Source organism: Gossypium hirsutum, chromosome A08 (genome assembly GCF_007990345.1).
Source record: "Gossypium hirsutum isolate 1008001.06 chromosome A08, Gossypium_hirsutum_v2.1, whole genome shotgun sequence".
Lineage (NCBI taxonomy): Eukaryota > Viridiplantae > Streptophyta > Magnoliopsida > Malvales > Malvaceae > Gossypium > Gossypium hirsutum.
The window spans coordinates 111,291,607-111,363,337 of record NC_053431.1 but is presented as its reverse complement, the minus strand read 5'-3'; the positions used below and the strand labels follow the sequence as shown (position 1 = coordinate 111,363,337).

Here is a 71,731-nt window from a genome sequence, read left to right as displayed (position 1 = left end):
TTTCCCCTAGCCTCTCCTGCAATTATCTAACTGATATTAGAAAGCAATTCTATGCAAATAGGCCTTTGGACAAGGCAGACTACAGTTCAAAATATAGAAACATACTAACAAGTTTTAATATTTTGCAAAACAAAGCAAGAGTAAATTATGACCTTGAGAGAGGCATTCTCAGCATGAAGCTGCTCATACTCGCTCTTGAGACGACTAACTTCTGATCTAAGGTTAGCATTTTCTTCCTTTAAGGCTTCAGCACGTTGAGCCAGCTCATCACATTCCGCCTGATTCAATAGTAAGCATTTAGAATCTTAGATAAACAACTCATTTGTGAGCCTCTAATGGAAGATAACCATAATAAAATCTGCAATTTCTGAAGGCTACTTCATTACCTGCTTACGCAACCTTGATCGCCGAGCAGACTCTCTGTTTGATTGCTTCCTTCTCTGTCTTTTAAGCTCTCTTTCATCCTAAATTCATAAAACCAGAAATAGTTCCAGTTACATACAACACCAAAAGAAAAAGCAATACAAAAACACATTCTTAGAATATCAGCAAGGAAAGTATGTAGCAGCTCCTTGGAGGAGAAAAACCTTAATTATAATCCAATATATTTAGTTTGAAATTTGACATTTCATGGAAAAAAGCATAGCACCACATCCAAAAGAAAATTAACTGACTCTTAAGGAGATCTTGAATTTCACTATATTGTTCAGAGAGAGAAAACCTGTAACCAAAGCTGAGACTGGACATTGTCCCGTGATCCAGGGGTTACAATTCCTCCTGCAACTGGGGTTGAAGGAACCTTCGCATGCATTGCAGGAACATTAGATGAAGCAGGTGTTCCCCAGTAGTCCATCCCAATATGTAAGTTAGTAGTTGGACCAGGAACAGCTGTGGCAGCCCCAGTAGTTGATATAGGTACAATGGCCAGTGCTGTATTTGCCACTGAATGGGCTGAATTAGGACCTCCATTCTGAGGACCATGAGCTGAGCGTCCGTTCTGAGATGCTTCACCTGTATAAGAACCATTGTAGACATTCCCTCAGAAGTCAGAACAAACACAAATGGCAACAATACAGTGCAAAAAGATGTCATGTCATGTCATGTCAATAACACTAACCTTCTCCAGAATCTTTTCCGTCTCCAGACTGCAATTGCGAATCCTAAAAAAGAAGAAAATAACATTTTATAGCATAATATTGACCTGAAAAAAGGAAATTAAAGGCAATATAGGTGAATGGCTGAATTTGAATAAAAATGAAACATTTAAAGTTTTCTCATCCTTGGAAGAGTTCCAAAAGAAGCTGCAGCACATGAGGAGTTGTAATTGAGATGATTATAGAATACAGCTTTAGCATTTCTTCAATAACCTTACTCCAAAATGTTTTTCTTAGGACATACAGAAGGCTCATTAAACTTTGTTTCCCATGTAACAGATAAAAGAAATTAATCTGATCAGCAGGCAGGTTAACTCCTAGTTGCTATGAACAGCATAATTGAGAAGCTACAAGAGTATTGTGACTTCCGGAGAGAGAAAGAAGGAACCCTGGATACAGTTCCATCCAAAACAACTTATGTTGAGGATTATTCCCTTTCCCAGGCGATCAACATTATTAAATCGGGTTATTTAATAGAAAAAGAGGGATTAAAGGCAAGGCTGATCAATTGAAACAACAATCTTCACATCCACTTCAAAACCTAGAGTATACATATCCAGACTGTAGGGTAAATTAATAGCTGAGTTGGGGCAGAAAGTCAAGAAATTGCAAACTCCTGTCCTGAAATCCTACCATTCTGGCAGGGTGTTCACAACCTCCAATATAGAAGAAATACATGAGCAAATCATGTTCAAAATAATAAACTAATAAAAGGAGAAGGTCAGTTCAAAACAATAAACTAATAAATGAGGTAAGAGGCCTTGCACTCACGTTCTGGGAGTTTGCATCACTGCCTTCGCTTGTACCTTCACTTCCACTGTCAGCACTACACATGCATAACATTTATTCCACTGTCAGCTAAATTAAGTAGGGCAATAATTTTGATAGCAAGCACAAGCAAATAGTGTATGCTCAGATGAATTGATGCATTTAAAAATCCGGATATGACCTCTGATACCAACTAAAAGGCTCAAAGCAAGAACAAATAACATCGGCCTACTCAATCATCTTAAAACATGAACCTTTCAAGCCACAAAACAAACAGAACAATACGTTGATTCATGCCTTGGATGATAACAATTACTTTTACAAACGCCTTTCTAAACTTTCTAACACTTCATACACCATAAATGAAGAGAGAAACATGGGAGATTTATTCAGGATGGAGCTAAAGGAGAGAGCTTCTTCAATAAAGGACTGTCTTGACTTCTCAATGAACCCAATTGCAATTGCTTTGTTTCATAGGCCCTTTTTTATATTACTCAGTTCTATTAAATTTCTCCATAAGACTATATGTGCAGGTCAAGAATAACCCCCTCCCCAAGCAATTGATGTGAGAAATAGTCCTTGTAACTAGCAATAGCACAAACTAACGACCAAAAACTATACAATAACTGCAAGACCGTTTCTTTGCTGCATACCTTTTAGAGTAACCTCCATTAGCAGAAGCTCCTGATGTTTTACCAAGATTATTGTTCTTTCCGGTAATCATGTTCAAACTGCCTAAACTCCCTTTTGATCTTTTAATTGGCAACTTTTCTTTCACTTCAGGAGGTTTGCCATCCATTTCCATGCTCCCGGGAGTATTTCCCTGCATAAAATCTCTAGAGTCAATCCTTTGGAAGCATGGACATAAAGGCAAACCTTTCCAGAAAACTAATCATAAGACAAAGTAAGATGAACTGCTTACAGAAGCCTCAGCAATGCCATTAGGAGAAGGCATAGCAAAAGGACTAAAAGGATAAGATCCCTGTCAAAGATTAGAACATGTCAAAAAGATGGCTCCAAGTCTGGAGATATTGTGACATTAGAAATAAAATCTAAGAACATTGGAAAAAAACATACTGGAGGAAGGGATGGATGAGCATATATTCCACCGTGAGGATACATTGCAACATAAGGATGTGGTGGGGTACCATATGGAGGCATAATATGCTGCAACAAAGAAAGAATTACATTAAAGCTTTACAAACCAGTACATTAAGTCATTAAATCTTAATAGAGCTAATCATGCCACCAGATCTTAAAGCTCTTAACAAATGAAAGAGAGAAAGTTTAACTATCACAACAATGAATCATTCTAAGAGAAATCATAAGTACCTGAACTCCCCACATATATGGGGGAGCTTGGGGACTTGACGCCAAGAACCCATGTGGAGGAATGGGAGAATATGCCTGTTAGGAAACAACAATCCACACGTAATTATTTGAATTACATGTGAAACTTAATAAAGCAATGAAACTAAAGATCTTATCTAACAAACCTGAAACCCAGACCAATCGGCATTTACTGAACCCGAGTTAGTGGTCGATGACGGCTCCTGAAAAACAAGAAAATCATTAAAAGGTACAGGGGAAAAAAACCAAAACTTTCAAACAACAATAAAATTATACCTGCGTGGTAATAGCAGGCGGCGTCTTTGGCTCCTTCTCTTTTGCAGCTTTATCCATCTCACTGCTGCCCATTCTCTATATCCAGCAACCAACTTCTAAAAGCCCCTCAAACCATCCTACAACTAAAATACATACTTCAATAACAATACGGCAGTATGCACCTTTTTCGTCACTATATAGTATATTCATTCAAAACAATGCAATTTATTTAACCCTAAACTAATTTTAGCAAAAAATTATAACGAATATTAACACTGAAGCTTTGCATTTAAAAAACCTATAAAATGCACATAGTGATTTCTTTAGCCCCAATCACAAATATTACGGTTTATACAGTAGCTTAGTCTGCTATGAAGCAGTTAGTTAGAGTTAGTTGGTGAGCTAAGTTGTTAGCTGGTAGGTTAGCTTAGCTGGAACTAATTTCTGCTTGTATATATGTTACAGTCTACTTCATTTTCATAACTTAATGAATATTACACAGAAATTCTCTCAAGTCATTTTCTCGGCAACCAAACAGCTCATTTTGTGGATTCTAGCTGATTCAGAAGTTCGCTCAAATCTCTCGATTGCAGCAAGAAATTTCCCCCATTCGCATTACAAACAATTAAATGGTTAAAAACAACTATGTTCAAATATCATCTCTTTTTTTCCTGTATTTTTTCAGTAAACAAGCAAATATCATTAAAGAGAAAGAGGTAACATGCATCCAGCAGAAAACAGAAACAAACATTTAAAAAATAAATAAATTTGCTGTTGACTAATTTACAAAATAATTAAACAAACAAAAAGGTAATAAATTTAAATTTTGAATTACCACTCGAAGAACAAACCAAATTGAAATGAAACCCAAGCCTGATCCACTGAATAGATGCAAAATTTCGGAAGCTAAGGAGGTTGAAATTGAATTAAGATGGGTGGGGGAGAAAGGCACAGATGTCAATTTGAGGGAAAATAATTAGGGCACGATTGGGAGACTAAAAGTCTAATTTGCCCGTGTTTCTTTCTTCTTTTATCCCGATGGGAAAATGTAAAGGTTGGGGTTTGATTTTAGGGATTGTTAAATTGTATTTTGGGGGTGGAAATGGAATCGAAAAGGGAGAAAGGTTCACGGAGTAATTCTGTAACTCGCCGTACTGTAGTCTATTTCTCCTCTCTATTTTTCCTGACCCAGCGAAATTTCTGTTTTGTCCTTCAAGCAGTTAATGTGGCGTTTTTCACTTGGATTTGTTTAACTGAAACGTGAAAACAGCTCTTGCAAAATTATTTTTGAAAAATATTTGGTTTTTTTTTATGTTGCTTTGATTCAATAAGATGTTTTGAAAGTTATTTTCAAGAAAAAATACAATAAAAATTAGATTTATTATTGGCAACGAAAATTTATATTATAATAGTACTTAATAACAACCAATGTTTAGTTAAAATTTAAAATTTACAAAACATAATCTTGTAAAACTGAAAAGAGTTGTAAACTTTTAACACTCTAACACTGAAAGTTATTTTTGAGGTCACGACTTTGCTCCTATTTTGACAATTTAACATTTTGGTATCTATTTATACACGCAAATGACTTCTTTCAACCTATTACAAATATTATGCTTTTCAACCATATCAAACAAACTCAATTCAAGCATATAATTACCTAAACCAACCACTCAACATTATAGAGTTCAACCTTTCAAACTTAAGGCATGATCAATTCCATATCAACTATACATATCTAAAGCAAACCATTTGCTCATTCAAACACTGTCATATTAGTACAATTTGAAAGTTCAGCACTTAAATGGTTACAACATGAAGCACACAAAACTTACATTCAATTACATCTCATACTTATCATTCAATTATATCATTTCTCAAGTCATTTAGCAACTTAGCCATTCCAACTATCATAATTGCAATCTTTAATATGTAAAACCATACAAATTAAGGTTATTACACCTTCTAGCATCACACAAGTCCAAGACATGCATCATTTAGACCACATATTAAAACTATTTCACTAGTTTAACCATTATCACATTAACACAAAGTCATTAACTCCAAATTGATCATTTGAACAACAAAGGTCATTATGTACATGTCACAATGTCTAGACTCAGAATGAATATATATCTACTGTATTTTGATAGTGTGTATTCCTCTGTTGATCTAGCTCAACAAGTTCCACAATATGTCAATCTATAAGGGAAGAAAAACAACTAGAGTAAGCATATCAATGCTTAATAAGTTCAAAATGGAATTATCATACTTACCTTGGTCAATAAAAGTATGATATCCACTAATCATTTTGACATTCAACTTGGGTATCCTTGGCACATATTAGCATAACTAGACACATATCAACATTACCAATCAAGTATGTTAGTCATCTTTATATATCATGAGTAATATTACTAACATTAAGGAAATCACATGTCATGTGTCAAGCTATGAGTATATATTATTTCATTTCCAATTCATTTTCAAGTTTTCTATTTCAATTTAATTGATTATCATCCTCTAGAACTATAGTAAAACTGACTTGGATACATAGGTAATTAGTTGCTCACACAAGTTGACTTATATTAGGTTACCCGTCCAAGATAAACCTAGATCACATATAACCTAAGAATCTATAAAAATGTTAGACCTCATTATAACCTAAAATATCCTCAATCAAGGGCGTGTATAATTCTATTAGAATGCCAAACGTATCATAACATTTTACTAAGTTCACACGAACATCATTTCCATATATACATCATTACCAATCTTTGTACCAGATCACATAATTTATTTGCATGTCCTGTAATTAATCAATTTTCATATTTGTACCTTGAACTATTGCATATTAACCAATATTCACATGTCATTTCAATTCAATCCATAATTAGTCATACATGCCAAATTCAATAGAATTCTAATTATATCTAACTATTTATTATGTGAAATCAAACACAAAATCACATACACCATAAAATAAACATTTTCACACTATACCATGATATGCATGATTTTATATAATTCTATTTTTTATTCCCCTCATATTTTATATTTTATTCAATTTAGTCTCTAAAATCGGAATAAGCATAACTTTCAGTTTCTAGCTTCAAATTAAAATATAATTTTATACATTCTCATTAGGAATCTTATATTTTCTATTTCTAAATAATTTCATGAGAAGTTTTACATTTATTCAATTTGGCCTCTAATGTTACAAAGTTACAATAAGCTAAATTAACTCTAAAATCTAATCTTTTTCATATTTTAAATTTAAAATCTATCAATTACAAGACTAATTTTTCAAGAAATCAACAATGAAAACTTTCTAAAACTTTAACGGTTTTTCAAATTAGTACATTGGTTAACTAAATCAAGCTCTCATGACCTTAAATCTATAAAAATTACAAGAAAATGACTTGAATTTACCACTTAATTGATAGTCGAATGTTTTCAAAACTTGAAAGGGTTTTATTCTTGCTTCAACTATGGTAGACGGTGAATGGAGAAGAAAATGTGCATTTTTTTTGCCACTAACTTTGGCTTTTATACCTGATTTAAAAGTTAATTACTCTAACTTAATTAATTAAATCTTATTTATTTTGCTTAATCATTCACTAATCAAACTTTAAGGAAACTTCCACTATCTTTCAATTAAAAATGGTTTAATTGTCATTTTGTATCTTTGACTAATTGCTATTTAAATCCTTAAGCCATTGGTTAATTAAGAACTTATACCAATTGATTTTTTACAATTTAATCTCTAAACCTTAATTAACTATTAATTCAAAAAAAAATACTAGACAAATCTTTAATATATTTTCATATTAACTCTGTAAATATTCTTATTTAATATTATGATTCATTTTACGAAAATGAGTTTCTGAAACTGTATTTTTCGTTACTATTGAAAATTGAGTTGTTACAAGACAAATACTTAGTTGATAACAAAATGATCCTTCTAAATACAAAATATGTGGAGAATTAAAAATTTGTGATATGAAAACAAGTTTAAAATTGCAAGCCTCTACCAAGTGAGCATTTATGTGTCTTGACAAACATTTTGAGAGGCTTCATACAAAACTAGATTATTATATAACATATATTTATAAAAAGAAAAATAAAAATAAAAATTGTTTTGATTAAAATAGTAAAATTAAGGTTATGATGTTCATGGTTTTTCATGTTCAAATATCATAATATGTAATTATTTTTTTAGATTTATTTAATACAAAAAAATAAAAATATCCTTACAATTATAATTAAGGATAATGGTAAAAAAAATCTCATATATTTTAATAAAATTTTCAATGTGGTACTTGTAGTTTTAATTCGTTCGATTTGATATATGTTTTTTGTTTCTTCTAACTTGTTGGTATTCTATTGTAACAATGTTAAATTATGACATAATAAGACACTTGGCTTACTAAAAGAGCGACACATGACACTGTAGGCCACACTAAAAAAGCAAAACGATAGGAAACAGACACTTGATAAAAGTTTTACCTTTTATTTTTAGTCAAAATTATTTAAAAACATAAATAAAAAAGAACCTCATTTCTACTATCATGCTCTCACGGTTCTTTTAAGGGTAAAGTACACTAACAGTCACTTAACTTTGATTTCAATAATAAAATAATCACTCAAATTTCAACTCAATCACCCAACTTTAGAAAAATAACAAATCAGTCATAGTAACCATTTTCCGTTATAGACATAATGGAGAGTTGACCTGTCATTTAACCACAACGTTGGAGTGCTTGTTGTCATTTAGACGACCCCAATTTAAGAATCCTAGCTGGGCAATAGAAATATAAGAAGAAGAAGAAGAAGAAAGAAGAGAAGAAATAGAGATGCCATCCAATCCCTCACTCTTAGAAACCAATTGTCGTCGTCCATGTTTTCTTGTCTTCTCCTTTCGCATCATCCAAAAATCTTTCCTTTATTAACTATAATCCAATCCCTCACTCTCTTTGAAATCTCCACCTTTTTCTTCTGAATATTTTTTTCTTCCTATGGCTTCCTCCACGGTTTCAGTCGATGTTGTTGTCTCTACCCCTTCTTTTCTTTCTGATCAGAGAACATGCGTTAGATTTTTAGAATTTCGTGGTCTCAAGATTAAAACTAGGTCGACGTCACTGACTCAATCATCTAGATCGGTAATTCAAGATCCATGTTGAGTTAGACTTGTTATTTGTGAGACTTAGAACACCACCATTGATGGTGAGTTTCATTTGTTTTCGGTATAAATTGATTTGTTTCTTCTGTTTTAATTATTTTTCTTATGATTTTCTTTTTTTAGTTTGATTAGTTTCTTGGAAAATGAAAGAAAATGGAAGGAAATAGAAATGATTATTGAGCATAAATGAAAAGGAAATTAGGTTGTTGGTTGCTTAGGGAAATGAAAATAATTATGAGAAGAGGAGGAAGAAGAATAAGAGAAAACAAAGGTGGCAGGTAGAGGCAATGGCAATAATGGGGGTCAGCGACCTTAAAAATGCCATAGGTTTTGTTTGGAAATTTTCTACTTTTTTATGGTTAGCTGAAGAATAAGAAGAGGAGAAAAAAAGAAGAAGACCCTTTTGCTCCTCATGTCCAACATGACAAGTTAATTAGCCACGTTAGCTACTTTACCGGCCATGTTACCTATTTCGTTAGGACTATAGTATAAAATGTTAGTGTGTGACTGATTTGTTATTTTTCTAAAGTTGAGTGACTAAGTTGAAAGTTGAGTGATTGTTTTGTTAGTGAAATCAAGGTTAAATGATTGTTGGTGTACTCTACCATTCTTTTAATTAATAGAAGAAATATTCTTAAACTAAAAATATCATTCATAGTGAAATAATCAAATCCAAAAATAAAATTATTAATTAAAAATCCAAAGTCAACTAAGTTTTATAGAATAAGTACAGAATCGAAGCAAAGCAAACAAATCCAAAACTAGAATTAATTTGTAAAATATTTGTACTAATTTAATACCTTCTTCAAACTTGAATCCAAATTTTGAAATATACATTATTTAAAATAAGGAATTTCAAACCCTAAATTCTAATTTTGAACTTTAATATTTAGAAACCCTTTCCCCTTTTGAACTTAACTTTTTTTTTAAATATTTTAAAATCAACTTTGAACCATACCTAAAAAACCATCATCATTGATGGAAACCACTATCTTCTTAGTGTCCTAATTGTGGATTTGAAGTTAGATTTCCTAGACTGAGTCAAAACCATAAAAAAAGTAGAAAAACCACAGAAGGAAGAAACCATCACCTTCCATTTACGGGTTCTTTACGTTTTGACCCTTAGATCCATGATCCCAACGGTGTTAAGTCAACCTATGGTGAGACGAAAAACATGCCTCAAACTCACGACCATCCAATGCCGGAGCTACGAGATCAGTGAAGAGGGAGTCAAGGCATTGGTTCAAGTTTTGGGAATTTTAAAAGGTGATTTAAAAAATCTTAACCATAAAAGTTGAAGAGGAGAAAGTAGGTTATTGTTTGTTGTTGTCATTGGTCTAAGAAATGTAAAAGTATAGTGGAGTGACAACATTAGCTTATGAAAACTTTTTAACCTGTTTCTCCAAATTTGTAAAAGAAAAGGTATAAAAAGGAAAAAAAATGTTATAGTAGGATAAAAGGAAAAAAATATTTAATATTTTTGACTAAAAAAGGAAACGATTTTTTTTTGCAAATACCTTTTTCATGCCTGTTTAGCTTTTAAGATATGGCCCACACACTGCCCACGCACCTTTTCAATTGTCCACGTGTCCATTTAAACATAATTTAACACTATTAGACTGAAGTATCAGAAAGTTAGATGAGAAAAAATACAAGTATCAAATAAAACAAATTAAAAATATAAGTATCAATGGCTAGTTCTCTCTGCGAAGGTGTTGGGTCTGAATATTCCTCTGCGGAAGGATTGATTACCAAGAAAGTTCATTTTACGAGCAAATCTGAGGGCTTGAGTAAGGCTATGCTAGTGGATTGATCACCAAATTTTGATTAAGGATATGGGTAGTACAGTGGTTTTAAAAATCTTAGGATGTAATATAGGGTATTCGATGTTGCAGAACAAAATCTATAGCAATTAGAAACCTTCTTCACCATTTCAATTTATGGATATTGAAAACGAGTATTTTTTTACTAGATTTCAAAGCAAGAGTAATTCTAATAAAGTGCTCTCTAAAGGCCCCTGGATTATTTACGAGTAGTACTTATCGGTGCAGCCTTGGACGATGAGTTTCAACCCTGCATAACCTTTTTTTAGTACGGTGATGTCATGGATTAGGTTCCTTGTTTATCTGTTATATGTACAAAATAAAGATACAATTAGAAATTGAGAGAATGGTTGGGACAGTTGTAAAACTATATATGAATACTGATAGTAGTGTAATAGGGCATTTTGCTCGCATGGCCGTATATGTCAATTTGGACAAGCTTCTGGTCTTCCAAGTTTTGATCAACGATACCCTTTAGCAAGTTATGAGTTTTTGTCAACAGTTTTTTTGGATGTGGGAGGTATAGGCATGTGAAGGAGGCTTTCCTGAATAAAGCATTTGACCCTAATATTGAAAAGGAGACTCTGCCGTCTATTTCGATGCTGGTGGATTCGATGATTGGCCAATGAAGGCAAAAGACAGGTAAGTGGGTCCTATAGGCCTTGGATGCTTGTAAAGAGGAATTCATGACGTAAATCGAGGGAGCTTAGGGTGATTGGAGTGGGAAATTCGATGAGAAAATTTGAAGGTTCCCTATTTAATGCTTTGATTTACTTAGGTAAAGATATGGATGAGCTTGGTGATGAAGATAAGAATTTGGAGGGCACAAGTAGTAAAGGGAAAAAAACCTTAGCAGAAGATTCACAAAGAGATGTTATAAATTTGGGTTAAATGGGCATTGTGGGTCGTGAGGCCCAGATTGGGTAACATAATAAGTTAGGTCTTAAGGGTAATGTTGGCCCATCAGGCCAATTGGAGAAAGGAAGCCTTGTTATAATTGGGTCTTTAGGATCAAAGGGGGTTGTAACTTTAATGAATAATCGGGGTAAATAAACATTACAGGGTAATGAATCAATGAAGTTTTTATTGGCCAAACAATCAGCCCAAAGCTCTGAACTGAATAATGCTATTAAGGGAGTGAACCCATATTTGTTGAATCAAGTTGTGGAGGTCGATAGGAGTCATCAAGCCCAACTAGTTGATGTTGATGAAATCGTTGGTGAAGAATTTCCCGATACGATTGGTATTGCTGTGGTGGTGAGAGCTGGTTCCTGTTTGATTACTAGTATTCAATTGGCGACAACCCATTTTAATCCTATTTTAGAAGGGCCAATAGAGTATGTGATTTTAATGTTAGATGGTAGTATTGACCTCGGAAACATACAATAGTCACCTTTAAGGAAAATAAAAAATAAAAATTCTTGTAAACCGGCAAATAGAGATTTGGTGGTGGGCTTAGGCAGGGATTCTTTTCAAAGTTCTGGGCAAAATTCTGGGGAAAATTGAGGCTTGGTCAGAATGGGAGGAAGTTAAATAAAACAATTCATTATCGAGGGAGTTGTTTTTAAGATGTCTGATAGCTCGCGCATTCCTTTGTCTAAGTCTTTGAATACTATGGATGAATTTATCATCTCTTAGCTTGCTGTGGATGTTAGTGTAGGTAACTCAATCGGGGTAGAAGAGCAATAGGGTGGCTTGGAGATTCCTAGACAATGAGGTTCTTCTTTCTTTCTCTTAATTTTTTATTATGGATTTAAACGTAACCATTTTCTTATGGAACTGTCAAAGATGTGCCAATACCAAATTATCTTGAGTTTTTCAGGAGTATAATTTGGAATATAGACTGGGTATCGTGTGTCTACTGGAGCCTAGAATCAATGGTAAAAAGCGGATAATGTTGTTGCTAATTTAGGTCTTCATTGTTCTAATCGTGTTGAAGTTATTGGTTTATCAAGGGGTATTTGGCTTGGTTGGAAGAATTCAATTTAGGTTGAGGTAATTCAGAATCATTCTCAGTTCATTCTTATTCGAGTGCTTTGTAATGTCTCTTCCAAACCAGTTTATATTTTCTTTGTGTATGGTAGCCCAGACAAGCAAAAGTTGAGGCTTCTTTGGGATGAGTTGAAATTTCTGCCTTAGGGGTCATAACCCGGGGTGGCTATTAGCGATTTTAATGTCATTCTTTCACATATTGACAAAAGAAATGGTCGTTCTGTTGGGAGGAGGTGCCTTATTTTTGGTAAGTTTGTTTAATCTACGAAGTTGCATGATTTGGGGTTCACGGGACCATCATTCACTTAGTATAGAGGTAAGACATTTGAGAGGTTAGATAGGGCGCTAGCTAATGATCCTTGTGTGTCAGCCTTTTTCAAATTGTTTTGTTGCATCTTCCAAGGCTTAAATATGATCATAAGCCTCTTATCCTTTCTATGAGGCCTAAACAAAACTTTTCCTGAGGTAGACCTTTTCGATTTCTAACTGGGTGGATGAAGCATCATAATTTCGCTACTTTCGTGAAAAGTAAGTGGAGTTATTCAGGTAATACGGTTGAGTTTTTATCTCATTTTACCTCTTGTATTAAGAATTTGAATGAGTCTACTTATGAATATATTGGTACCTAAAAAAAGTAGTTAACGAAATCATTTTCGAATATTCAAAGGGCGATGAAATAGTCAAATTCTGATTGATTATCTCAGCTCGAAATGGAAGTATAGGAAGATTTGAAGAGTGTTCTTAGTAACGAGGAGTTAATGTGGAAGCAAAAAGCTAAGTGTGACTGGCTTAATCTAGGTAATCGTAATGCTAACTTTTTCCAAATTCGTATGATTCAGAAGAGAAACCTTAATCATATTATTACTCTACAATTTAGTAACAATGAGTGTTTTTTTGATCAGGATGAAAAGAATCTCGTTTGTCATTTTTCTTCGTCTTAACTTTTTTGATTTTTTTATAAGGTTGTCACAAATAAAGAGATTAAGATGACATTGTTTGACATGGCACCATTGAAGGCTCTGGGCAATGATGCCTTTCATGCCCCATTCTTTCAAATTTAGTGGGATGTTGTTGGTAATGATGTTTGTGAGTAGGTTAAAGGGGTGTTTACAGGCAAAGCTATTGATCCGAAGTTGAATAGTACTTTGATTGTTCTCATCCCTAAGTTAGCGAATCCTAAAAGTTTTACCCAATTTTGATCAATTAGTCTCTGCTCTGTCCTTTACAAATTTTTCATGAAAATTGCTAATCGTTTTAAGTTAGTTTTTCCTAGTTTTATTTTCTAGGAGAAAGAGGGGTTATTGTTGGATGAAATATCATAGATAATCTACTTGTAGCGCGGAAAGTTATTCACTCCATGAAAGGAAAATGCAATGGTAGGAAATGGATGAGGATTAAAATTGATTTGGAAAAAGTTTACGATAAAGTGAGATGTGAGTTTATCGATGCTTCCCTTCAGGCTGCAGGTATACCAGATTTTCTCTGGAAAGTGATTATGTCTGCTACTTCTTCTTCCACTATGCATATTCTATGGAGTGTAGTCCTTACTCAGAAATTTAAGCCAGCTAGAGGGATTAGACATGGATGTACTCTATCCACGTATCTTTTTGTGTTATGCATGAAATAGATAGGATACAACATTCATTCTGAAATAAGTTTTAGTAACTGGTTTCCTATTCGATTATCAAGATCATGACCTACTTTATCTCACTTTTTCTCTGCAAATGATGTGGTTATTTTTTGCATAGTGAAGTTGGAGCAAGCACGCTTACTCAGAGTATCTTAGAGCACTTTTATGGGTATTCTAGACATAGGATCAGTGCTTGAAAAAGTAATATTTTCTTTTCTAGAGGAGTGAATGATGACTTAAGCAACAAGATTAGTGAGTTGCTTGCGTTTCATAAAGTACAGAATGTTGGCTCTTATTTGGGGGTGCCTTTCTTCTATCAAAGGGTCACCAATAGTACTTTGAGTTTTTTGGTGGAAAATGTACAATGCAAGTTACAAGGTTGGGATACTAGGAAGCTGTCCTTAGCTGGTAGAGTTACTTTGGCTCAATCTGTCCTTCTTTCAATTCCTAACTACTTCATGTAGTCTATGATGATACCAAGGGAGTTTGTGCAAAAATTGAACGAATGGTTAGAAAATTTATTTTGGGTTATTCATTAGGGCAAAAAAAGATGGCATTAGTTGGGTGAGAGTCTATTTATCAACCTTGGTCTCGTGGTAGCCTTGGGTTACAATATTTGAGAGATCAAAATGCGTCGTTTTTGCTGAATATTGGGTTTAATTTGGTATCCAAGGATAGTGGCTTCTGGGTACAAATCCTTTGAGCGAAGTATGGTTTGAAAGAGCAACTACTAGATAGCATTGCCCGAAGTAACTGTTCTTATATTTGGAGGGCTCTTTTTAAGGTTTAGCCTTGTTTTATGATAATTTAGCTTGGCCAGTAAGAAATGGCAATAGCATTTGCTATTGGAAGGACTCATGGATTTCGACAGTAGGTCCTTTGGTAAGGTATATTCTTGTCTATGCTAATCTTTCTTTGGATTGCCCCCTTAGTGAGATGGTTTCACAGGATGAAACTCAGAATCTTGATCTTTTTCATGTTTGGCTGGCAAAGGATGTTGTCAGGCGTATAGCAAGTATTCCTCTCCCTCACACTTCATCGGGGTTGGATAAGATTATTTGGACACGTACATTGACAAGATTCTTTTATGTTTAAAGTGTAACACCCCTCACCTGTTTTCAACGTCGGAATAGATACGGAGCATTATCAAACTTATAACACATATAACCGTACTTTTCTTTTGCATTCAAATAATTCATATAATCACCATTCAATTTGTCCCTTACAATAGTCTACGAGGCCTTAAACATGCTTTAAAAATAGTTTGGGACTAAATAGATAATTCAGAACAAATTTGGAAAACTTAGAAAGTTTTGCTTCATACAGGGGACACATGCCCGTGTGACCAGGCCGTGTGACATCAGACACACCCGTGTCTCCTATCGTGTGAAAATAAGGGGTACATACTGACTTGGGTCACACAACCAACCACACGCCCGTGTGTCCTCGTGTACCCATTTGAAATGGCCATACATGCCCGTGTGCTAGGCCATGTGCTAGGATGTTCCAATCCTGTAGGGTATACTAACTTATGCAACACGGCTAAGTCACACGCCCGTGTGTTACACCGTGTGCAAATTAAGGGGTATACTGACTTGTACCACACGGCCGATCACACACCAGTGTGTAAGACTGTGTGGGGCATACTGACTTCATTTTAATTTCAACACCAATGGACACACGACCATGTAACATGACCGTGTGTCACACACGGTCGAGACACACACCCGTGTCTCTGCCCGTATGGACAAAAATAGGCTATTTGCAAAGCCATTTTTGTGACCCTATTTTTACATACCTGTACAAGCATAAATTGCAACATTTATAACTCATTAGGCAACCAATCCACAACATTTCATACACATTTTATACCAATTCGAAATAGTATTCAAATACCTAATTAATATCATGCATTTTCCATAATACCTAATTAATATTATGCATTTTCCATTCATATGCCTACTACATACCAAGACAACATTTGCATAATTCCATTCCATCTACTACTTGCCAAAACACACCATATTTGAATACTTATACACAACCAAAACATTATACCAAGTTAAGCAAAATCACATAGCTTTAACTTATACCACAACATGTACCAAAATCACTATCTCAAGTAATCATAATTATCATCTTTATATCTAGCCTATAAATGCCATAGTTACATATATCCATAAGTTCAAAAGTACCAATCGGCAACTGGATAGTGTGGTGTGTAACTCCGACTTATCTGAATCGAGCGAGCTATCGAACCTCTATAAAACATGGAAAAGAAACAGAGTAAGCTTTATAACTTAGTAAGCCCGTATAATTCAGAATTTAACTTACCATTTATACATAACCAAACAATTAAACAAAGTATATCAAATTCACTTGCCAAATGCTTATACACAAACATTCATCAACAAGTTAGTCACATACATGCACGTAACCATCTATTATCTCAATTTAATACTCAATACATTGTATCATATCAAATTCATATATCATATACATCATTTGTAAAATTTCGCTCTTAATCATATAAACAATAATTCATTCGATAACAGTAACTCATCCGTTTAAATAGTGCTTCATCCATAGAACAGTAATTCATCTGTATAACACATAGCTTTTTCACATAACCAATAACAAAATTTATGCCCGTTGAACCTATTAGAATATTGAGGGATACTCGGGGGATATACCTTACATATAAATCAGTAATTCGTCGATTCATTATCATTTCTGCTCTTTCGAGTTATGATCAGTAAGTTTCTCTTGAGCTGATGGACAGTAAGCTCTATTGAGCTAAAACGGCAAGCTCTGACGAGCTGAAAACAGTAAGCTCTTACGATCTGATATATCGGTAAGCTCATATGAGCTGTGGTGAGTCCGCAACACATGCAAGATCTCGACCAAAATGGTAACCCTAGGACATGTCACTCGTATCCTACGAATTCCTATGGTTTAAACGGGGCTCGGTAACCGTCAGACTATATCAATAAGGCATTCGTATTTCAAGTAGATCAATTACTCAATTATATACATTTATTTCAAATAATTACAAGTATTTAAAAGTTCAATTCTAATTATAGAACTTACCTCGAGTTGCTCAGATGGAAATTATCGACTATTCGTCCATTTTTCCCTTCCCCCGCTCTAATCCCAATCTCGACTTATCTTGATCTATATATATTTCAAAATTAGCACATTCAGCATTCATTCTATTCAATTTAGCCTATAATTTACAATTTGACAAATTTACACATTTGCCCCTAATGTTTCACATTTTCTCAATTTAGTCTTTATCACATAAAATTGAAAATTCATGCAATTTAGTACAAATTCATGCAATTTAGTACATGTTACTAGAAGCCCATATTTTCAATTTATTTACACTTTTACCCACATAATTTTACGCTTTCACAATTTAATCCCTTTTTGACATTTTTGTCAAAAATCACTTTACAAAACTAATAAATCTATCAATAAACCTTTATAGTCTATCATCAATATCAATTTATTCAAACATTCAACAATGGCATCATGTTAAATTTTTAACAGTTTTGAAATCTAAGGTACGGGCTAGCTAGAATACGAAGCAACAATCTTAAAATCATAAAAATCATTAAAAACAGAGCTAAAAATAGACTTACATGTTCAAGACACGATAGCTAAATGTCCAAGCTCTCAAATGGTGTTTTTCAAGCCCTAAATTCAGTGGTGGTGTTTTATGAAGATGAAGACAAATTGTTTTTATCATTTTTAACTTAAATTATTTTATAATTACTATATTAACCTTTAAAAAACCTTAATATATCACATAAACCATGGACATAAATGTCCACTAACTTTAAGCATGGTCTAATTTCTACATAAGGACTCCCAAAATTTAATTTCATAGCTATTTAATACTTTTAACTATTAGAACTCAAGTTTTATGCTTTACGCGATTTAGTCCTTTTTACTGAATTAATCATTCAAAAAGTCAAATTTCTTTACGAATATTTCACGTAATTAATATATCATGCCTTAGACCTTATTAAAATAATAAAATAAATATTTTGACCTTAGATTTATGGTTCTGAAATCACTGTTCCGATTTGACTAAAAACGGGCTGTTACATAAAGTGCCTTTTTGGTCTTTAAAAGAAAATTATTGTAATCCTAGAGACAGTTTCTAGAAGATTACGTGGAAGTATTAGGGGAAACAAAGATTTAGATTCTTTCTTTGGCTTATCTTTAAACAAAGTTTGCCTACTAATATGGAGTGAACACGGCGAGGAATTGGGCATAACAACTCGTACTCACTATATGGACATGAAATAGATGAGACTTTTCATGTGCTACGAGATTGTTTGAAAACAAAGGAAGTGTGGATGCATATAATCCTAATTGACCAACAGAACAGGTTCTTTTTCGAAGATTTATAAGATTGGTTAGCTTCCAATCTTCATTTTTCCACGAGGTTGCCAAGAGGAGGGACATCTTGGTCTTGTCTTTTTGGGTTACTTGCTTGGCGTATCTGGAAGAATATGGATCTATTTATTTTTCAAGGCATAACTTGGAGCACTCTTGAGATTGTTAAAGTTTCCTACAGTTAGGCACAATAATATGAGTTAATCCATAATAGAGCCAAGCTAAGCGATCATGCATTTGGTACTTGAACATTCTTGTCAGGTAATCAAGCGCACTTATTCACTGATGGTGCGGTGAATAAAGGATCTAGAACTACTTCTACTAGTAGAGTATTACGAGATCAAAATAGAGATTGGATCTTAGGTTATAACCACTACCTCGGAAAATGTATAGTCTTTAAGGTTGAATTATGGGGTATTTTAGATGGCATGCTTATTTTACTTAGTAAGGATTTAATAGAGTTATGATTCATAATGACAACTTGGAGGTGGTTTGAGCCCTATAGGATAATATGTTGGTAGAGTCGGGCATTATAGTGTTTAGGAGGGTTCAAGAAATTATGAGAACTGAAGGACAATAGTTGATTAGACATGTCCCTAAAAAAGATAACCGAGTTGTTAAATGTTTGGCTAAGTTGAGTTTAGGATGGAAAACAAGCTTATAGGTTTATGATGAAGTCCCTCATTGTAATATCCCGAATTAGGGCCTAATCGGAATAGTGGTTTCGTGACCACAAATCCGATATAGAAATAATTATTTTATAATTATTTTGAGGTTTATGATATGAATGCATAATTGTGTGAAAATTTCGTGATGAAATTCTATGCCTAAAGTGCTTAAATTGAAAGTAGGGACTAAATCGAATAAGTTGCAAAACTTGCATTCTAGAAGTTTTTAGTATGAAATTGCATTGAAATATTAATTAGGAGATCTTAAATAGCAATTTGACCAATTTTAAGTTCATGGAAAAAATTAGGACATGGAAGGAATTTTTGGAAAGTTTAGTAGTAAGGGCATTTTGGTCATTTAGTTATTAAAATGAATTAAAAACAAAATTAAAAGCCAATTTTTGTCCATCTTCTTCATTAGGCCGAAATTTCAAGGGTTCTCCATAGCTAGGGTTTGTTTCAAGCTCCCAAGCTCCATAGTAAGTGATTTCAAGCCTCGTTTTTAATGTTCTTTACGTTTTTAGAATCCCGGTAGCTCGATTAAGCTTATGTTAGCAATAATTCAACCTAGGGTTTATATTTGGAAAAATACTCATAGGTGAAATTTGTCTATTTTGATGTTTTATGATAGAATATGAGGTTTTAAATTATGTTAGATAATTTGTGCTACTCGATTTTGAGTGAAAATGAGTAAAAGGGCTTAATCGACAAAAATACCTAATAGTCACAAGTATATGTTAGAGAGAGAATTTGATGTTGCCATAGAAGGGAAAATGATCAGCATGTTATAAAACATAAGAATAAGGAATAAAGTTTAATTCCCGAGCCTAGGGGCAAAAATGTAAATATGCAAAAGTTTAGGGGTAAAATTGTAATTTTTTCAAAATTTGAGTTAAGGATTAATTTGATAATGTGAGTATTAAATAAGCTAAATGTGTTATTTTAGATCAAGAAAGACGTGGAATCGACCTCAATCGAGGAAAAGAAAAGATTGTGGACTAGATTGCAAAATCCTTGTATTTTGGTACCAAGGTAAGTTCATGTGTAAATAATGTAGCATAATTGTTATTTTTAAGTTATTGATATTAATTATGTGTTATGCTGAATTTCATTATGAAATGTATGCTTTGTGGTTAATTTCAAATAATATGTAAATTATATGAGCTACTTGTTAAATATAATTGTTACCGAGTATTGATTTTGGCATTCTACGGAAGACGGCAAGGATAAGTGTTCGAGAAAAATCCCGTTTGAACCTTAGGAATAGATTAGGATACAAGTGACATGTCACTAGGATGGTTGAGCATCCGAACTCGTTGAGTTGAGTTCTAGTTCATTTATGGATGCGAATGTCCGAACTCGTTGAGTTGAGTCCGAGTTCGTGAAATGTAACTAGGCATCCGAGCTCGTTGATTTGAGTCCGAGTTCACTTATGGATGCGAACGCCCGAGCTCGTTGAGTTGAGTCCGAGTTCACTTATGGGCGGGTTACATGATTGCTTGATTTCATATATGGCACTTATGTGCAAGTTATCCATGTATCCGAATTATATTCCGATGTGTTCAACGGGTAAAGCTCTACTCAAATGGAGGAATATTTGAGATGTAAAGAGACGTATTGGTAAGTGATGTGAAATGGATATTTTGAACAGGTATGTATTTAACCCTCGGGTTGAGTATTGATACAACCACGATAAGGTAATAAGATGATGAAAATGATTAGAAATGTGACATGTGTTTTAGTGATGCATGCTAATGTTGATTGGTATGACTGTTTGTTATGTTACTTATTATTTGCATATGAACTTACTAAGCATTTATGCTTACTCCCTCCTTCTTACTCATTGTAGTTTTGGCCAAGCCAGCTCAGGAGTCGGGATAGGTCGAAGGCTCAGTCACACTATCCGGAAGACTTTTGGTAAAGGCTTGTAAATTTAAGTATGGCATGTATAGCACTATATCTATTTTGTGTAAATGATCTTATGGTATGGTAATGGAATGGTTGAGGAAATGTTTGATAATGATAAATTATGAAAATGGTTAGTTTAGATTATGTTTGATGATAAGGAAAATTAATAAGATACTTAGTGTATAAAAACTCATCAAAAGGGATGAAATTTGCCATAAACAGGATACTGCAGCAACACTGACGCGAGTTTGAAAATTTACTAAAAATCAAAGAAATTGAATTTGGTGATGGACTACATATCAAATTGAATCTTATTATGTCTAGTTTTACATGAAACAAATGAAACAAGAAAAGGAATTATATGTTAGAAGATATTAGAATTTTAGTGAAATAGGGTCATAGCAGTTTCTGAATCCCCTGTTCCAACTTTAGAAATTCACCATAAATTGTAAAGATATAATTAGGTAGTGTATTTTATATTCTCAGAATCCTTATTGAGTCTAGTTTCAGGAGAAATAAACCTCATATTCATATGAATTTTTTTAGAGAGAAATGTTGTTCGTAGTAAATAGAGGTCAGACCAGTCAAGTCTTGAAACAGGGGTAACTTTAACTAATAAACTGTACTAAATGGCCCAACCAAAAATTCTAGAAAAAAATTAGTAGATAGGTATATGAGTCTAGATTCAGGGAAAATTTACGGATCTTGATTTCTAGTTTTGTAACTCGAGATATGATTTTTCTTGTGACTGTGATGCAAGTAGCTTAAAAGCTGCGAATGTAGAAATAAATAATCCAAAGTTCTAAATATGTTAAATTAAGCTTAGAAACACCTCATACTCGACTCCGACGACTGTCTCGGGCGTGGGGGCGTTACACTCATGATGTATTAGGAGTTCTACATCAAGATAAAGCTAGGAGTACTTTCGATCAATTTAATTTGATATAATCTTTGTTTTGTTTTTATCACAAAAAAAAACTACAAGTATCAAATTAATTTTTTTTATTAAACTATAATGGACTTTTTGCCACTATCCCATATAATTATAATTATTATTTTGTAAAAAAAATGAATATTTTAATAAATTTTCAATTTCCTTGAAAAATTTAATTGAATTTTTTAATTTAATTTGTGTCTATTAACTGTGACACATAATATAATATAACTAGAAATTTCATCATACATGTATGCGTGTAGAAATCATGTATGTAGAACACAAATGAATAATTAAAATTAAAATTAAAGTAAAGCTTTTGTTGAGTGGTAAATTTAAAGTTTTACTACTGCAATTAGCTTAGGTTCACATCCCATCATATCTATATTTTCATTGTTTTTTTAAAATTAAAAAGATCAAAGTACTATTGGATAATATAACCTATTTTAAATATTAAAGGACATTTTAGTAATTTTCTTAACTAAGTTGGTGTTGGCTAACTCGTGACATCAACTTAGACAGAGCTTAAATAGAAGTATAGATATATGATTATAAATGACAAATTTAACAGTAAAAGTACCATAAAGGTCTCTGTATTAAGAGTTAGATTGTATTTTGCCCTCTTTACTAAAAAAATAGATAAATTAATCCTTATACATTAGATCAAAGAGCAAATTGGTCATTTTGTTAAAAAAATTATCCATTTATTATTAAAAACTAGCATTGTTAGTGGAATAACTAAATAGTGAATGTGACGTGCTACATGTGCTTCATTTTGGTATATGAATAAGTTTTTAATAGTACAAATGAATGAATTTTTTAATAAGGGAACTAGTTTGCTTTTTATCCAATCTACCATAACTAATTTAACCCCTCTTTTTTTTTTAAGTAGATAGAGCAAAATTCAATCCAACTCCTGTAACTATAGTTGCGTTTATTTCATAGAAAACAACTTCCGAAAAATGACTTCTAGAAAATGAATTGGTTTTTTGGAAAAGCTGATATTTTTGGTGTTTAGATGATTTTGCGTAAAATATTTTTCGTTGTTTAGCAAGTTTTCCTAAACTTGTTTTCTAATTGTTGTTCTTTGTTAATTGAAATGACATAAATAAATATGTTACAAAATATTATAGTACAATTTCCTTTTGACAATCGAAATATATTTTATAATAAGATAACATTCTGTAATAATCAATAGCATGTATAAACTTAATAATAAATAATGTCTAATTGAAACTTAATTCAAATTACATATATTATATTACATATATGAGATTATATATTAACACATTAGAGTTGTAAGATATAAAAGAAATTAATCATTATTTAAACAAATACTCATATTTATATAATTAAAATATTCATATTTTATATGAGGTTATAATATGTCATAAGTCCATGTACTCTTTGTAAATTTGAAATTTAGTCATTATACTTTTATTTTTGAGAATTTAGTCATTTTTAGATTTCAAAATTCAAGTTCAACTGTTAACACTATTAAAAATATTTTATTAAATTCAAGTTCAATATAACATCATTTTTTAGTTAGATGACTACCACGTGGGTATTTTTATTTAAAAATGTTACGTCAACAAAATTGACAAAAAATTTAATGGTGTTAATAATTGGACCTAATTTTTAAATTTAAAAACTAGAGGAACTAAATTCCTGAAAATAAAATTAGAGGGACTAAATTCTAAATTTTTAAGAGTACATGGACTTATAAATATTTTAATCTTTATATTATAAAATATTTATTACCAACATACTTATATTTATAACATATATTTATTATAGAAATATTAATAAATATTTTTCAATAATATATGAAAAATATTATTTAAAATTTAAAATTATTATTTTTAAAATTTATTATTAAAATAAAATTTTAATAAATTATTATATTATTAAATATAAATAATTAAATATGTATGTTTAATAATATTGAAATTATAATATTTGATATTAATAATTTTAAAATTAAAAATTTATTAGTAATATAATAAAATTGCTTATAAAGGAATGACTTTTGTTTTTCAAGGGGGTAAATTATTTTAATGGAAAAAAATTATTTTTTATTGATATATAAATTATTTTCCATTAATCAAGTTATTTTCTATTAAAATAAATACAAATAAAAAAAATTTTTAGTAAATTATATTTTGTGAAACTAAAAAGGATTCCTCAATACTTTTTTTATAAAAAAATTATTAAAATTAACTTACGCTAGTGCTTTTTAGAAGCATTTTTTACATTAAAAATACTTGAAGTAAAAATAATGCTAAACAAATAACTTTTGAAAGAAATTTTTGACTTTTTAAAAGTATTTTTTTCTAAATGGGAAAGTTAAAATTTTTAACTTTTCTCTCTTAAAACAGTTTTATTTCATCCCTTCTCAACATATGATACATTCCTATATTTGGTTAATTGCTTAAAAAATATTTAAAATTTATTTTTCATATATGAAAATATTAACAACCAATTATATTAAATTATTTTTATCTATTTAATCTTTCAAAAGTACTAATAATTTTTTCAAAGCAATTTTAGCTTAAAAAACATTTTTATCTTTAAAGCTATGCTCAACAAACAGGCCTTGCTTAAAAATTTTGGCTCTAGAAAACAGTTTTACTCATTTAAAAAGCTAAAATTTTCAGCTGATTCTTTAATAGAAAAAAGAAAAGGAGAGAGGAAGTGGTTAGCTGAATTTTGGCTTGTTTTTCTTATTGTCCAACAGGAAAAATCGGAAATCAAAAAGTAAAGAAAGGGGGCATTACAGAACTCAAACCGGCGAAACACACAAAAACACAACTTTGTGGTTAAGCCACCCCCTAACCTAAAAAATTTATTCTCTACCGACAGGGAACCCTTCTCCTCGTTGTCTCAGAGATGACGACTCACTCAGATGCAGAGCAAGAAGCACAACGCTTGAAAGCACTAGCTGAAACCAAATACAAGAATTCAAACCTCCAATCCGCTCTCAAACATGCCAAGAAAGCCCACCGTCTTTGTCCTAACCTCGAAGGCATCTCCTCCATGCTCACTGCCTTTAAGATTCTCCGGGCGGCTTCCAAATCCAACCATGCTCCCGATTGGTATAAAATTCTCCAGGTAGAACCCTTTTCCCACTTTAACTCCATCAAGAAACAGTATAGAAAACTAGCTTTGATTTTGCATCCTGACAAGAACCCTTTTTTAGGATGTGAAGAAGCGTTTAAGCTAGTGGGTGAAGGGTTTAGGATGTTTTCTGATAAGATCAGGAGGAAAGAATATGATATGAAGCTTAGGATTAGGATTCAGGAGGAAAGGCTTGATGGATTGGAAGGGAATAATGGTGTTGTTGGTGAGACATTTTGGACTGCCTGTTCGCGCTGTAGGTTGTTGCATAAGTTTGAAAAGACGTATTTGGGGCATAATTTGGTCTGCCCAAGTTGTAAGAAGAGCTTTTTGGCTGTGGAGGTTGATGGAGAAGATGATGGTCATGGTGAAAGTACGGGAAAGGAGGATGTCTTGGCTTCTAAACCAGGTGAGAGGTTGAAGAGGAAGATGGATGGTCCCAAAGGTGTTGGGTTGGAGTGGGGAAAGGGTACTGGTGAGACAACTAGAAGTGTAGGCTCAAAGAGGCAAGCTAGTGGTGAGAATTTGAAGGAGGAAGAGAGTGGTGATGTGGGGAAGGAAGTGGATGGTGGTGAGTGGGGTGTGGGGAGGTTGAGGAGCAGAGGCTCAAGGAGGATGAGTACTGTTGGGCAGATATTGGCAAGGTCTGTAGGTGGGAAGGTGGGAGATGATGAGATGGAGGAGAGCTCAAAGTCAAAGAGGGTAAAAGTTGCAGAGGAGACAATGACACTTGCGGAAATGCAGTTGGAAATGAAGCAAAAGGCTAATCAAAGAAGGGAAAAGTTGAATAAAAAAGAAAAGGTGAAAGATGCAGGTGAAAAGGAGAAGGAAAGTGAGAGAGATGAACCTAAACAAAGCAGTCTTTCAAAGAATGAGAAACCAAAGGCATCTGAGAAGAGTAAGGATTTTGAGATTGAGAATCAGGGGCCTTCAGAGGCAAGTGTAAATTTGGGGATTATGACACGTTCAACTAAGAAAAGAAGTGTAGATTTTGAAGCTAAGACTCAAGAGAATGGGAAGAAGAATCAAAATTCAGAGCTCACCAAGCAAGGGACTTCTAGGAAGAGAGTGAATTCAGACATTGAGAAGCGCCGTAGTTCCAGGAGTAGGGACATGGAAATTGTGGATGTGGAGGATTTGGATTTCTATGATTTTTATAAAGATAGATCTGAGAGGAATTTTAAGAACGGGCAAGTGTGGGCTATATATGATGATGATGGAATGCCTAGGCATTATGGTTTGATTGAGGAAGTGTTTTCGGTAAATCCATTTGAAGTGAAGATGAGTTGGTTGGACTCTCAGAATAATGGGGATGACAAGTTAGTTAGTTGGGAGGAAATGGGATTTCATGTATCCTGTGGGAGATTTAAGGTCGCCAGGAAGAGTTCAATTAACTCTGTGAATGTCTTTTCGCACATGGTAGAATGTGAAAGGGCAGCAAAGGAATTTTATAGGATTTATCCGAGGAAGGGCTCAGTTTGGGTTCTTTATAATGAAGCTAAATTAGGTGCAGCAGGAAGAAATCGTTCAGCTAGAGATAAACACTGCTATGATATAGTTGTGCTTTTAACGACTTATAGTGAAACTCATGGATTGAGCATGGCATATCTTGAGAAAGTTGATGGATTCAAGACGGTATTTAAGAGACAGGAGATTGGATGTCAGGCTATTAGATGGCTTGAAAAGGAGGACATTAGGTTGTTTTCACATCAGATTCCTGCACGGAAGCTTTCTGGTGATGATGTCCCTGATCTTTTGAAAGACTGCTGGGAACTTGATCCTGCTTCACTCCCTCCCGATCTTGCTATTGGCTGCGAAAGATGATACGTATTTTAGAAACCTGATTTTGCTTACCTATAGTGTGGAGGATCCATTATGATGCAAGTACCCTGCAGAGAAACATGAATTTTTTAGCTGCTTTATAATTTCTTCAAGATATATTAATAGCTACTGCAATAGGTCTTACTAGGAAGAAATAACCTGTGAATACTGCCACCGACTCATGACTTTTTAACATGGTTAAGCAGGCATCTGTTTTGTGATAAGTACAGGATAGCTGTAGTAGTGCAGTGCAGTGATATACATTTGTATTGATAATCTTTTATTTTGGACAATGGATGACTGTAAGTTGCTTTTCACGATTCAACTTCACGTATCAATGCTCAAAGGTCTTTAAGCTGATTGCAATAGAAATCCTACAGGCTAGAATGTCATTGCCATGGGACTAGCGATGACCTTGTTGAATCCATCCTTTTAATTTGAACCCCGTAGATAGAAATTATATAAGAATTAATGACTCCCTACACTCCCAATGATTTCTGTTCTACATCCAGCTTGAGAAGGATTCCCCATTACTGCAGCTGGGGTTCCCGTAACTTTGAATAAAATCTTCATGAAGCCAAGTCGACGAGTTTTCATTATTTTTGGTACATTAGTTGCCAATAGGGTTATGATTTGTAAAAAATTTCATGCCGGATCTGAGCTACAAGCAAGGATCTTATTAGTTCATCTCATGTCTAAGGGATTCGGAATTGTAGGCTGATAAACAGGGAGAGATGATGGTGGAACATCATTTAAAGGAAAATGAAGGACAAGCTGGAAGAGTTCCCCAGATATCCAATGCTTATTGCAGGATTTTACATTGATCCAAATGGAACAAAGCGATATACATTGGTAAAAAAAAAAAAAAGATCCAATAACCAGAGAAAGCATAACATGGAGATACCATACAACAGTTAGCCGCTACAAATGTGGTAGGGAGCCGTATCCAACACCTTACGATGTGTAAAATAAAGGGGAAAGACCCCCTGAAATGTTAATGATGTAATGCCTGTTAGTTAAATAAAAATGGTAAAAATAAATAAATAAACAAAGCTGATAATGGAATTAGAGATCTGTTTTTTCAGTCCAACAGGATCCATAGAATAAAAGAAACAGCCTGTTTTGCTTTGGATTGAAATGAATTCTCAAATTAAACATGATGGAGGGGAGAGTTTTCAGCTTCGAGGTCGAAATTTCTTCAGCGGTCAAGGTTTTTACACCGTGTATTAAAGGGGAATTTTTTAACTTGTTTCTTTAGCTCAGTCATTTTTGACCGTCAGATTTGGTACTTTGATTTCGAGCCGTTAAATTTGATACTGCGATTAATTTTTGTTTTGCCCTCGGTTCACTCGTACTTCAATTTTCCCATTAGCTGAAGAAAGAGCAAAGAAAACATTTTATTTTTCTTTTTTCTCTGCGAGAAGAGAAATACGATAGAGGTATGTATTTTCTTTTTTTTTTACAACTTTGATATCTAAATTCCATTTGAATGAAATTGTGAGTTGATACTTAAAGTTGGGATTTTTCTCTAATCTTAATCGAATTTTTTTCTCATTAGAGATTTGGTTTCTTTTTCTCACTTCTTTAAAAATATTTTGAATCACAATTTGGCTAATCCTTTTCCTACTGAATCAAAAACTTTGGTTATAATGGTTTCTACTTTTTTTGTTGCTTTCAATTTCTAGTAGAGTATAAGAGAATATGACCCAAAAATTTTCAACTTTCGAATGTTAAAACTTTGAATCTGTCTTGCTCTAAAGAAAAACTAAGCTTTTTACCAAGAGAAAAGACAATGTCTAGCCTTGAACCAGACAAACTTCCTTGCCTTTTAGAAACCTCTTAATTCAGGATTCAGAAAAAGAATTAATTTTTGAATCTGGGTTTTGCGTTTTCTAGGTTTTCATATCCCATATAACCTGAAACTCAAGCGATGGAAGGGATTGAGCAGTGGAAGGATCAATTAGAGCAGTTGAAGATTCAATTGGAGCCATGGAAGATTCAACTGGAGCAGTGGTTGCATCAAGCAATTGAATATTTGGATCAAATACCCCCAATTCAACTCTATGCTGCTATTGCTGTCTTGTTCATATCTACCCTCTTGCTTTTCTCCAGTAAATCCTCATTGATTATTAATAATGATCTTGGAATAGAAATTCTGTTTATTTTTTGTTCCTTCAAGAATTAGGCAGTAGTATTTTCCTTAGTTTTCATATTTCTTCTTGGTTTATGCATTTAAGAATTTGAAATGTCATCTTTTATAGTAGCAAAAGTGATTAAACCCCTTTCTATTTTTTTTTAAAATATGTATGGATTTTTCTAAATTTTATTTCATGTGTGAATTGTTAGATTTTTGAAGTTAATAATTGATTATTTATCTAACAAATGGTTGTTGGATTTGGTCAGTTGCTCAATGCATAAGCATTTAGATTATCATCTTGATTAAAACCTATTTAGACTGATATAAATATACAAGATATATTACCTTGAAGTTTCTTATCATGCTTTTAATTTAATGAATTCCCATTGAAAAAAGACGTTAGTTTAAACCCTATTAGGGTGAAATGGCTTAAGGTAATGATTTAGCATTCTATGAGATTTCCTTTTTAGGCAATATTGTGATATAATCAGTTTCCCGTTTGGAGTTTGAGTTATATTTACTTACCTTTTCCTCACTCTTTGTCTTGCAGTCCGCTTGTTCAAGCGCACTAAATCAAATACCATAGTACTCACAGGCCTTAGTGGGAGCGGTAAAACAGTTCTTTTCTATGTGGTACGCAGCTCCATTATTTGCTTTGTTCCTTTCCAAACTCTTAAAATCTGAAATATTAAATTCTTCTAGTGATGTCTTGTATGGCTGTGAAATGTACAATATACTATTAGATAGGTATTCTGATGTCCTAAGTTTTTAGCATAGTTAAAATGCTTAGCAATGTGATATTGTTGCAACTCATAACTTTCCTGACATTATTCCCATTTCAGCTTCGTGATGGTTCCTCACATCAGGGTACTGTCACATCCATGGAACCAAATGAGGGCACTTTCGTGCTAAACTCCGAAAGTAATAAGGTAATTCATCTTAACTTGCATTTCTGAAGTTAGTTTATACTTTCTGTTTCCCTATGTGGCATATGGCATCTTATTTCATTCTGTTGTCATTGATTGCTACTTTTGGATCATTGTCCCGTATTTAACTGACTCCGCATCCTCTCTCTCTCCCTCACTTCTAATAAATCTATCGTTTAATAGAAGGGCAAAATTAAGCCGGTTCATCTTGTTGATGTTCCTGGTCATTCTCGTCTTCGGCCCAAACTGGACGAATTCTTGCCTCAAGCAGCTGGCATTGTGTTTGTTGTGGATGCTGTGGAGTTCTTACCAAGTTGCCCTTCAGTTTCGGAGTAAGAATAGCTACGATAATGCATATGCTACACTTGCAATTCTCTTCCTTTTGCTTTCTGATTACCAAGAAGAATGTTAGATACGATTTTTGCTTTTGTATAACAGATATCTGTATGATATTCTGACCAAGGCCAGTGTGGTTAAGAAGAAAATTCCAGTTCTCATCTGTTGCAATAAATCCGACAAAGTGACTGCACATACCAAGGTGTTCATCAGAAAGCAAATAGAAAAGGAAATGTACGATCACTAGTTCGTTTCTCTCTATCATGTTCTATATTTCTGTAATTATATTTTGCATGTCATTTATACTTAATTTGTCTGTTTTTACCATTTTTATAGTGAGAAACTGCGGGCATCAAGAAGTGCAATATCAGCAGCTGATATTTCAAATGATTTCACTCTCGGAGTATCTGGAGAAGTATTTTCATTCACTCAGTGTAGAAATGCGGTTACCGTTGCAGATGCTTCAGGTTTGAATGGGGAAGTAGCACAGGTAGAAAAGTTTATCAGGGAACATGTAAAGCCCTAAGGCTAAACCATTCTGATTTAATTTTTCTGTAAAACTCTTGTTAAACTGGTTTGAGTATTCATCTTGAACGTTTAAGGCCCATGGAAGACCATTGAATTTGAAAGAAAAGCGCAGAGAGGAAAACTTCGATTCCGACCGATGTACAATACTTCATCAATTTGTAGAATTATTTTCATATGGATTGGCAACTTTCTTCTTAATACATGATTGAAAATCATTTGATTTATGGCTGCATTCCTCACCATGTGAGTTCTGCACCGATCTTGGCTCCATTTTTTCCAGAAATACAATTGTTTGCAAGAGAAAATTTGATTAAAATAACTTCTTTTTTTGTTGTTGTAAAACAACTATCCATGTATAGAGTTTAATGCAGAAGGAAATAGCAATTCATGGCAGATGAAAGAATCAAAATCCTGATAATTGAAAGTTTATCGCTTCACCAGTAATCCCTACAAGAACAAGTTCCATTTTTAAAATGGTGGAACTGGTTACGATCTCTTACGGTAATTTCACGTTCATAGATGATGGATATTAGTTTGGTATACATATGACAGTCACTGCACATCCTGAGGTTTCTAGCTATTCTTATAGGTGTGCCTTTAGACGTATGGATGAGTGCAAATGCGATGGCTAGCTTCTGACTATGACCTTTCAATCTCTGCCTCTTCTCTTCTTCGTCAACATCAAGCAATACCTGAGACGTGTCCGGGGAATAACCCTCAAATTTTAACTGCCATTCCATCTGGTGAATCATCTCATAGACACTTCCGCATCGAGGATGAGATGTATCTTGCGAGACAAACTTGTGGATTCTTCTTCTAACTTCAACCAAGCTAAATCCCGGCACTTGGTTGAAACCTTTTCTAGCCATTTCCGTCCGAATTTTAGCCACCTCCACCCACTTTTCAGCTCGTGCATACATATTTGACAGTATCACATAGTCACCGGGGTTCTGCGAGTTTGACTCGAATAGATGCTTGGCTGCAATCTCTCCGATTTCCAAGTTACAATGAACTCTACAAGCACTAAGAAGGCTTCTCCAGACCACATCATTGGGCTTGATATGCATGCTGTTGATGAACTCAAGAGCTTCATTAATCATCCCAGCTTTTCCCATGAGGTCTACCATGCAACCATAATGCTGAGCTGTTGGTTCTATTCCATGCTCAGATTTCATTCTATCAAAGCAATTGAAGCCCTCATCAACAAGGCCAGCATGACTGCAAGCACTTAATACGCCCACATAGACCACATCATCCGGGTCCAGACCTTCTTCTAGCATCATTGAGTATATCCTTAGAGCTTCTTCACCATGTCCTTGCATGGCAAGCCCTGAAATCATTACAGTATAGGACATTTGGTTCCTTTTGGTCATCTTCTTAAAGAGTGATAAACCTTTCTCCAAATACCCGCATTTGACATACATGTCTATCAATGAGGTTTGAACTATGACATTGAGTTCACTAATGTTCCTCAGTAATGCCCCATGTGTGCATTTCCCCAAATCCAAAGCACCCAAATGAGTACAAGCAGAGAGCAGAGTAACCAGTGTGCTTTCTTCAGGCCTCCAACATCCCTCACTACTCATGTTCCCAAATACCATTAAACACTCATACCACATTCCCAAACTAGCATTTGCTGCAATAATAGCACTCCAAGAAGCAACACTCTTTTCATCCATTTGCTCAAAAACTGCCCAAGAATGTTGTATCTCCCCACATTTGCCATACATATTGATCAAACTGTTTTGTACATAAAGATCACTTTCAAACCCAAACTTAAATACATGCCCATGAATTTGCATTCCTTCCTCTTTTGCCTTTAACCAGGCACATGCCTTGAAAAGTGCAGGATAAGTGAAATTATCAGGCTCAACTCCTCTTTCAAGCATCTCATAATAAAAAACTAAAGCATCCTGAAAGTTCATGTCTTTGACATGTGCTCTAATCATGGTATTGAATTCAAAAGTACCGGGTTCATGGATTTGTTGGAAAATGGAACAGGCATAGTCTAAGCTACCCCAATCTGAAAGAGCACATGCAGCCACCAGATTGCTTGCAGAAAAGGAGTTCCAAAAGAAACCCCATTTGACGATCTGGGCATGAGCTTGCTTGAAATCTTCCAAGTTCTTGCACCTCTTGAGGAGAGATAAGCACTGTTGCTCCTTCAACCTCAAATTCAACTCAGAGAATTGTGGTGGATCTGCAGGCGGTGAAAAGAAGTTGGTCTGCTGAAGGACTGAAGTCCCAGCCATAGTTTTATCTACACATCATGATTTACCAATCTAAAGTAATGCCATGTGGAATAACATGAAAACATAATATGACATAAGGTGAAATCTATGGACCTTTGGGGTGTGTAAGGAGATTGGCACAAAGGTCAAAGAATTTGAGACTATAGTATGTACTAGGAGTGAAATGAGAGGAAAAGTGAAAGGAGAATGGAATGGGAGCAGGAGGTTTGGAAGTAGTGAGAGAAGAGGAGTTTGAATGTGATCCATGAGATTGAGAAGAGAATCCCAGCCAGGAAAGCAAAGGTCAGATTATGGGAGGAGTAGATTCTGGATAGGATAATGTTTAGGGAGAGCTTGGCTTCATTAGATTCCTTCTTCGAGTTTACAGGGCCTATCATAGCTTGCCATCTCAGAACCAGGGGCCAAGTAAACCAAGAGCAGCAGCCACAACCACAAGTCCTACATGACTCGTGCATATATACATCCATCTCACTTAAGCCTTATGAAAAAAATCATCAACTCCCCAAAGCCTGGGAGATAATTGGATATTAGTGTTGGAGCCCATACACACTAAGGCCAGGATTTTATGCCCAGTTTACATGAGGGCAGATGAACTTGATAAATCCTAGGAGGTTCTAGGAATCCAACCCAAGCCCATATATTTGTAAAATATATTGGGACTCAGGGCTTCTAATTTTATAATTTATATCGTTTTTGAAACTAGGCACTAAAAATTTAAATTCATCAACAAAGTCATAGTTGGAGTGATAAGGTTGTTCATTAGTATCAATAGCAAATATTCTGACTTTGACAACTTATCATCTTCTCAAAATTTGTAACAATAATATATATATATATGGATTGAGTTTTAGCTTATTTGATATTGACATTGTTATAAGTGCAGAAAGATGTGAGTTTGAGTGAGCTAAAGTGTATTATCCTCTTATTTAAGAGTTAGGGAAAGACTATGAGTAATTCTAGATATTGTATAAAAAACAGATATGATAAAAACCTATAATAAAAATAATGTTAAAAAGAAAGCATATATATAAATACTCATTAAGATAAATAATAATAAAACCCAATATGTAATATTCTGAAAAGTAACCATAGATTCAATGTATTATAGGCTAATGTTTCGTAGAGATGCATTAATTAAGTATATAGAATTGATCAACCACTATTTTAGGCTCCACAAAAACACCATATATTAATATCACTATGATTTTAAACTAAACTTATAGTGAAACAAAATGATATAAATCTTATATTCAAAAGAAAAAGATGATAGAATTCTCAACTCAAACCAACTACTTTATGAGATATTTAGAGTGTTTGACTTAAATGGGGCAAAAGAATGGTTGAAGAAGGACTAGTTTAGGTAAAGGTCTTAAGCTTTAAAAAAAATGGTTTGGTGCTTTCACTATTACTTTAGACGAAAGGGAAAAAAATAGGAAACATAAAAGACCAAATCTTGTCAAAAGTAGTATTGGGAGATCTCCCTTCATTTTTAGGAAATATTTTGAGTTTAATGTAATTATTGAAAACAATTTATTTTTCTCGAGTTTAGTGTAAAATATATTTATCTATTATACGTTCCTTATATTTGAAAAAAAATTTAAACCCAAATCTATTTGTTAAACAAATTCTAAATAAATTATTAAAATTATTGTTTATCTATGTATTTTCTATTTAGTTTATTCATTTCTCTATTTTTAATTACAAAATAATAACATTTTAATCACGTGATATAAAATTAAGGGATACAACAATATTTAGACTTTTAATTTGACAACTTTTTCCTAATGGGTCTTGAATTTTTTTGTCCATATATCAGAATTTGACAATTTTTCTTAATTTGATCATTGAATTTGAATTATGTTCAAGAGTGATTACATGACATTTTAAAATTGTATTTCATCATCAGCTGAAAATTTAATATATATATATAAATATAAACTCTAAAAAACACAAAAAATAAAGAAATCAGAAGATTTTATTTTAAAAATTCAAATGATAATGTGACATAGTTTCAAAGTGTCACATCATCATACCTTAACAAAATCCAAGTTCATGGACTAAGTTGAGAAAAACTATCAAGTTCAATGACTTGCATGGGATAAAAAATTTAGAGATCAAATTGAGAAAAGTTACCAAATTTAAGAACTAAATATTATTTAATCCCATAAAATTAAATAAATTTTTTTATTTAATAAAAAATTATATTAGGTTCAATTAAAATTAAATATTTTAAATTTATATTCAATTCAATTGAATTATATATTAACCTTGAAACAAGTTGATTAAATTACTTAGGTAAAGTTAATTAGTTAGAAGGTTTGAAAGAAAAATAAATTGATTAAAACATTACAAAATTCATCTTAAAAATTAATATTATATTATAATTTAAATTTAAAAATTTAATGTGTATTTGCATAAAAAATAAAAAGATAAAAACAAATTATAATTATAATTCATAACAATATTTTGAAAATAAATTTATGTCAACGAGACCTTAACTTAATGATAAGGTTAAAGCCCTCCGAATTTTAAAATCATAAGTTCAACTCTAATTATAACAAAATCATATGTGAGTTATAATGATTTCATTGGCCCTTTAACTTTACAAGAAATATCATTTTAGTTATCTATTTAATTTTTTTTTATCTCTTTTAGTCATTGAGTTTGTATTGTTTACCAAATCATTAAAAATAGATGAAAAAAATTAACATTTGTTAATTTTGTTGATGCCACGTCAACAATTAATTAATATTTTAAAATATATATTTTTTAATTTTTAAAAAATTAATTAATTTCTAATGTGACATACACGTAGCAATCCACACTAACAAATGTTAATTTATAATCTATTTTGAAATAATTTGATAGAAGGAGAGGTAAAATATATTTTAATTTGTAAAATTAGAGGATTATTTAAATCCATGTCCCATTATAGGTATAAACAAATGTAAATTTAGATATGCCTCATCCTAATTAAAAATGTGAAAATATAATGTCCCAACTCCCAAAGACAAAATCCATTATAGTTACAACCAACCATAATAAAAACCTTGGTTTATTGACTGTCTTGTTTGTTGGGACTTTGAGATTAAAATGTTTATATCTTTTATCCCATGGTCCCCATTTGACATTAATTACTATTCTCTCCTCTCATCTCAACATTCAATTTTTTCTATTTTTCGTTAATTTCTGGAAAAGGGAGTTGAATTTTCATCACCTTTTCTCTTATAATAATTTCATTAAATTATGATATACCATAAAAGGTTAAAATCTTCTATTAATCCCTATACTTTTAGAGATAAAGATTCAATCCCTTTAAGTTTTTTCAATTTTAAAAAAAATTATTTCTACTTATTTTTTGTCAAATATATGCTACATCATATGAGGGTAGTTTAGTAAGAATGCCAAATTAATAAATTTTAATATAAAATACTTACAATTTTAATGATTGGAATGATATTTTTAGATTAAAAACATTAAAGGACTTAATTTATAACTTTTTAAATATAAAGATAAATTTCAAATTTCGTCAAAGTATAGGGACTAACAACATATATTAACCAATATAAAATTATGATGGATGATGGCCTGGTGGGAATGAGCCGTGGCCCATAGTACTATGATCAGGCCTCTGGTGATGCCTGATCCACGTTTTTCACGCCCGCAACAGGGAAAGCAAACAAACAGACATAGAAGAGAGAATCATCACTCTCCTTAGAAGGCGCGTGATCCAACACAAATATCTTGGTCGTACGGTTCCACATCATCACCAGCAGAGGCGCCAACAGTACCCACGCACGATGCCACGGAGCTCGGGCCTCGGGGCAGCTCATCCCCCCACCCAGTCCTCAACTCAACTACAACAAACATTAAAAAAGTGAAAACCACTCCTTCAGACAATGAAAACCACTCCTTCAGACAATCCTGCAGCTGCTGCTGCTACTGTTGTTCATGAAGTTCTTAAACCAAAAAAGAAAAAAGAAAATAAGAAACTTGGGGGCCCACATTTCTCTCTCTTCTTTGTCTGTAGTGTTCACCATTTTCATCATTCTTTACAAAAAAATGGACTGATGTGAGTAGTGCAGGCTCTCTTTTTTGGTTTTGCAGTGAGGCTTTTTGAAGATTTTTATTTTTTATTTTTCCCATCTCTCAGAGTCTGGGATTTCGTTTTCTTTTCTTGGATTTCTTCAAAGCACAGAAAAGAAACAATTCGAAGAAGCGCAGAAAGCAAAGAGCCTCTCTACCTTTTCTTCTTCCTCTCTGAGATTCACTTTCATTTTCGTCTTTTTCTTTCAGGTATCTTCTTGGTTTTTTTCTTTTTTGGGTTTTGTATACAGTATTTGTTTAATTGACCCTAAGATTTTCTATGTATGGATGGGTATGACTGCCTTTTTTTTTTAATGTTTCTTGAAGTTTCAGTAGGTAAAATGTGATCCCAATGTTTCCATTGTAGACTGATTCAATTTTGTTCTTTTTAGATGTAAAGTCATGTTTAGCCTCAAAGCTTGAATTAAGCTTGAAATGTCTATTGTTTGACTATAAATGAATTCAATCGTACTTTTCTTAAAGTCGAAAAATTCTACATGAGCCTACATTACCATTTGACTATCAATTTTAACAATCTTCTATGGGTTTAGGATATTATTTATAGGTAGAAGTCTTCTCTTGGATAGAGTTACCAAAATGGATTTTTCCTTTACTTTTTCTGTTGGCTGACTGCCGATTATTTCAGTTACTTCATTCCAAAAGAGTAGGTGTTTAAGCTATATGCGCGTGGGCCTACTTTGTTGTTCAAATTATGCCTGAATCCCATGCTTGGTTTTTGAACATTTGAATTTTCTTTTATTTCATTTAATTAGGGTCAAATGATTGATCTTTTCCAATATATCCTCTGAAACTGGAAGGCTTTCTTAGGATGACAATTTTATGTTGAAGTCTGGCTGCTTGGTCACTATTTCTGGTTTCATTGTCAAGCATGCATTATAAAGGACCCGGAAAATCTCACTGTTCTGACGATTGCTTTCCAGGTAATTTGAGCTTATCCATGCACTTCTCTGGATGTTATAGAGCATAGTTTGATAACTATGTGTGATACTTGAGGAGTTGTAATTTGAACTTGAAGCTCTAGCCCAGCATATAGCACTTTGGTATTGTATTCAAATAAATGGAGCAAAAGGAGGGTGAGAGTTGGAAAAAGTTGGTCGGGAAGATGCTTCCACCCAGTGCCTCGCTTCCTGAAGATTCATTAGAGCTTGATTACTCCATAGCAATAGAATATAAAGGTCCTCCAGTTGCTTATGAAGTACCTAGAGTTGAGCCTCTGGATGTAAATTCACATGCCATCCCTACTGCAGAAGCACTGTCAGAGTCCCAAAGATTAGTTGCTAATACTGCAACCCTGCTGATTGAGCCAATCCCCTTGCCAGTGTCTTATATTGCCAGTGTCACAAGTCCACGTACTCAGAGTCCAAGGGTTTCGGCAAGCTCTGAGTCCCTAGTGTCTGTGCTGCAAAATCCTGATTTTTCTTCAGCTTCTCCTTCAGCATCGCCTGGCTCAGTTGGCAACCCTCCTAGTAATCCTCCTAAACAAGTTGTTAATGAAGGAAAGAGAGTTCCAGTTGTTACATTCAATACTGTTGAAAAGTCGGATAGGAAAGATGTGGATATGGTAAAGAGAGTCTTTCCTGAATATGTTGGGGTTTCAACAGAAAAGAAGAAGAAGAAGAGAAGGGTTTGTTATCGATGTGGTAAGAGAAAGTGGGAAACAAAGGAATCTTGCCTGGTTTGTGACGCTAAGTATTGCAGCAATTGTGTGCTTAGGGCAATGGGGTCGATGCCTGAAGGACGAAAATGTGTGACATGCATTCGCCAGCCAATTGATGAATCAAAGCGCTTACGATTAGGTAAACATTCTAGGCTCTTGTCTCGACTACTCAGTCCATTGGAGGTAAAGCAGATTATGAAAGCAGAGAAAGAATGTTCTGCTAATCAGCTCCGGCCGGAGCAGCTAATTGTGAATGCATATCCACTGAAGCCCGAAGAGATGGCTGAATTACTTGGATGCCCTTTACCTCCTAGGAAGTTGAAGCCTGGAAGATATTGGTATGACAAGGAATCTGGTCTATGGGGAAAGGTAAGTTAATATGATATGCTATTTTATGTTTCACTTGGTTTTTCTATTTGAAGAAGCAAGCAGAGGAACATCTAGAATATGGGGACTTGATTCGACTATCTTTTCTTATTGAATTGGCAGGAAGGAGAAAAACCTGATCGCATCATTAGTTCAAACCTAAATTTCACTGGCAAGCTTAATCATGATGCAAGCAATGGCAATACTGAAGTCTATATCAATGGAAGGGAGATTACAAAACTTGAATTGAGGGTGCTAAAGGTAACAACAATAAAAGTTAATATAGGATCTATTATTTATTGCTCTTGATCATTTTTTTTCTTTTCTGCTTGATTCCATACATTTAGGATTCTCAATCTCAGGTTCTTGTGGTGCTAAGTTGTCTCCTCCTTTTATACTTTATATCATAACCAGTTAGAAGAAACAGATTCCCTTTACAAAACTCTTTTAACACCTTAGTTTTCTGCATTATGCCTTTCTTTTAGGCATCGTAATATATGTTTAACCTCAGCATTTGATAAGAACGTGAATGGGAATAAACTATTTATCGAATGCATGTTTTCATATTGTATAACTAATCATGATGTATCCTTCCATTCGGGCTGAAATAAATAAACAAATAAATAATTATTGATATATCCTTTTATTGTGTTCAGTTGGCAAATGTGCAGTGTCCACGTGACACTCATTTTTGGGTCTATGATGATGGTCGTTATGAGGAAGAAGGTCAAAATAACATTAGAGGAAACATCTGGGAGAAGGTACATAAACTTCTAACAGCCTGAATTGTATCATGGATATTATATGTAATATGATGTGGGTTTTGGTTTTTATGAGACAGGCAACAACTCGTTTTGTCTGTACCTTGTTTTCTTTGCCTGTGCCCCATGGTCAACCTCAAGGAGTGAAGGAGGAGGCCAGCAATTATAGTACTGTTCCAAATTACCTAGAGCAAAAACGAACCCTGAAGCTTCTTTTACTTGGGCTTCAAGGCTCTGGAACACGCACCATCTTCAAGCAGGTTTGGAATATCTTGTTGCTAATGTACTATTTTCTTTTAACAATTATGCTTTGTGTTGCTATGCTAATTGCTTTAAGTGGCATTGGAAATGAAAGTAAAGCCACTTCAAAAATTTACACCTACAAGGAAGTTAGCTAGAATATCTTGCTTGAGTATGAAGAATGTCTTTCATTCCAATCTATTAGTAGATGAGGAATAATTAAGATGATTAGGAAACTTTAAATCGTGGATTGGCATGTAGTTCAACCTCTACAATGCTTTCAATGGCATGGGCTGAGTGTGTAGTGGGGATCATATTAGTCAACTTATCCAAATTCTGCTTTTCTTTATGCTTTGTTGGTTTAGAAACAATTGGTATATGGTGTATACATGATCAAGGTGTGGCTAATTTCCCATTGTGCTTAAGTGATAAATTCAGTTGCTAGGATCATCTAGAGCTATGTTATCTACCCAATTCAGCACAAACAGCTAGTTTTTACAGTCTAAAAATGTTGTTGATGCCATTTTATCTAATGTTCACTATGCATTATTGAACAGGCAAAATTTTTGTATGGAAATGGGTTTTCTGCAGAAGAACTGCAGGATCTGAAGTTGATGATCCAGAGTAATATGTACAGATATGTTAGCATATTATTAGATGGGCAGGAGCGGTTTGAGGAGGAAGCAATGTCTGGAATGCAAGAACTAGCTGCCAATGATCAGAACTATGATGCTGGTAATGTTTGCCAACACCAAAATCTTGTCTGCTTTTGAACATACTTTTGAACTTTTAAAGTAGAACATGGACTTGTTTCTTAGATGTGTTTAATTGTTTGTTTATAGAAGCTTTATGCATGATGATGCTTCTAATGTCTCTCCAAGCTGGCCTAAAAACAAATTAACATCATTGCAACTCTTTCAACATGTAATCAATATTTTAATCTTGTGTTAGGTGGGGAGGTCGAGTCTGGTGAAACTAACCAGTGTGTCTATTCTATCAACCCAAGGCTAAAGCATTTTGCTGACTGGCTTCTGGACATTATAGCCACAGGTGATTTGGATGCATTTTTCCCTGCAGCAACGCGTGAGTATGCACCATTAGTTGAGGAGTTGTGGAAAGATCCAGCTATACAGCACACTTATAGAAGAAAAGATGAGCTTCACTTTCTTCCTGATGTTGCGGAGTACTTCTTAAGCAGGGTATGTCAACTTATTTTTATGTCTGATGTTGGCCTAATCATTGCCAAAATTTAGATGGTTGTTGATATGTCAAGTTATTCATCTCGAAGAAGATTCCCCCCCCCCCCCCAAAAAAAAAAAAAAAAAAAAAAGAAAAGGCAAGAAATAAGTGAACTCAAATTACAGCAATATCTTGTGTTGCAAGCCTTAGATAGGGATCTAGTCACAGGACGATTTGGCTAGGGTCTTCCATGAGAACCAATGGTGAGAGAATTGTGAAAAAAAGGTTGGAGCTCTCCAAAACGGGCTACTAATCTTGGAGCTTAAAGAGAGTTATTTGCCTATCTCAAAATTGAATCATCTTCTGCTTGCTCTTTCATTCCATTTGTTGTTTAAATAACAAGGTTAGGCTGACTAATTTAGGTAGTACATCATAAGGATTCTAATCCCTTTGTTATAGGACTTGACTAAAAGACATAAATAAGACTAGAATATTATAGAATAATTAACTGATATTATTTTATATTCCTGCCTTAATTTGTGAGATCTTGATTGCATACTTGATTCTTGCGTTGATTCTATTGATTTTTTCCATCTGTAACACGTGATATGCTTTTGTTTCCTTCAGGCTGTAGAGGTGTCGAGCAATGAATATGAACCTACTGATCGTGACATTCTTTATGCTGAAGGGGTCACCCAAGGGAATGGCTTGGCTTTCATAGAGTTTTTGCTCGATGATCGTAGTCCAATGTCTGAAACCTACACAGACAATTTGGAAGCTCCCTCACAGCCATTAACCAAGTAATTCTTTCCTGACATTCTGTTGTTGCCTTATGAAAGATTTCCTCAATAATGTTCCATAGATGCAAGCAATTGCATCACATAGAGTTACTTCACCAATGTTTGCAATAATTTCTTTATCGTATTGTTCATATGAAAAATCATTTCAGAAAATGCATTCACTTCCCATCCTTTTCTTATTCCCCAGTATTCGCTCTTACATACTTCAACCCCAAGGCATATGACAATGAGATTTGATCTTGAATCAGTAAAGCTAATTTAGCCTTTTTGCTTTTATAGGTATCAACTCATAAGGGTAAATGCGAAGGGGATTAATGAAGGATGCAAGTGGGTGGAAATGTTTGAAGATGTACGAGTTGTAGTCTTCTGCGCGGCCCTCAGTGATTATGATCTGATGTCGGTAGCACCAGAGAGCAGTGGCAGTGGACCGCTATTTCAAAATAAGATGATGCAGACCAAGGAGTTATTTGAAACAATGATAAGGCATCCTTGCTTTAAGGATACCCCGTTTGTGTTGATACTAAACAAGTATGATCTCTTTGAGGACAAAGTGAATCGGGTGCCTTTAAGCACTTGTGAATGGTTCAATGATTTCAGTTTGGAGAGACCAGTCCATAGTCACCAGTCTCTGGCTCAACAGGCTTACTTTTACGTTGCGATGAAGTTCAAGGATCTTTATACTTCCCTTACAGGACGGAAACTTTTTGTGTCACAAACTAGGGCAAGGGACCATCGGGTGACCGTTGATGAAGCATTTAAATATACAAGAGAGGTTCTCAAATGGGAAGAAGAGAAAGACGAAAACTACTATGGAGGAGAAGACTCCTTTTACAGCACAGACGTTAGTTCCTCGCCGTTTGTGCGGCAAGAATGACTGCATTTGGAATTTGCTTGTATTCTTAAAATGTAAAGAAAGCTGCGGGAGCATTCTGCTAGCCATGTAATTTCATTTTCCCAGAATATCAATTCAATGATATTGGCCGTGTTCCAGGTTTGATTCTTTGTTATGCATGATTCATTACTGCTTTGTAATGCTGAGGCATTAAGTGTTCCATGTGATTCATAATTATGTAAAACTTGCAAACTATGAGATTAACGCCGGGCTTATTTTGAAGAAATATGCAGCTTATGTTCTCACTTACGAGTATGAAATCATATACTGTTATCTATATTATAAAAACCCAACCTGGTGGTATATGAATCAAATGGTTTAATTGTTCAAGATTGGCAATCATCTTAAAGATTCATTCACATCACAGGTAAATTGTAAAAACTAATCAACATATTTGTAGTTAAATAACCAAGAAGTAGCAGCTCATCTAGTATCGCATTGAAGCCAAACAATATATACATCATGCAGAAAAATATCTAATCTGAAATGAAAATGCACTTTCATCCACATAAAAATGGATCATATCTGATTGTATCTAATGAAAAATCCCAATACAAAATGAAAGATAAGGATGATGTTTGCAGTTTTAACCGTATCCTCAGGCACTCCAGTACCATTGTAGATCCAACAAATGCCAAAAAGTGAAAAGTTTAATACATGAGCCGCTCCTTTCAGAACAAAGATTTAAGGATCGAGCAATACCTACTAAAGGAATCATACAAAGATGGCCCTACCCGCAAATGACTAACGCTTATCTCTATCCTCATTGCTCATCGTTTCACTTTCCCTTTTTCTTGCCCTTTTCAAATAACGAAATTGTTACAATGGCAGAAAGGAACTGGAGAAAAAAAGTCATGATGCAACGAGATCAGGTGTTTCAGCCTCAATTGATAACCAAGCGTTATGTACTTTGCCCATCCAATTATCCAACCGGTCACGCAAGGATTTGATCTGTGGAATCCCCAGAACTCTTGGCTGCACCCAAGAGACATGAATTGTTCCCTCAACTTGATCGATTATACCCTCAATCAGACGAACCTGCAGTCATTATTCGCAAAAAGGTTATAAAGTTATCTTTAGAATTTTGAACCCTCTGAAGTATAGCTAGTTGCTACATGCAGGCCTCGGATCAAATGTATACAGTGGTGCATCGTCCATACGAAAAATTGAGACTTGGACTTCCACAAATGTTCACTATTCATAATAATTTGTATATTCCTTGGCATATATCCAAAATTTATTTGTGTCCCCTTATAGTTTGCATTCCCTATTAAGGTGTCATGAAAAAACTGAAGATAAAGGAAAATGAATACGTGTAAAAACAAAGATGACAACAATATTATGAATATTTTAACTTACGGACAGGCTCTTCATAAGAAGATACTCAACATCCTCAATTGACAATTTTGTTCTCTCAGCAATAACTTTTAAAGGAATAGTTCGATCATCAGATGGGCGGCTGCATTGAAACATATTGTACTTTAGTTTTTAACCACATACAATTATCAGCAACTTTGACCTGATCCCTTAGGGTACACTAAAACAATACACACCTGAAGATAATCTCCATTAAGCACAGAATATTAATTTTTTCCAAGAGCTTCTTCTCATTCTCAACCAAGGCTGGTTGAGCACTCAGTGCAGCATTGTGCACGCGACACAATTCTTCATAGCGAACCAAATTCCCAGAGTTAAAGGATTGGAGGATATAATAAAGCCACTCCACCTTGGTCCCCAGAAGACTCTTTATCTGTAAATGATGCCAACAGTCATCATCTCAAACATAACAAAATAAAAACATCAAAGCAAGGAAATTCAGAAGGGAAAAAAAAGAAAAAGAAAAACAACTACAACCTACAAGCTCCCTTTTAAATCAATCTAACACAAAGAAAAATAAGAATGTATTCATGTAATTACAATAGCATGAAAAGAAATGCAAAATGAAAAGAGGCTCTTAATAGAAGGCACTTTTCAGTTCATTAAACCTCCACATACATTAGCATGAGTATCATAAATGAGGCCTATGAACCTTTTCTTTGTGCACTTAAAGGCACTTTCTTAATCAAGACTGTATCGATCATCTCCATAACAATTGGACCAGCAGCAATATATAGTGAATTTAAGAAACTTGATAAATATGTGCTTACAATTGGATGAGCAAGGAGTTCTCCAAAGTTGTAGATGTTATCTCCCAAAAGAGCAGAAAGGGACAGATCAAATGCTAAATCCTATATCAAAAGAGTTCAAATAAAATTAAATAAAATCAAGTCAATGGACAAATATATTCCTCGCAATTTCTTTAGTTCATTTATTTCCATCAATTTTATGATTGGGGCGTTAGGGGCTGGAAAACAGAATATTCAAGCACATCAGCCATCAGACTTCGGAGGCACTGCTGTTGATAAAACGATAATTACAAGAAAAAAAAAGCAGGGGGACTCTGAATAACAAGAACTTTGTAACATAAAAGTTTGATATGAGTAAAATGGCTTGTTGGTACAGTGTTAGACTTCAACTAACCATATTCAACTCCACACAGCCTAAAATATATTAAAAAACAGATAAGTGAGTAAAATTAATGAGCTCCAATAATATCACAAGGCAGTACTATTGGACTGGCAGAGAACACATAGAAACATACCAGCTTAAAAGATTCTGAGAGAGACTCCACTGATGTGTACGCAAGATAAAGGAGAGCACTTCTGTAGAACTCAGCAAATTCTTGGCGAAATTTATGGTATTGAGATGAAACCCAGTAATAGGTAGCATATACAGATGGATCTATGTCGGTCATACTGTCAAGGGTACTCTTCCCATCTTCAAGAAGTTTCTTGCACTCCTTTTGATCACCTTGCTCAAGCTTGAATTTGGAAATCTGCATCTTAATATAAAGAATTGGCTCTTCTATGCGCTGCTCTTTAGTAGCCTGAAGCTTTTCAATCACCCCTTCAAGGAAACTAATAGCAGCCTCTTTCTCTGAGTACTGCTGAGAAACTATAACAGCGAAATGTGCAAGCTTGAGAGGATTAATCTTCATCTCAAAGTCAGTGATAAAGTTATGATACAACTTTATCAACGCATCTCCAGCCTGAAATTTGCGAGAAACAAGTGCCATAGGAAGTTAGATGACCTAGCCAATATCTAGCACAAGGGGTGCTTCATTTGCTACCATATTATTTACGTACATATGAATCACTAAAGCAAATAGAAAGCCAACTTTCTTGTAAATGAAAATGATCAAGTAAACCACACTTCAGATTAGTTATCCATATATTATTCACCGAGGGGCACGAGAGCAGTAGGAAACCACAACTGAAATTTCCAGATGTACTCTACGAAAACAAGAGGTGTAAAGGAACATAACTAGGGATGGCAACGGGTTAGATATCTGTAATTTCTGTAAAATTTGGATTCGAAGCCGCAAATCTGCTTTAAAATCCAAATGATTATAAGCAGCTTAAATATGAGTATTACTATCCAAATCTGAAATCAAATTAATTAAATTATTAGTCAAATAACAGAATTGGCTAAATAAGTACAAAAATGTTTTTTAAATAAAAATTTCAAAAAGTAAAAAGGATAATGGATTTGAATATCCTAATCGTTATTCATATACGTAAAGTAAATTCACATACTGTTATCCAAATCCACATCCATTACCAGTGAAAGTAAAGTGGATTCGGATAATGAATACCGAATGTTAAAATCTGCATCAGCTTTGAATAGCTGGGATAGTAATTAGAATTTCTGAATCTGAATATTATCAGAATCCAAAATATTTGAATCTATAAAAAGCAAGTTGGATGTCCACAAATATCCCAATCCGCATTATCCATTGCCATCCCTAAGTTACATAACCTCGCCACACTTCCAGTTTTTACAATTCAGAGAAGAATTTTGCCCTAAAATAAACATGCCAGAGCTTTAGATGCTAATTATTGTTATTCATGTACTTTATCCTGCTTGCAATTCGTGCAAAACTGAAGATTTCCACTAATTCTTTTTTTGCTGCAAGTTAGCAACAATTCTATGCAAAAACATTACAATAAAAAAATAAAGGCAAAACCCGAGTGAGTATACTTTCTTTAATAAGCTCCGAGTTGTTGAACATCAAAGCAATAAAGTATAAACAATTCTTATTTATTTCGTTTCAAATTTAAGACTAAATAGTAAAAAGTAAAATAAAAACAAAATGGTAAGAGTAGTATTAAAAACCCTAATAAATCCGCGACAATGAGATCCAAATTCTACTATAAACCCCTAGGGGAAAAAAAGAAAAGAAAAGAAAAAAGTAACCAGCTCCATTCAAAAACCCTAACTCCTAAATTCTTAAAACCATAATATAAAAAAGATCTACGAACTCTAAACCCAAACAACACGGACTATATATATATATATAGAGAGAGAGAGAGAGAGAGAGAGAGAGACCTGGAAAACGGTGAGAGCAACGAACTGCTCAAGCTTGAGAGTGAGCTGGTGCCAGAGCTTCTTTTGATACAGATCTGCAAGAGAATTATACCAGTCGCCTAGCTCTGGATGCTCATTTCGAAGAGAGTCTAGGTACTGCAAGGCCGCCATCGATCCCAAATTTACTCCACAGAGTCGAAACAGAGAAAGAGAAGCTGAGGCCTTAAAGATTTAGATGTGTATGTTCTTTTTTTCAACTTTGGTTCTCTGTCTCTATATGAATTCTGAAGAGGAAAACAAAGAAAAGCCGTCAGCTCAATCGACCGAAGAAATAGAAAAAAAAACATACCCAAAAAAGAGAAAATTATATTTCGGGTTGGCTTGTTGTGTGGATCGGATCATTTAAGACTTTGGTTAATACTGGGCTTTGCTTTTCCGTGTTTCATTTTTTTGTATTTGCACATATTAGTTGGCCTTCCATTAAGCTAGTAGTAATTCAGGGCAAAAACTAAAATTTGGATTTTAGGATTTTGTTGTAAGACTAGATCATTATTGTAATTGTCATCACGATTTGAAAAAGTTCCGAACAAGTTAGATATGAAAATATAAGTAAACTATGTAAGGTTAGGATTAGAGTGGAAAAAATATAAGTATAAAAATGGTTTAAATGGACTAGGCCTCAAGTAGAATTTTTTGGCCGGTGTCTGAATCAGCTGTTTTATTTTTGATTCGTTGTTTATTTTACTACTATTTTATTATTATATTACTATTATTTTGTTATTATTGTTTGGATGTTATATAACTCTTATTTTATTGTTAATTTTGTTACTATTTTTAAGATATTACTTGCTACGTTGTAATTATTTTAATGCTATTTAAATATAAACTTTTTTTTAATATGTTTTCAATTTATTGAGAAACATTTATTTTAATATTTTTAATATATTTGATGTATTATATTTTTAAAATTTATTTTCATATAAAAATAATCTAAAAAAAATTAATACAGGTGAGTCAAGCTCAGATTTAGCCTTTTTAATTTGAATCGAGTTTGGGTGAAATTTTAAGTCTATTTTTCGAGTTGAGCTGAACCCGAACTTAATAATCAAGCTTAAAATTTTATATTGATCTGAGCCAAATCCGACCTAACCCATAATAAGTTCTAAATCACCGCTCACCAATTTAACACTGTCGTGGTTAGCTAGAAAAATAGATTTGATATACTGGGTTTGGTTTGGAAGTTCAGTATTGCAAAGAAAATGTTAAAAAAAACATAAATTAGGGCTTTCTAAGTTATTTAACCAAAGTTTCGTAAATTAATGACTTCAATTAAAAAATCAGACAAAAGATAAACATAGATATTAAACAAGGTTCAAAACCAAATATCAAATAAAAAACAAAGCTAAATATGCTTGGGCATTAATGAACAATTAATAATCCCTGTAACATATAAATTTCATCAAGATAAAATAATTAACCAAGAATGAAATTGTGAAAAATAAAATAAAATAAAAAAATAAAATAAAGAACACACAAATTTTATGTGGAAATCCTTTCGGGAAAAAACCAGGGGTAGAGCAGAAGAAAATTTATTATGTCGAAAAATTTGAATCAATACAAGAGGAATAAACTATGTCTACTTATAGGCTTGTAAAGCCATATTCTAGTAGGATTGAAACACCTTATCCTAATCAATATAAAATAGATGGAGTTTAATAAGGTTTAAAAACTTTATTCTAAAATAAAATAAAAGAAGTCTAGTTCTATATGGATTTTACTTTTATTTTATTTTCCATCGTATTTTATTAAATAAGAATTCGGGTCACTTAATTCTAACAATCTCTACCTTGACACAAATTCTCAATGAACAAGTTCTTCATCGCGAACTTTTAATGAACAAGTTCTCCACCTCTTCCATAAAATCCCTTAAGGGTTTAACTTCAACAATGAACACCAACCAAGTTTAAGCAATGTTGAAACTTGGTTATAGGAAGTGACTTAGTCATCATATCTGCAGGATTTTCATGAGTACTAATTTTACTCACAACAATATCACCACGAGCAATAATATCACGAACAAAATGACACCGAACATCAATGTGTTTTGTTCTCTCATAAAATATTTGATCTTTTGTAAGGAAGATGGCACTCTGACTGTCACAAAATACTGTACTGATTTGAAGGTCTTCATTGAGTTCACTAAATAGTCCCTTCAACCAAATAGCTTCTTTACAAGCCTCAGTAATCGTCATGTACTCAGCTTCAGTGGCAGACAAAGCGACTGTAGTTTGCAAAGTGGCTTTCCAACTAATTGCACAACCTCCGATTGTAAAGACATAACCTGTGAGAGATCTTCTTCTATCAAGGTCTCCAGCAAAATCAACATCAACATACCCTATGACTCCATCTTTAGTTCTTCCAAACTGTAAGAAAACATCAGTAGTGCCTCGTAAGTATCTTAAAATCCACTGAAATGCTTTCCAATGTTCTTTACCGGGATTTGCCATGTATCTGCTAACTGCACTGACTGCATATGATAAATCTGGACGTGAACAAACCATAGCATAAATGAGAGATCCCACTGCACTAGAGTATGGAACATGTGACATGTACTCAATCTCATCACCTGATTGTGGAGACAAAGCCGATGAAATTCTGAAATGGGTTGCTAAATGAGTACTAACAGGCTTAGCCCTCTGCATATTGAACTTGCAAAGAACTTTCTCAATGTACCCCTTCTGACTTAGGTACAATTTACTTGCTTCTCTATCTCTAAGAATCTCCATACCAAGTATCTTTTTTGCTGGTCCTAAATCTTTCATCTCAAATGCTTCACTTAGTTGGGCTTTGACCTGTCTTATCTCTCATTTATCTTTTGCTGCTACCAACATGTCATTAACATAAAGAAGTAGATACATAAAAAAACCATCACTGTTTTTCTTAAAGTAAACACAACTGTCTAAACTACTTCTTTTGAAATCATGAGAAGTCATAAAGGAATCAAACCTCTTGTACCACTGTCTTGGTGACTGTTTCAAACCGTAAAGGGACTTTCTCAGCAAGCAAACATAGTCCTCTTTTTTTTTGAGACTATAAAACCCTCTGGTTGTTGCATATAAATATCCTTCTCAAGTTCTCCATGCAGAAATGCAGTTTTTACATCAACTGCTTAAGCTCTAAATCATGCATGGCCACAATACTAAGCAAAGCTCGAATCGAACTATGCTTAACAACTGGAGAGAACACATCTGTGAAGTCCACTCCTAGAATTTGACTGTAACCCTTTGCAACAAGCCTTGTTTTATATCTGGGTTCTTCAACTCCTGGAGTCCCTTCTTTCTTTTTAAACACCCATTTACAACGAACAGCCTTTTTGTCTTTAAGAAGTTTCACAAGGTCCCATGTTCTGTTTTTGTGGAGTGATTCCATCACTTCTTGCATAGCAAACATCCACTTTTCTGAGTCTTCACAGCTAATCGCCTCAGAATAATTAGATGGCTCTTGATTCGCATCTATATCTTCAGCCACATTTAAAGCATAAGCAACTAGATCAGCCTCGGCATACTTCTTTGGAGGTTTAATTTCTCTTCTAGTTCTATTTTTGGCGATAGAGTATTGTAGTGAAGAAGCAACTCTATTCTCAATTTTTATTCTAGCTTGAGGAGTTGACTTTGTATTAATCTGATGCTCCACCTGCTTTTGGTTTTCTTTATTGGAAGAGTCTTTAAGAGATAAATTAGGTAGCATAGCAGTTTCATCAAAAACAACATCTCTGCTAATCACAACTTTTCTATTTTCAGGACACCATAACTTATACCCTTTTACACAAGCTTTATAACCAAGAAAAACGCATTTAATGGATCTCGGTTTCAATTTTCCATTATCAATATGAGCATATGCAGGTGTAGTACCCTGAAAATTTTTACAGTAAGATATTATCCTTGATGTAGTATGTTAAAAACATGAGCATAAGGAAATAAAGTGACAAAAAGGAAAATTTTGAGTTATGTCAAAATTGAGAAGTATATTATGATATATTAATTCAAGAAAGGACTAAATTGTAAAAGTGATAAAAGTTTTGTTGCACAAGAGTAAATACTTAAAATTTGAGGGGTTAAGTGTAAATATGAAAAATTTGAAGGACCAATAGTGTAAATATTTTAAAAGTGGAATGATCTAGAAACTAAGGAAAATGGATGAATTAGGACCAAATTGAATAGGTGAAGAACTATGAGGGACTAAATTATAATTTTACCAAATTAAATGATGACTCAAGGATAAAATTTTAAAAGATAATAAAGGGCAAAATGGTCAATTGGAAGAGAGAGAAATCTAGAAAGCAATGATGATGTTGGAGATATTTTAGATTAAATAAATAAATATTAGTTTATTAATATTTTAATTTAATTTTTAAATGATATTTTATTATTTTATTATTATTTTATTTAGTATATATAAGGAAAGAAAGATGAAGAATCATCATCTTTTTTCCCATGCACCCAACATATGAAGAGAAAAGGAAGAAAGAAACTTTCTTTTCTTTACAATTTGGTCCTTCTACCAAAAATTCACCATTTTTACCCAAAAATCAAAAGAATTTCCATAGCTACCAAGAGAGAAAAATGTTAAGGAGGCTATGGGAGGGTAAAATATCAAGTTGGATTCAAAAAATAGAAGCTGGAGGAGAGAGAAAAATTAAGTTAAAGATTGAAGTCAATAAGAAAAGGTAAGAACATTAAGATTTCAATATATTTTTTAGTTTAATATTGTTGAAAAAGCATGGAATTGATGTTAATTTAGAGTTTTCTTATATATGGTCTTATATTCTTGTCATGTTAGTGAAGAGAAAATAAGATAAAGTGATGAGAAATAGTGTAGAAAAAGAAAATAAGGGTGTTATAAACATGGTAATTAATATCTTGCACTAAAACAGTTTTGGACAACAGCAGTAGTCTAACTTTGAAAAATCATAAAAAATTGTGGAAATTGAATTAGAAGTTGAATAAAATATGAAATTAAATTTTATTGAGTCTAGTTTTTCATAGAAGAAATGGTGTAAGAAATGAAATAGTAAATTATGAGATATAACAAATTTAGTTAGATAAGGTCAGAATGATTTCGGGTTCCCCTATTCTGACTTTGGAAAATCATCAAAAATTGAAGAAAGATAATTAGGCTCTTAAAGTTATATGTTTAAAATTATGAATGAGTCTATTTTCATTATAAACAAATGAGAAAATCATTCGAACCCTGTATAATGAGGTAATTAATTTTTAGTAAACAAGGGTCGGAACTGTCAGACAGCAGAATAAGGGTGAATTTAAAGAATAAACTATACTTATTGGCTAAACCAAAAATTCTTAAAATTTTATGTAAAGAAGATATATGAGTCTAGTTTCAGAAAAAATTAGCAGATCTTAATTTGGAGTTCTATAGCTCCAGATATAAATAATTTAGTGATTATGATGTAGATAAACAACTTGAATATTCATAAAAGTAAATAATAAAAATTATAGATAATGTTACTTACAAGCACAAGTGTGTATATACATTAAGGGTGTGGAATGGAGAGGAGCAGGAGGAAAAATATGTATGAATATTCATCTAGCATGGCTAATTTGCATATTTTAGGCTCAGGGACTAAATTGAATAAAAGTAAAACTTTATGGGCAATTTTGTAAAAATGTCAGAAATGACCAAATTGCATGAAATGGATTATTTTATTATTTAAATTATAAAATTGAATGAAATTATTAATTTAGTTCAAGATCGGGGGAAAACATGTTTTAGGGATTAAATTGAAAAGAGTTGAAATTATGGAAAATTTTGATATTTTATAGAATCCATGGACTATTATCAATATGTATGAGAATAATAGCTGGAAATAAGGATTAAATTGTAAGAATTTTATTTTCCTGACCCTAAGGATGAAATTGTCATTAATTAAAAGTTTAGGGGTAAAATGGTAATTTTACCTAGAGCATTAATTAAATGCATTAGAATATGAAATGAATGAAAATGATGATCAAATTTATTTATAAAGATCCAGACGACTCAAATACGAGACTTGATCGTGGAAAAGAAAAGATATCAGATTAATGAAATTATAAACACAAACAAGCAATGAGGTAAGTTTGTGTAACTTGAATTGTATTTTTAAATACTTGAAATATGTGGTTATGTGATGAAAATATGATTTGAATGTTCAATTCATGGTAATTGATGAAATATTGATAATACTCGATATAAATTGAAAATAAATCCTGGTAGAATGGAATGGAATTCGATGGATCATTGGAAAAGGAATTGACGGTAAAAAGGATCTAGCCCGGACGGGTGATCCTATCCTGATAAAGCCCTCCCGAAGAATACGTGTAAATGGGTTTAGCCCGGACGGGTAATCCGAATCAGGGTCTGAATTTAGCGTGGACTAATAATTCAGATCCAAACTCATTAGAGTAATTGTCGTTGCAGGGGATTTAGCCTAGACTGGTAATCCCGACAATACTCTATGAGTTTATATTGCAGGGGATTTAGCCTGGACTGGTAATCCCGCTGTAAGGATGAGGTTCGCGGGAGTGTGCTTTCTGAAATGAAATGTGTAAGACCATGGTTGAAAGATACCATGGCAACGTGACATGAAATGAATAAGACCATGGTTGAAAGATACCATGGCAACATGATATGAAATGTGTAAGACCATGGTTGAAAGACACCATGGCAACATGATATGAAATGTGTAAGACCATGGTTGAAAGATACCATGGCAACAGGATATAAAATGTGTAAGACCATGGTTGAAAGATACCATGGCAATATGACGAGAATGAATAAGACCATGGTTGAAAGATACCATGGCAATGTAACATGAAATGAACAAGACCATGGTTGAAAGATACCATGGCAACCTGACAGAAAATGAGTAAGACCATAGTTGAAAGACACTATGGCATCATGTCGAAGATAAATAAGACCGTAGATGAGAGATGCTATGACATCAGTTGAACAATTGATATTCAGGTAATATGTATCAGATGATGAATGGTTATATGAAATGGTTCTGTAAAATGTTTACAAGAATTGGTCATATGGAAATATATGTACAAAATAGTTGAATGAAATAATTATGAAGATAGATAAACGAAATAAGAATAAGTACATGGAATATAATTTGTGTTAAGTTTGATATAAACTTTACCAGAATAAATATGCATAAAATATATGGAAATGATGAAGCCTGAAATATTGATATAATGAAATGATTGATATATACTTATGAAGAAACGGTAAGAGAATGATATGTTTCATGACATGTACATATGATTATCTTTGATATGTTGATACAAGGAAATTATGTAAGTAAAAACAATTATTAAACTCAAGTGTGACACGTCGAGAAATTAAGTATATCAATGTTGAATTTATATGAAATATGTACTAGTATACTAACAATGTTGTTGTTTGATGCTTATACAAGTGCCAAGCTGTTGATTGAATGGCAATATATTTATTTATATGATGCATTGAATCGGTAAGTATTTAATTTTTTTAGGTGATTTGCAAATTCTAGTAATGCTCTGAAACCCTGTTTCGACGACTGATACGGGTTAGGGGTATTATAGCAGGACACCCAAAGATCTTTAAATCAGAATAATTGGCAGGATTACTAGACCATACCTCTTATGGAGTCTTGTTTTAAATGGCAACGGATGGAGATCGGTTGATCAAAAAACATGTAGCAGAGGCTGCTTCTGCCCAAAATGACTTTGGTAAGTTGGCATTTGACAACATACATCGAGCCTTCTCCATGATCATTCTATTCATTCGTTCTGCAACGCCATTTTGCTGTGGAGTATGGCGAACTGTCAAGTGTCTCACGATCCCTTCTGACTTGCACAATCTATTAAACTCATCAGAACAGAACTCTAAGCCATTGTCTGTGTGGTGGTATTTTATTTGTTTTCCCGTCTGTTTTTCAATCATAATTTTCCAAGACTTAAATACGAAAAACACATCGCTTTTTTTACTTCAGAAAGAACACCCAAACTTTTCTAGAAAAATAATCAATAAAGGTTAGCATATAATTAGCTCCACCTCTCGAAGAGCATATAATTAGCTCCACCTCTCGAAGGCACTTTGGATGGCCTCCACAAATTAGAATGAATATACTCCAACGTTCCCTTCGTGTTATGGATTCCTCTGGTGAATCGAACTCTCTTTTGCTTCCCCAAAACACAGTGCTCACAGAAATTCAGTTTGCAAATTCCTTGCCCATCAAGAAGTCCTCTTTTGCTCAATTCTGCCATGCCATTCTCACTCATATGCCCTAGGTGCATATGCCAAAATTTAGTAATATCATCATCTGACAAGGAAGAGGAAGCGACAGCTGCATCATCAGTAACAGTAGAACCCTGCAAAACATATAACTTGGCAATCTTTCTCTGCCCTTTCATCACAACAAAGGACCCTTTGGAAATCTTTAAAACCCCACTTTCAGCTATGTATCTGTACCCTTTTGAATCAAGAGTACTCAATGAAATTATTTTTTTTTTCAATTCTGGAACATGTCGTACGTCACTAAGTGTTCTGATAACTGCATCAAACATCTTGACTTTAAATGTTCCAACACCTGCGATTTTACACGAAGCATTATTTCCCATCAAAACAATACCTTCAGACACTGTTTCGTAAGTTGTAAACCAATCTCGATTGGGACTCATGTGGAAGGTGTAGCTTGAATCAAGTATCCACTCCTCGCTTACTTTAGAATCATTGACAGAAGCGACTAGAAGTTTACCATCGCTGTAGTCTTCTACAAAAATCAGCTTCACCAGAATTTTCTGGTTGTTTTCCCTTTTGATTTGCAGCCTCCTTTTTAATATTATTCTGTAGCTTGTAGCACTCAGATTTAATGTGCCCTTTCTTCTTGCAGAAGTTACAAGTTTTACCTCTTTTTGAAGACTTTAATCTACCCTTAGAATTACCGTGAGGATTCCGTTCCTGTGTCCTTCCACGTTCATTATCAGCATTCCGATCTTATCTTCCATGAACAATGAGACCCTCTCCTTGAGAGTCGAGTTTAACCACAAGATGCTTCATCTTATCATACAAGGTCAAAGAATCATAAACCTCATCAATTGTGAGAGACTCGCGGCTATATAAAATCGTGTCTCTAAAGGTTGAATAAGACGGGGGCAACGAACAAAGTAGAATCAACCCTAGATCTTCCTTATCATACTGAACCTCTATGGCCTCCAAGTTTGAGAGAATTTCTTTAAACACTGTTAAGTGTTCGTGTACAGACGCACCTTCTTCCAAATAATGAGCATAAATACGTTACTTCATATGTAACTTGCTTGTTAGAGTTTTCGACATACATAATTGTTCTAGCCTCTTCCATAATGCAGCGGCGATTTCTCTTTCATCGCATTCTGCAAAATTTCGTTGGACAAATGCAGATGTAATTGTGTTAATGCCTTTCGATCCTTACGCTTCTTCTCTTCATCTGTTAATGTCGAAGACATCTTATCTATCCCTAGTAGGGCATCCTCCAGATCCATCTGTGCAAGAACTGCTTGCATCTTAATTTGCCACAACGCAAATCTGGTGTTGCGATCCAACAACGGAATTTCATACTTCAAAGATGCCATTACCGTGATAGAGATGAACTACCTGGAAGCTCGGATACCAATTTGTGAAAAATAAAATAAAATAAAAAAATAAAATAAAGAACACACAAATTTTATGTGGAAACCCTTTCGGGAAAAAACCACGGGCAGAGGAGAAGAAAATTCACTATGTCGAAAAATTTGAATCAATACAAGAGGAATAGACTATGTCTATTTATAGGCTTGTAAAGCTATATTCTAGTAGGATTGAAACACCTTATCCTAATCAATATAAAATAGATAGAGTTTAATAAGGTTTAAAAACCTTATTCTAAAATAAAATAAAAGAAGTTTAGTTCTATATGGATTTTACTTTTATTTTATTTTCCATCGTATTTTATTAAATAAGAATTCGAGTCACTTAATTCTAACAGAAATAAAATAAACAATTGAATAATGAAGCAGATACCAGATAAACAAAATTAATTAAATTTGAAACTAGATTTTTTTTTTTAAAAAAAGTGCTAAACGAAGAAAAAGACCTGATTGTAAACATGGCAAACATAGATGAACCTAGCAAGCAATTAATCCCACAAACAAATAAATGTCAACTGCTCCACGTGAGCAAACAACTTGACTAAGTGTTTGGCTCAATTTTCAACCTGCACTTTAGACTTCGTTTGTTTAGGGTTTAAGGTTTAGAGTTTAGGTTCTCAAGCTTTGATTAATTCTTTGTTACATATAAAAGCTTTTACGAAAAATATTTTCTGCATTTTCTTGTGTTTGTTTCACAGAAAATAGTTTGGTCAACAAAAAAAGACTTACAGGTCAAGGTAAAATAAGTCATTTTTCTTGTAAAATAACTTACCATTTTGAAAAGCGTAATCATTTTCCAGGAAAAAAACTTAGCTATAGATAATTTTATTTTTATATAAAAATTAACTTAAATCAAGCTTAATATTTTTATATTGATAATAAATTTTATTTTTATTTTTAAAAATATTTAAAATATTATATTTTTCAATATTATTAAATATACATATTTAATTATTTATATTTAGTCATATAATAAATTATTAATATAATAAATATATTTTATTATTTTAATAAATTATTTAATATTTCAATTTTATTTTAATAATAAATTTTAAAAATAATAAATTTGAATAATATTATTCACATATTATTGAAAATATTCAATATTAATATTTTAATAATAAATATTTATTACAATTATAAATATATTAATAATAAATGTTTTATAGTATAAAGGTTAAAATATGTCATAAATTTATGTACACCTTACAGATTTGTAATTTAGGCTTTGTACTTTTATTTTCAAGAATTTATCCCTTTACTTTTCAAATTTGAAAATTAAGTCCAATTGTTGACATCGTTAAATTTTTTTGTCAATTTTGTTAATGTCACATTTTTAAATAAAAAATACTCACTTAGTAGTCATGTAATTAAAAAATGATGTTGCAATGAATCTGAATTTAACATAATTTTTTAATATATGCAAAAACAATGTAAAATATAAAATTATAGATAAAAATAATTCAATTAAACATTGAAAAAATAAGAAAATCTTAAATGTATGTTTGTTTAATTGAAAACAACTTTATGTTTGTTTAATTGAAAACAACTTTTATGAAATATTTTTAAGAAATCTACCAAACAATAGAAAATATTTTACACAAATTCATCCAAACACAAAAAAATATTTGCTTTTCCAGAAAAGTAAATCGTTTTCCATAAATCATTTTCTGGAAATCATTTTCAGTAAAACAAACGGAGCCTTATTTTCTCTGTTTGAGGACTTGGAAGTTTAGGAAATTTCTCTCCGTTTGTTGATTCTTAGTCGTCCCTTTTGGTATAGAGTTACTTATTTAAAGTCCAAACTAGTTTGTATTCATATACAATGCACTTATTATTATTATAATATTAGGTTTTTTAATTTTTAATAAATTTCTTCAAAAAATATTTAATAAATTAAAAATAATGTAATTATAAATATTTTAAAAATATTTAATTAATTTAGAATTAGTTACATTAATGTTATTTAATTTAAAAAAAATTAATATTAAAATAATATAAAAATTCATCATGATTTGAATGTTAATATTAATATATTATAATTTAAATAATAATATTAATAAATTCTTACAAATTATTTATTTTAATGTTAAATTGAAGAGGATGGAAAACCTCTTTTTGGAGAATGTAATACAAGATTCGCATAGGCGAGATTAGTATAAGCTAAGTGAAAGAATGGATCCTACAAATCATGAAACTTATCGGGTTGGCAACTATATTATGGAAAATAGGGTGCAAAGAAACAAAATAATTTTATGAACAAGTAAATCCAACTTTCACAATAATCTAGGAAGCAGAGGAATACATTAAACAAATAAAAAAAAAACATATGCTAGTTGGGACTTCACTAAAGTGAAAGACAAAGATAAAGAAATAATGCTGAAAGACAAAGATAAAGAAATAATGCTAATAAGATCAATGGGCATAAACACATATCACATCACTTTAAGATGGCATAGAAGGAATGGGATGCTAGTGTCACGGGTTGCGGATCAAAGCTCGTGACGAATGCACACAGAGCATCTCATGAAGGTCAACTAATTAAATGAGGCTCATTTGACTCACTTGAACTGGCTCGACTTGTGGAACATATAGAGAAGTTCATCTATTTGAAGCCTTGGTGGCCTAGTGGAACACTCCAATAAAATTAGAGTTACCATGGTGAATATTGTAAAATCCTAAAGGATAAGATTGTTTAGAGTTTAAATTCCTTAGGACTCTTATATTGTAGATAGGTTTTAATTTAACCATCGGTGTAATTTAAATTGTACCATTAGATCTAGGGGAACTCAACTATAAGTTGAGGCATTCCCCCTTATTTGTAACCATTCCATCCCATCCCATTCAGAGTATTAAATATACTTTGAGAGCATTTACTCAAACATATAGTGTGTATTGCTTTGTGTGGCTTTTCAATTCTTTCGTTGCTTCTTCACTTTTGAGTTTGCTTTCGCTTTATTTTGGTGCTTTAAAGAATTTCCTATATGAATTCTCATTTTTAGCTTTATTTTGGTGCTTTAAAGAATTTCCTATATGAATTCTCTTTTTTAAGAGTTAGGCTAACTTAGATAGATTTGAAGTAAATAAATCGCTTAAGCCCACGTGATTTGTTAGACGAAAGTTCTATCCCTATGATAGTTGGTATCAACGCCAATGTTCGAAGGCATCGGTTGAGATGACGAAAACAATAAATGACCAGAATGTCTTAATGGAAACCCATGGGAGGAGTAGGAAACATAGCAGATTGAGTGATATTGTGTCGACTTTGGAAAGTCGAATGTCAATCTTGAGAAATTCCAGGGTGATGTGAAGGAAACACTTGAGGTAGTTGAGGGATGCATCGGTTAGTTAAACTCGATGAAAGAGTAACTCAGGGACTATATAGCGGAGGCTCTCAGATCCAATCGAGATGTGATGAAAGAAGCCCTCAATGTCTCCATGGATGATTAGATCAATAAGTTGGCTAAGAGGAATAATGCTCTCGAAGTTATAGTTATGGCTTTGAATGAAGAAACTGAAGCCATGGTGTCAAAAATTGAGTAGATAAAGGGAGAGCTCGTTATTTGTAGAATTGCTGTGGGTGTAGGCTTTATTTTTTAAGTAGCGTAAGATGAATGTCTTCAAGCCAAAAGAGTTTAAGGGGAGGAGACAAGATTCATGACGGATGTGGACAATTTTCTCCAAGGGATGAAACAATACTTCCGTGCGATAGGCATTGAGGATGATGCCACTAAGGTAAATATTGTTACAATTTATTTTACTGATGTCGCTCTCTTATGATGGCGTCCTAGGTCCACAATTGAGAAACGAGGTGGCATCATGATTGGGACTTAGGAGGAGTTCCAAAAAGAATTGAAAAAGTAGTTTTACCCATGGTATGCCGACATCATGATTGGGACTTAGGAGGAGTTCCAAAAGGAATTGAAAAAGTAGTTTTACCCATGGTATGCCGATAATGAGGCTCGAGCTAAGTTTTTTCAACTTACGCAACAAAGCACTATTTAGGAGCATGTCAAATACTTTAGTGAATTGATGTTTCAAATCTCTAACTTGAGTGAGAAAGAAATAATCTATTTGTTCAAGGATGGGTTGAAGCCATGACTAAAATAGAAGTTGTACCGATAAGGCATCATTAAACTTACCGTAGCCATGGACGAGATAAAGTCCTTTGTCGTGCTTGGTCTGAGAATAGACAAGTTCGAATCTTCCAAGGTTAAAGAGAAGGGAAATGGTGGGGGAGACCATGAGGAAGAGGGGCAATTAAAAAAGGAACAAGGGAAGTGGTAAGAATAGTGGTAATGGAAAACCACATAATAGGAGGTGGAAGCCTAACAACAAACTGAATAGGCCAAAGGAGGAGTGCTCTTGTTGATACGGGGGTATTAGACTTGTTCATATTCGAGAAATTTGTGATAAAATTGGTCTTTCAATTAGCAAATCGACTAAAAACATTAAGATAGTAAATTCTGAAGAGGTCCCAACTGTGGGAGTAGCACAAAGAATTGAGCTACAAATCGGTAAGTGGAAAGGAAATGAAGACTTTAAAGTAATTCATTTTGATTATAACTTCGTGCTTGGCTTGATTTTATTTAACAAGATTAATGATATTTTGGTTCCTTTTGTCAATTGTATATGAATCTTTCGATGAGCTGAGACATAAGGGATGAAACCAAGGCATTGTCGGCAATCCAACTAGCTAAGGATGTTTCGTGTGGTAGGAATAGTGAGTCAGTAGACTGGAGTGCTATGAAAACCCTTTTGGAAATGGTAGAGGTGTGGAAAAGCGATATCAAGCTTTTTGAGTTATTAGTTGAGCTACCATCTATAAAAGATATGGGTTGTGCATCAAACTTTGTGGTAAAAGTGTTAATGGAAGCTGGGCAATTGAATAGTGTAAATGCGACGAGCGAGGTACATCTCAAACACTTTCCTAGTGTTTTACATTATGACTTACCATTGACTGGGAAAAGACATAGGGACCCTTTTAGAGTTCTAAAGCGTGTAAGCCAGTGACTTACAAACCAGATTTAGCGACAATACTCAAGGTTAACTCAGTGTTCAATGTGGGTGTGCCGAAGCTTATTTGTGAGGATCAAAGGGATTCCAATCAAGGTAAGTCACAATATGGCAACTAAGAGTGATGACCTCTTGTAATCGAGATGTACAAAAGTGAGAAATAGTTCAAGCTAGGTGACGAAAAAGACATAAGCCAAGGCAAAGGTCTCGAGAGAAGGGATTACTCACAGAGAGACTAGTTGGGAATTGTGACGACCCAAAATTTACGGGTATCAGAAAAGTGCATTTTCGGGTCACAGTTTTCGTGAAACGAATTCGTAAATATTTATTAAAAATATTTACAAAATTAGTTGTGTGGTTAATTAGGTTTTAGTTAGGAGAATTAGCTTGAATTAAGGTTAGTTAGGTATAAGGATTAAATTGAATAAAGTGTGAAAGCTTAATTATAGATTAAAAAAAAGTTGAAGGACTAAATAAATAAATAAACCAAATTGTGACAATTGTATGGTAATAATAATGTACATGTGTAATAAATACATATATACATTTGTAATACATATATGTATTTACTTATTACTTAAGAAATAATAATTATTATGTTAATATAATATTATATTAATATAATAAACATAAAGTAAATAAAAGAAATAAAACAAAAGAAAGAAGAAGTTGAAACGAAAACAAAGAAGGGAAAGAAAGAAAGAAAAAGAAAGGAAAATTAGGATTTAAGGTTCAAGCTTAATTTGGTAAGTCAATTTAGTCCCTTTTTTCTTAAAATTTTTATGTTTTTAGAATCATAGAAAAAAAATATTACTTGATTTATGTTGAAAATTTGAAAGTTAGTGAATTTTTAGATGTTATTCATGTTGAATACGTTGAAGTATTGAGGGTTAAATTGATAGAATTTCAAGTTAGAATTGAGAAAAGGATTGAATTGTAAAACAAATCATAAGTTTTGAGTAATAGGGACTAAATTGAGAGAATTTTAAAATTAGGAATTTATGGTGAAATTGGAGAGTTAAATTTAGTTTTAAGTGGTAATTGAATGAAAATATGGAATTAGTTTTGGAGAAATTAAGCTAGTTTCGATTTAAGGACTAAGTTAGAATTTAGGCAAAAGTTAAGTATGATTTAAATAGCTGATGTGAATTGGTGTTGTATTGATAATTTTTAATTGTTTTAATTCCATAGCTAACATTGAGCCGGAGACCTCACCTAAGAAAGGAAAAGACAAGATTAACGAGGAGTAACTCGAGAATTACAGTTTGTATTTCTATAATTCGAAAACTAGTTATTAAATTGTTAAATTTACATTTAATGCTTATGGTAAGCAATGAGGTAAGTATTGACACTATGATATTGACTTGAATTGAATTGATTATGTAAGTATATGTTATTATTTGAAATGTATATTGATTGGAAACTGAAAAGTGAATTGAAAACCCTATTAACTGTATTGGGCTGAGTCGAATATAGTTGGCATGCCATAGGATTAGAAGTGTTCAGGGATACTTCGACCATGAGTCGATGAGACACTGGGTGTCATATTATTACTTCAGATAAATTCGATGAGGTACCGAGTATCAATTTAGTTCGACAAGGTCGATGAGACACTGGGTGTCAATTTATTACTTCGAATTATCCGATGAGGCACTGGGTGCCATATAGGTGTATTTTGGTTAGATCCGTGTATCTGCCAAAGTCTGAGTCATGTTAGTAGGGGTAAATGAATGAATTGATAATAAATTTGATATTGAATGTCATTGTATATGAAGTGGAATGGATAATGAATTGAATTATACAAATGAAAAACATGAATCATGGAATTCATGGAATTCATGAAATGGAAATTGTCATTGAAAAATAAATGTGAGAATCAAAGTTGAGAAAACCTATTGAGATAGTTATTAATGAGAATTGAAATGTATGATATTGATATATATATATATATATATATGAATTGATTAATTGAATGGATTTGAAAATTGAATGAATTAAAAGTACATGTTTAATTATTTTGTTTTAAGTATTCGGATTATAGAAATACCACTAAGTTTTATACTCAGCGTACGGTTTGTTTTCGTGCACAGGTTAGGTTAAAGTTTGATCGTTGAATCAAAATCCAAGGCCTATTCCGAACTCATTGTGTTGAAGTACATTTCTCTTTGGTAAATGGCATGTACCTAGGATGTCCTATGTATGTCATTTTGAAAAATGATTGTTTATGATGTTATTAGATGGTACTAGCTACTTATATGTAAACATATGTATGTGATATTGAGATTTGATACGAAATGTTTTAGTTGGTATATAAGTGAGTATGGCATAGGCAAAATTTAATATTGAAATGGTATGAACATTTGAATTAACTTAATTGTTGTTTAAGTGGATTGTTTGAATAATATGTGTAAAATAACTATGAGGGTACTTGATTAGGTTCTTAGATTGATGAATTTGGCATGTATTAGAGGTATTTGAATGTATTTTAGATTGGTTGAACAATTGGATTTTTAATTGCTTGTTGTTCAATATTTGCAGGGTTGGTAAACTTGATGTATGAGGCACATTTTGAGTCCACATGGCTTAGCACATAGGCATGTGACCAGGCCGTGTGAGACACACGGCTTACACATTGGCATGTGGATAGGCTGTGTGTCCCCTGCAACTTAAAAAATTTCAAAATAGAATGTCCATGATTCTCTCAACAGGTAGAGACATGGGCCTGTGTTTCAACCGTGTGAGGAACACGGCCTAGAACACGGGCATGTTCCTTGGCCATGTGAAACTTGCACTAAATTTTCAAAAAATAAATTGATCACACAGCCAATCACATGGGTGTGTGTGATCGCGTGATTTCGTGATAGGTTTTAAATATTTATAATTAATCGTTCTTGAAACTAACTATTATCGCGACGTGGGCAAGTGTACCTATCGAACAGTAGTATAGTTTTAGCAAGACCGGATTGTCAAACCCAAAGGAACTAAAAATACTAGTAATGACTGTCTTTTTATTATCTAGCCTAAGAATAATGGAGTTTTGTTTTAACTAACTAATTATCTAAACTGAGAACTCAAGAGAATAGAATTGAGGAATTGCTTTTGGGAAAATCTATTGAATTAAGACAATACCTAAGAAAAAATCCACCTAGAATGTACTTGTTAGTCTGGCTCCGAATCGGACGATTTATTCATTTAACTTGTTCCGTAGAGAGCTCTAAGTTATGTTATTATCCCTATTCAAGACTAATAACGTCTAATCCCTAGATTGAATAATTGAATTAACACCCTAGGGTTCATTAACTCGATCTACGGATCCCCTTATTAGGTTTTACCCTAATCCGGTAAAATCTTGTCACCCTATGTCTAGGCGCGCAATCAACTCTGCTTAATTATGAAAAATGTACTCTTAGATAGGGTCTATTCCTCCTCTGAATAAGAGCTTATCTTGAATCAGTATCCTAGGATATCAAAACAAGAATTAAGAACACATAATTAAGAACAAGTTAAATATTTATCATACAATTCAGAAAATAATAACAAGATTCATCGTAGGTTTCATTCCCCTTAGGTATTTAGGGAATTTAGTTCATAACTGAATAAGAAAACATCTCAAAATAATAACTAATACAAAACATAAAGAAAACCCAAAACTCCTGAAGGGGAATTGAGGAGAGATCTTTAGTCTTGATGATGAATCTGGCTTCTGAGATGGATCAATCAGCTTCCTTGGAGTAATTCCTTACTCCCTATTCTGTGTGTCACCTTTTCTCCTCCTCTAGGGTGTATTTATAGGCTTTGGAATGCCTAAGAACCCTCAAAATTGGCCTTTTCCGATTTGGACTAAACTTGGGCTTGGCAGGGACACGCCCGTGTGCGATTACTTCAGGCCGTGGTCAAGCCTGTTAAATAGGCACGGGCGTGTGGTCCACCCGTGTGAGTCATGCTTCGATTCTACCATATTGACAAGGCCGTGTGGGTTGCCCGTGTGAGGAAATCCAGGCCGTGTTGATTTCGTACTTTGGCCTATTTTCTCTGTTTTTAGCCCATTTCTCATTCCTTTCGCTCTCCTATGCTCTCCTAAGTATAAAACATGAAATTAAAGCATTAGGAGAATCGAATTCACCAATTCTAATAGGAAATCATCCATAAAATGTGTTAAACATGGGGTAAAAATATGTATAAATTACGGTTTATCAGTATGACTTGGCTATGTGAGGTAAGTCAAGGAGTTACACAGGGTAAGACACAGCCTGAAGCACGGGCATATCATAGAGTCACACGGGCGTGTCCCTAGACCACACAGGCGTGTGAGCCCTGCACTTAGGAAAAATTTTGAAAATTTACAAAAAATTCCCTGAGTTTCTGATTAAGTCTCAATTTGTTTCTAACACATGATTTGGGCCTTAAGGGCTCAATAAAAGGATATTATGATTAAGTTATGATGTGTATGTTATATTATTGTATAGTTGTTTGTATTTGATCTGAAATGTTCGGTAATGCTTCTTAACCCTGTTCCGGCGACGGATAAGGGTTAAGGGGTGTTACAAGAATCAACCGAGGCATTGAGGCAGTTCCAAGATGAGTCAAGCTAGTGTCATTTCGAGGACATGATGAGGGCGTTGCAAGAATGGGTGGGGGAGAGTGTCACGGGTCGTAGATAAAATCCTATGAAGAATGCACACAGATCATCCCATGGAGGTCAACTAATTAAATGAGGCTCATTGGACCCACTTGAACTGGCCCTGTAATACCCTAACCCGTATCAGTCGCTGGATTAGAGTTACAGAGCATTACTGTACAAATTAGAACATTTAACTTCAAAACAAAAATAATTATGCATCTTAATATAATTATAGTAAATATACTCTTACGAGCCTTAGACCAAGCCTTCGGGGCCCAAAAAATAAATTGGAAATAATCAAAGATCAATTTGAAATAAAATAGAAAATTTTGGAAAAACTTGAAAACAGAGGTCACGTGGCCGTGTAACATAGCCTAAATCGTGTAGACATTTGAACTCTAGATACATGGTCATGTCCCAACCCATGTGTTCGCCTGTATGGGCATTCAAAATAGGGTCACATTACCATGTCGTAGACTATGTGCCAGACCGTGTGTGCATTTGATGTTGAGCCACATAGCCATGCTACAGGCTGTGTCTTAGACCGTGTAACATACTAACTTGAAACACACGATTGTGTGGGGTGACTGTGTCTTAGGCCGTATGCAACATAATTTGCCCCTAGACAAGCCAGAACATTAAACTTTTCTTGCACAACAAACCATACCATTTCCAATCATTTTCACATGACTAAAACACTTAACAACATACTAAAATCAACCAACTTCGGGGCCTAACCAATATACCTTCAATTGACACCACAATTTAACACATCAACTTGACTCAATTCAACAGTTCAAGTTCATTCATTAAGCATAAATCACATATACCAAATAATCGTTTCAAAGCATACCATTCAACCATATTTTACCTACTTTCATATTAGCATACATAAATGTTACATACCATATATATTTTACTTTAATTTGCAATTCATTAACTAAGAACATTAAGACACATATAAGCTTGGCACAAACTCAAAACAAACCAACTTATCTAATTAACATTCATCAAATAAACTCAAACTCAATGCCATAAATCCATATTTTAAACTTACATTACACATCTACCCTTTAACCACTTCATTCACATTTCAATGAACCAAAAGCCATCTAAATCACAAGGCATTCACGAGTGACTAAAACCCATACTTACATATACATTTATAAGCCCACATTATGACATATAGGCAAATAGACTTAAACCACATCACATTGGTAAATAACATAAAATAAACTCTTATTACATGCCATTTATAACTGTTAACCAAAACAACAAAAAATACCAATATGTCGAATGGATAGTGTGATCGTGCTTCGACGAGATTCCAACCGATTGAGCTTTTCGATGACCTACAAGATAGAGAAAAACAACTACACAAGCAACTAGTGCTAAGTAAGCTCATATAACAGAAACTTAAACTTACCGAACACAAAATGATTAAACCATTAAATATTACTCATTCGATCATATGGATATTCTTCTTTCCTATCCACAACACTTCATATAGTTAGTAGATACATTTAAGGACATATCAACCAATGAAACATCGCACATATCATGTAAAAGATTTCAATATATAAATCATCCATCATATAATCCATTTGTTACTTTTTTTCCTTCCAATTATACATATTACATTTTCCGTTCCATATTCTCAATAATGTAGCTCATTTCATATACGTACCTTTTTGTTTTAAACCTGAATTACCCGTTGAACCAAATGAAACAACATCGAATACTCAGAAAATACTCATATAACCATTTAATTATCTAAACACACCATAAACATAACTAGATAAAATATTTATAGACATATGAAATGTAACGCCCCTCACCCGTATCCAACGCCGGGATAGGGTTCGAGGCGTTACCAGACTTAAACATTCACAACATGCAAAACTGGGCCACAAAAATTATCACCAAAAATTAAAACATCTCGAACACATGCATATCGTCCCTTATATAGGTCTTTGAAACCTATAACCTACATTGGGATGGTTCAGTACTAAACCAAGAACTTTGAAAATCTTTGGGCAACTTAACTAAATTTTCTTGCTTCAGAGAGTCACACGCCCGTGTGGAATTGGGCCATGTGGTCACACATGTCCGTGTGGCTTGGGAACGCCCGTGTCCTGTGCCCATGGAGCTCTCTGCCCATTTGGTCATGAAAAAGATGGGGTTACACGACCAAGGCACAAGCTCGTGAGCTTAAGCCGTGTGTCTCACACGACCTAGACACACGCTCGTGTTTCTATCCGTGTGGACAATTTCAATGCTATTTTCCAAGCCAATTGTCACCCTTAATTACCTACATACACTTATACATTTTCATAGCAATTGACATGGCATATTTGAGGAATTATATATCTACAATCAAGACACAAGTATGACATTCTCACAACAACACATAACATATTACCAACCATGCATGGCAAACAAGCATATGCACATCACCAATATCAGACAAAACATGAATTGTTAGATTTATAAGTCAGAATCATTAGCTCACTAAAGACCAATATATTTGGCCAAATTATAATAACACATGTTATAAAACTAGGTCCCTATACATGCCACTCACTTGATTATTCTAGTATATTTCTTTATACTCTCAAGGTGTTGGCTTGATAGTGTGATGCTGCCTCCGACGATTCTCCAACCCCGATCTAACTTGACAACACTAAAAGAAATGGAAAGGAGGGGGTAAGCTTTACGCTTAGTAAGCTCGCATGAAAATAATAAGAAATTTACTAACATACTTTCCATAGTAAAACTATTCCAATTGTACATTTACACATGCTTTGGTTAAGTTGTTTTCTTGAGTCACAGTAACTAAATAATTTATATTTGGAGCTACTGAACTTCAATTTAAGATCCATAAATTTTCCCAGAAACTAGACTCATATATCTGTCCACCATAAAATTTTCAGAATTTTTGGTCCAGCCAATAAGTACAATTATTATTTAAATTCTCCCCTATTTTGCTGTTTGAAAGCTTTGACCTTTCTTTACTAAAATTTAATTATCTTATAGTACAAGGCTTAGATAATATTCCCATCTCTTTCTCCTGAAATTAGACTTATTAAGGATTTCATTCATATTAATTTTAACTCATAATTATTATTTTTTACAATCTCTAGTGATTTTCCAAAATTGAGATGGGGGAGTCTGGAATCACTCCGACTCTGTCTCACAAGAATTTAAATATCTCATGATACAGAATTCTTTTACTTTCGCCATTTTCCTTTATGTGAAACAAGACTCGTTAAGATTTAATTTCATAATTTATTAAGATTCTAACTCAATTTCCACTATTTTTAGTGGATTTTCAAAGTCGGACCAATGCTACTGTCCAAATCTGTTTTGGTACAATATAATAAACATTATCACAAGCTTGTCATAGAAATTATTCTCATAAATATCACTCATTCATTTGCACTCTCTTCACAAGTCCATTTCATTTCACGTGTCAAACATGTACTCATGAGTTTCGAGTACGTACCTGTGCTATCTCTTAGCACAACCACTCATGCAAACAGGACAATCATATGCATAATATTAGTATCAACTAAGTATAGATGAGTTTATCATACCATTTTCTTTATATCACTATGTATGTCATTACTGCTGAATTATTGAATTTCTGATGGACCTTTTCTTTTCCAATTGTACACTCGAGGTGTACGTTTCTTTCTGAGTGGTAAACACAAAGTATACCTTTCCTTTTCATATGGTATACACAAAGTATACCTTTCCTTTTCAAGTGTACACACAAAGTGTACATAACCTTTTCAAGTGTACACACAAAGTGTACATAACCTTTTCATGTGATATACACAAAGTATACCTAACCTTTTCACATTCGATAGCCAAAGCTATCCCTTTTAACATTCGATAGCTGAAGCTATCACTATTTACTGATCAGTTAGCTGGAGCTACCACTTTTCACTAATCAGGTAGTCGAAGCTACTACTTTTCGCTGATCAAGTAGTCGAAGCTACCGCTTTTCATTGATCAGGTAGCCGAAGCTACCACTTTTCACTGATCAGGTAGCCGAAGCTACCACTTTTCACATTGTACACACAAGGCGTACATTTCCTTTTCATAATGAGATCAAAAGATTATCCTTTAGGGACAACCTTTATTGTAACATATGCAAGATCTCATATTCTCGGTAATCACCAATTTCTATTAACATCAAATTCAATACAATTATAACAAATTATATTTCATGTATATCAATAATATCATGAATAATAGACTTATTAAATCAAGCGAACTTACCTCGAATCTAGAAATAGCAATTTACCATTCTAGTCCATAACCTTGTATTTTCCCGATTTAAGCCCAAATCTCGATTTCGTTGATTATTAAGCTTGGAAGCTTGGCCAAACCCTAACCATGGATGCTCTTGGTACATTCTACTGTAGCAAGAAGAAAAGGACACATTTGGGGTTTAAAATTTGTCTTTTAATTAATTTTACCCCTAAATGACCACAATGCCCTTTTTACTATTCTTTCAAATTTTACCCAACCAAGGCCATTTTTGTCCAGAAAGTTATACAATGGTTTAATTATCATTTAAGGACCCCCATTTAAAATTTCATGACAATTAGACACCTCTAACAAATAAAACTCAACTTTTGCACTTTTTACAATGTAGTCCTTTTTTCTAAATTGAGTGTCCAAACGTTGAAATTTTCGAACGAAATTTTCATGAAATCATTCCGTGAAATCGTAGACCATAAAAATATAATAAAAATGAAAATTTTCTCATCAAAATTGTGGTC

At 33.4% G+C, this 71,731-nt stretch overlaps 6 protein-coding genes across 14 annotated transcripts in view; 3 read left to right on the top strand and 3 right to left on the bottom strand.

The window, feature by feature from the left end:
• Window positions 1-4,729, bottom strand: part of LOC107920275 (bZIP transcription factor 16) — a 5,143-nt gene extending 414 nt beyond the window's left edge. Inside the window, exons 1-13 of one of the 4 annotated variants that reach the window (XM_016849893.2) lie at window positions 4,363-4,729; window positions 3,549-3,670; window positions 3,419-3,475; window positions 3,255-3,329; window positions 3,000-3,089; window positions 2,845-2,904; window positions 2,576-2,745; window positions 1,926-1,980; window positions 1,118-1,160; window positions 722-1,011; window positions 387-464; window positions 153-278; window positions 1-16 (exon numbers count right to left, since the gene is read on the bottom strand). The exon at window positions 1-16 is cut by the window's left edge and continues 414 nt beyond it. In XM_016849893.2, the coding sequence (XP_016705382.2) occupies window positions 1-16; window positions 153-278; window positions 387-464; window positions 722-1,011; window positions 1,118-1,160; window positions 1,926-1,980; window positions 2,576-2,745; window positions 2,845-2,904; window positions 3,000-3,089; window positions 3,255-3,329; window positions 3,419-3,475; window positions 3,549-3,620 (1,132 nt within the window). In that variant the 5' untranslated portion in view covers window positions 3,621-3,670; window positions 4,363-4,729. The remainder of the gene's footprint in view (window positions 17-152; window positions 279-386; window positions 465-721; window positions 1,012-1,117; window positions 1,161-1,925; window positions 1,981-2,575; window positions 2,746-2,844; window positions 2,905-2,999; window positions 3,090-3,254; window positions 3,330-3,418; window positions 3,476-3,548; window positions 3,671-4,362) is intronic. The other 3 variants (XM_016849894.2, XM_041074267.1, XM_041074268.1) reach the window with 3 other exon arrangements.
• A 19,945-nt stretch (window positions 4,730-24,674) lies between these two features.
• Window positions 24,675-27,326, top strand: LOC107919993 (uncharacterized). Of its 2 annotated transcripts, XM_016849464.2 has the most exons (2): window positions 24,675-25,182; window positions 25,271-27,326. In XM_016849464.2, exon 2 carries the CDS (start codon window positions 25,312-25,314, stop codon window positions 27,010-27,012), a length of 1,701 nt encoding a protein of 566 aa, XP_016704953.1. In that variant the 5' UTR covers window positions 24,675-25,182; window positions 25,271-25,311; the 3' UTR covers window positions 27,013-27,326. The 2 variants fall into 2 exon arrangements, with proteins under 2 accessions (XP_016704953.1, XP_016704952.2); XM_016849463.2 differs by having other exon boundaries at window positions 24,727-27,326.
• An 822-nt stretch (window positions 27,327-28,148) lies between these two features.
• On the top strand, window positions 28,149-31,134 carry LOC107919996 (signal recognition particle receptor subunit beta). The gene is made up of 7 exons (XM_016849467.2): window positions 28,149-28,448; window positions 28,906-29,120; window positions 29,697-29,779; window positions 29,989-30,075; window positions 30,256-30,404; window positions 30,511-30,642; window positions 30,745-31,134. The coding sequence occupies exons 2-7, from the start codon at window positions 28,940-28,942 to the stop codon at window positions 30,932-30,934; spliced, it is 822 nt and encodes a 273-aa protein (XP_016704956.2). The 5' UTR covers window positions 28,149-28,448; window positions 28,906-28,939; the 3' UTR covers window positions 30,935-31,134.
• Window positions 31,135-31,331: 197 nt separating this feature from the next.
• Window positions 31,332-33,610, bottom strand: LOC107919994 (pentatricopeptide repeat-containing protein At1g31920). Its single transcript, XM_016849465.2, has one exon. It carries the CDS (start codon window positions 33,186-33,188, stop codon window positions 31,371-31,373), a length of 1,818 nt encoding a protein of 605 aa, XP_016704954.2. The 5' UTR covers window positions 33,189-33,610; the 3' UTR covers window positions 31,332-31,370.
• A 3,404-nt stretch (window positions 33,611-37,014) lies between these two features.
• On the top strand, window positions 37,015-43,293 carry LOC107919109 (extra-large guanine nucleotide-binding protein 3). Of its 5 annotated transcripts, XM_041074417.1 has the most exons (10): window positions 37,078-37,260; window positions 37,342-37,484; window positions 38,216-39,321; window positions 39,442-39,579; window positions 39,975-40,079; window positions 40,160-40,339; window positions 40,877-41,054; window positions 41,271-41,518; window positions 42,126-42,298; window positions 42,578-43,293. In XM_041074417.1, the coding sequence occupies exons 3-10, from the start codon at window positions 38,353-38,355 to the stop codon at window positions 43,170-43,172; spliced, it is 2,586 nt and encodes an 861-aa protein (XP_040930351.1). In that variant the 5' UTR covers window positions 37,078-37,260; window positions 37,342-37,484; window positions 38,216-38,352; the 3' UTR covers window positions 43,173-43,293. The 5 variants fall into 5 exon arrangements, with proteins under 5 accessions (XP_040930352.1, XP_040930349.1, XP_040930353.1 ...); XM_041074418.1 differs by having other exon boundaries at window positions 37,015-37,484; window positions 41,364-41,518; XM_041074415.1 differs by having other exon boundaries at window positions 37,021-37,484.
• A 406-nt stretch (window positions 43,294-43,699) lies between these two features.
• On the bottom strand, window positions 43,700-48,089 carry LOC107919967 (26S proteasome non-ATPase regulatory subunit 13 homolog B). The gene is made up of 6 exons (XM_016849420.2): window positions 47,619-48,089; window positions 45,832-46,278; window positions 45,338-45,418; window positions 44,744-44,940; window positions 44,550-44,649; window positions 43,700-44,228 (listed from the first exon to the last, which is right to left on the bottom strand). Exons 1-6 carry the CDS (start codon window positions 47,766-47,768, stop codon window positions 44,043-44,045), a joined length of 1,161 nt encoding a protein of 386 aa, XP_016704909.2. The 5' UTR covers window positions 47,769-48,089; the 3' UTR covers window positions 43,700-44,042.
• Between the last annotated feature and the right edge of the window lie 23,642 nt (window positions 48,090-71,731).

What these genes read in the sequence shown, in the direction of transcription:
- LOC107919993 (XM_016849463.2), top strand. Translation starts at nt 24,961, where the DNA reads ATGACGACTCACTCAGATGCAGAGCAAGAAGCACAACGCTTGAAAGCA.
- LOC107919996 (XM_016849467.2), top strand. Translation starts at nt 28,940, where the DNA reads ATGGAAGGGATTGAGCAGTGGAAGGATCAATTAGAGCAGTTGAAGATT. An exon ending in AAACAGTTCTTTTCTATGTG is followed by an intron (nt 29,780 to 29,988) that starts GTACGCAGCTCC and finishes TTCCCATTTCAG; the next exon opens with CTTCGTGATGGTTCCTCACA. An exon ending in AAGCAAATAGAAAAGGAAAT is followed by an intron (nt 30,643 to 30,744) that starts GTACGATCACTA and finishes CCATTTTTATAG; the next exon opens with TGAGAAACTGCGGGCATCAA.
- LOC107919994 (XM_016849465.2), bottom strand. Translation starts at nt 33,188, where the DNA reads ATGGCTGGGACTTCAGTCCTTCAGCAGACCAACTTCTTTTCACCGCCT.
- LOC107919109 (XM_041074415.1), top strand. Translation starts at nt 38,353, where the DNA reads ATGGAGCAAAAGGAGGGTGAGAGTTGGAAAAAGTTGGTCGGGAAGATG. An exon ending in AATCTGGTCTATGGGGAAAG is followed by an intron (nt 39,322 to 39,441) that starts GTAAGTTAATAT and finishes TTGAATTGGCAG; the next exon opens with GAAGGAGAAAAACCTGATCG. An exon ending in TGATCAGAACTATGATGCTG is followed by an intron (nt 41,055 to 41,270) that starts GTAATGTTTGCC and finishes ATCTTGTGTTAG; the next exon opens with GTGGGGAGGTCGAGTCTGGT.
- LOC107919967 (XM_016849420.2), bottom strand. Translation starts at nt 47,768, where the DNA reads ATGGCGGCCTTGCAGTACCTAGACTCTCTTCGAAATGAGCATCCAGAG. An exon ending in TTGCTCTCACCGTTTTCCAG is followed by an intron (nt 46,279 to 47,618) that starts GTCTCTCTCTCT and finishes CGCAAATTTCAG; the next exon opens with GCTGGAGATGCGTTGATAAA. An exon ending in TCTCAGAATCTTTTAAGCTG is followed by an intron (nt 45,419 to 45,831) that starts GTATGTTTCTAT and finishes CTTTTGATATAG; the next exon opens with GATTTAGCATTTGATCTGTC.